The sequence below is a fragment of the Brassica napus genome, chromosome C5 (assembly GCF_020379485.1).
Source record: "Brassica napus cultivar Da-Ae chromosome C5, Da-Ae, whole genome shotgun sequence".
Classification (NCBI taxonomy): Eukaryota; Viridiplantae; Streptophyta; class Magnoliopsida; order Brassicales; family Brassicaceae; genus Brassica; species Brassica napus.
In genome coordinates, this window is record NC_063448.1 from 55,417,231 (window position 1) to 55,488,800 (window position 71,570).

At 33.1% G+C, this 71,570-nt stretch overlaps 5 protein-coding genes, 2 long non-coding RNA genes and 2 pseudogenes across 10 annotated transcripts; 1 reads left to right on the top strand and 8 right to left on the bottom strand.

Annotated features, from left to right (window-relative positions):
* Positions 1-25,167: 25,167 nt before the first annotated feature.
* LOC111212670 lies at positions 25,168-25,610 on the bottom strand. Of its 2 annotated transcripts, none has more exons than XR_002663068.2 (2): positions 25,542-25,610; positions 25,168-25,445 (listed from the first exon to the last, which is right to left on the bottom strand). It is a non-coding gene; the product is annotated as an uncharacterized LOC111212670 (long non-coding RNA). The 2 variants fall into 2 exon arrangements; XR_007324261.1 differs by having other exon boundaries at positions 25,168-25,466; positions 25,542-25,605.
* Positions 25,611-27,926: 2,316 nt separating this feature from the next.
* Positions 27,927-29,630, bottom strand: LOC125587862. The gene is made up of 2 exons (XM_048759139.1): positions 28,605-29,630; positions 27,927-28,478 (listed from the first exon to the last, which is right to left on the bottom strand). Exons 1-2 carry the CDS (start codon positions 29,152-29,154, stop codon positions 28,009-28,011), a joined length of 1,020 nt encoding a protein of 339 aa, XP_048615096.1. The 5' UTR covers positions 29,155-29,630; the 3' UTR covers positions 27,927-28,008.
* On the bottom strand, positions 27,927-32,359 carry LOC125587863 (glutathione S-transferase T3-like). Of its 2 annotated transcripts, none has more exons than XM_048759141.1 (2): positions 30,729-32,359; positions 27,927-30,631 (listed from the first exon to the last, which is right to left on the bottom strand). In XM_048759141.1, exons 1-2 carry the CDS (start codon positions 30,903-30,905, stop codon positions 30,335-30,337), a joined length of 474 nt encoding a protein of 157 aa, XP_048615098.1. In that variant the 5' UTR covers positions 30,906-32,359; the 3' UTR covers positions 27,927-30,334. The 2 variants fall into 2 exon arrangements, with proteins under 2 accessions (XP_048615098.1, XP_048615097.1); XM_048759140.1 differs by having other exon boundaries at positions 30,687-32,350.
* Positions 32,360-35,271: 2,912 nt separating this feature from the next.
* On the bottom strand, positions 35,272-37,264 carry LOC106418187. The gene is made up of 3 exons (XR_001283630.3): positions 37,177-37,264; positions 35,636-37,085; positions 35,272-35,549 (listed from the first exon to the last, which is right to left on the bottom strand). It is a non-coding gene; the product is annotated as an uncharacterized LOC106418187 (long non-coding RNA).
* A 2,791-nt stretch (positions 37,265-40,055) lies between these two features.
* Positions 40,056-43,964, bottom strand: LOC111212668 (annotated as a pseudogene).
* A 204-nt stretch (positions 43,965-44,168) lies between these two features.
* Positions 44,169-49,677, bottom strand: LOC106418259. Its single transcript, XM_048759142.1, has 12 exons — positions 49,503-49,677; positions 48,833-48,900; positions 48,466-48,765; positions 48,211-48,388; positions 47,907-48,135; positions 47,662-47,801; positions 47,292-47,581; positions 46,966-47,178; positions 46,407-46,898; positions 45,680-46,327; positions 44,758-45,306; positions 44,169-44,674 (listed from the first exon to the last, which is right to left on the bottom strand). The coding sequence occupies exons 3-12, from the start codon at positions 48,736-48,738 to the stop codon at positions 44,450-44,452; spliced, it is 3,237 nt and encodes a 1,078-aa protein (XP_048615099.1). The 5' UTR covers positions 48,739-48,765; positions 48,833-48,900; positions 49,503-49,677; the 3' UTR covers positions 44,169-44,449.
* A 1,256-nt stretch (positions 49,678-50,933) lies between these two features.
* Positions 50,934-56,842, bottom strand: LOC106353676 (annotated as a pseudogene).
* An 8,965-nt stretch (positions 56,843-65,807) lies between these two features.
* On the top strand, positions 65,808-69,363 carry LOC111198043 (probable inactive leucine-rich repeat receptor-like protein kinase At3g03770). 2 transcript variants are annotated; one of them, XM_048759144.1, is made up of 9 exons: positions 65,808-66,087; positions 66,193-67,595; positions 67,668-67,801; positions 67,878-68,118; positions 68,196-68,401; positions 68,479-68,513; positions 68,595-68,706; positions 68,782-69,079; positions 69,166-69,363. In XM_048759144.1, the coding sequence occupies exons 2-9, from the start codon at positions 66,257-66,259 to the stop codon at positions 69,186-69,188; spliced, it is 2,388 nt and encodes a 795-aa protein (XP_048615101.1). In that variant the 5' UTR covers positions 65,808-66,087; positions 66,193-66,256; the 3' UTR covers positions 69,189-69,363. The 2 variants fall into 2 exon arrangements, with proteins under 2 accessions (XP_048615101.1, XP_048615102.1); XM_048759145.1 differs by having other exon boundaries at positions 65,809-66,084.
* On the bottom strand, positions 69,306-71,221 carry LOC125587866 (histone-lysine N-methyltransferase SUVR3-like). The gene is made up of 2 exons (XM_048759147.1): positions 70,426-71,221; positions 69,306-69,811 (listed from the first exon to the last, which is right to left on the bottom strand). The coding sequence occupies exons 1-2, from the start codon at positions 71,027-71,029 to the stop codon at positions 69,405-69,407; spliced, it is 1,011 nt and encodes a 336-aa protein (XP_048615104.1). The 5' UTR covers positions 71,030-71,221; the 3' UTR covers positions 69,306-69,404.
* Between the last annotated feature and the right edge of the window lie 349 nt (positions 71,222-71,570).

Genomic DNA, 71,570 nt, shown 5'->3' on the forward strand with positions numbered 1-71,570 from the left:
ATAGCAATTTATAGTGGTTGGTCAACCATTTAGGGAGTATTATGAAGTTTTACTAATTAATTGGCAAAAAATTTAAACGATACCCATGTACCATGAAGAGAGTTTAATATACATTCTGCAAATACCGAATGTGTTTAGAATTTTAAAACAACACTAAAATTTATATGCTTCAGTATATAAAGAATTTACCGAAAATTAAATTTTCGTAGGGTTTAACCATAGATTTTGAGAAAATTGTTAAAAATTGAAAATTCTTTTTTTAATGCATAGTTGAATCCTTCACGAACATATGATGATGGTCAAAGAGTTTGGAACCTTTGTTGTCTCTGTTTTTCTAGATAATAGCGATTTTATAGTGGTTAGTCAACCAATTTAGGGAGTATTATGAAGTTTTAATACAACACTAAAGATTATATGCTTCAGTATATAAAGAATTTACCGGAAAATTCAATATTTTCGTAGGGTTTTTAAACCCATAGATTTTGAGAAAAATTTAAAAATTGAAAATTCTTTTTTAATGCATAGTTGAATCCTTCACGAACATATGATGAAGGTCAAAAGGTTTGGAACTTTGTTGTCTCTGTTTTTCTAGATAATAGCGATTTTATAGTGGTTAGTCAACCAATTTAGGGAGTATTATGAGTTTTACTAATTAATTGACAAAAATTTAAACGATGCCCATGTACCATGAAAGAGAGTTTAATATACATGAATACAATATAGAAAGTGTTATAAATATTAAAACAACAGTAAAGATCATAGGTTTTAGTGGATAGAGCATTTACCGAAAAATTAAATATTTCGTAGGGGTTAACCCAAAGAGTTTGAGAAAAATTAAAAAAATGAAAATTCTTTTTTAATGCATAGTTGCATCCCTCACTAACATATGATGAAGGTCAAAGAAGTTTGGAACCTTTGTTGTCACCGTTTTTTTAGAAATAACGATTTATAGTGGTTAATCAACCAATTTAGGGAGTATTATGAAGTTTTACTTAATTAATTGAAAAAAATTTAAAAGACGCACATGTATCATGAAATAGAGTTTAAAATACCTAAATACAAATGCAGAATATTTTAAAATAACACTAAAGATCATAAGCTTCAGTATATAGAGCATTAACCGAAAATTAAATATTTTGTAGGGGTTTGAGAAAAATAACCCATAGATTTTGAGAAAATTTTTAAAAAATTAAAATTATATTTAATGCGTATTGCATCCTTCACTAATATATGATAAAGGTCAAAGAGGTTTGAAACATTTGTTATCTCCGTTTTTCTAGAGAATAGCGATTTTATAGTGGATGGTCAACCAATTTAGGGAGCATTATGAGTTTTACTAAATTAATTGACAAAAAATTAAACGATACCCATGTACCATGAAAGAGAGTTTAATATACATTACTGCAAATGTAGAATGTGTTTAGAAATTTTAAAACACAGTAAAGATCATAGGCTTCAGTATATAGAGCATTTACTTAAAAATTAAATATTCGTAGGAGTTAACCCATAGATTTTGAAAAAATTCAAAAAAATGAAAATTCTATTTTAATGCATAGTTGCATCTATCACTAACATATGATGAAGGTCAAAGAGGTTTGAAACCTTTGTTGTCTCCGTTGTTCTAGAGAATAATGATTTTATAGTGGTTAAGTCAACCAATTTAGGGAGTATTATGAAGTTTTACCAAATTAATTGACAAAAAATTTAAACGATGCCCATGTACCATGAAAGAGAGTTTAATATACATTAATACAAATGCAGAATGTGTTTAGAATTTTGAAACAACACTAACAATCATAGGCTTCAGTATATAGAGCATTTACCGAAAAATAAGTTTTTTCGTAAGGGTTAGCCCATAGATTTTGATAAAAATTAAAAAAACTGAAAATTCTATTTTAATGCATAGTTTCATCCTTCACGAACATATGATGAAGGTCAAAGAGGTTTGGAACTTTTGTTGTCTCCGTTTTTCTAGATAATAGCGATTTTATAGTTGTTAGTCAACCAATTTTGGGAGTACTATGAAGTTTTACTAAATAATTGACAAAAAATTTAAACGATGCCCATGTACCATGAAAGAGTGTTTATATAAATGAATACAAATATAGAAAGTGTTTAGAAATATTAAAACATCAGTTAAGATCATAGGTTTCAGTATATAGAGCATTTACCGAAAAATTAAATATTTTGTAGGAGTTAACCCTTAGATTTTGAGAAAAAATTAAAAAAATTAAAATTCTACTTTAATGCATAGTTGCATCCTTCACTAACATATGATGAAGGTCAAAGAGTTTTGAAACCTGTGTTGTCACCGTTTTTCTAGAGAATAGCGATTTTATAGTGGTTGGTCAACCAATTTAGGGAGTATTATGAAGTTTTACTAAATTAATTGGCAAAAAATTTAAACGATACCCATGTACCATGAAAGAGAGTTTAATATACATTACTGCAAATGCAGAATGTGTTTAGAAATTTTAAAACAACAGTAAAGATCATAGGCTTCAGTATAGAGAGCATTTACCGAAAAATTAACCCATAGATTTTGAGAAAAATTTTAAAAAATTAAAATTCTATTTTAATGCATAGTTGCATCCTTCACTAACATATGATGAACGTCAAAGAGGTTTGAAACCTGTATTGTCTCCGTTTTTCTAGAGAATAGCGATTTTATAGTGGTTGGTCAACCAATTTAGGGAGTATTATGAAGATTTACTAAATTAATTGGCAACAAATTTAAACGATACCCATGTACCATGAAAGAGAGTGTAATATACATTACTACAAATGTAGAATGTGTTTAGAAATTTTAAAACAACACTAAAAATAGGCTTCAGTATAGAGCATTTACCGAAAAAAATTTTTTCGTAGGGGTTAGCCCATAGATTTTGATAAAAATTAAAAAAACTGAAAATTTTATTCTAATACATATTTTCATCCTTCACAACATATGATGAAGGTCAAAGAGGTTTGGAACCTTTGTTGTCTCCGTTTTTTAGATAATAGCGATTTTATAGTTGTTAGTCAACCAATTTAGGGAGTATTATGAAGTTTTACTAATTAATCGACAAAAAATTAAACAATGCTCATGTACCATGAAAGAGAGTTTAATATACATGAATAAAAATATAGAAAGTGTTTAGAAAATAAAACAACAGTAAAGATCATAGCTTCAGTATATAGAGCATTTACCGAAAATTAAATATTTCGTAGGGGTTAACCCATAGATTTTGAGAAAAATTTAAAAAAATTAAAATTCTATTTTAATGCATAATTGCATCCTTCACTAATATATGATAAAGGTCAAAGAGGTTTGAAACATTTGTTGTCTCCGTTTTTCTAGAGAATAGCGATTTTATAGTGGTTGGTCAACCAATTTAGGGCGTATTATGATGTTTTACTAAATTAATTGACAAAAAATTTAGACGATACCCATGTACCATGAAAGAGAGTTTAATATACATTACTGCAAATGTAGAATGTGTTTAGAAATTTTTAAACAAAAGTAAAGATCATAGGCTTCATATAGAGCATTTACCGAAAAATTAAAATTTTGTGGGGTTAACCTAAATTTTGAGAAAAAATTAAAAAATTAAAATTCTACTATTTAATGCATGTTGCATCATTCACTAACATATGATGAAGGTCAAAGAGGTTTGAAACTGTGTTGTCTCCGTTTTTCCAGAGAATAGCGATTTTATAGTGGTTGTCAACCAATTTAGGGAGTATTATGAAGTTTTACTAAATTAATTGGCAAAAAATTAAACGATACCCATGTAACATGAAAGAGAGTTTAATATACATTCTGCAAATGTAGAATGTGTTATAAAATTTTAAAACAACAGTAAAGATCATAGGCTTCAGTATATAGAGCATTTACCGAAAATTAAATATTTCGTAGACACATAGATTTTGAGGAAAATTCAAAAAAATGAAAATTATATTTTAATGCATAGTTGCATCCCTCACTAACGTATGATGAAGGTCAAAGAAGTTTGGAACCTTTGTTGTCACCGTTTTTTTAGAAAATAGCGATTTTATAGTGGTTAATCAACCAATTTAGGGAGTATTATGAAGTTTTACTTAATTAATTGAAATTTTTTTTAAAAGACGCACATGTATCATGAAATAGAGTTTAAAATACCTAAATACAAATGCAGAATATTTTAAAATAACACTAAAGATCATAGGCTTCAGTATATAGAGCATTAACCGAAAAATTAAATATTTGTAGGGGTTAACCCATATTTTGAGAAAAATTTAAAAAATTAAAATTGTACTTTAATGCATAGTTGCATCCTCACTAATATATGATGAACGTCAAAGAGGTTTGAAACCTGTGTTGTCTCCGTTTTTCTAGAGAATAGCGATTTTATAGTGGTTGGTCAACAATTTAGGGAGTATTATGAAGTTTTAATAATTAATTGACAAAAAATTTAAACGATACCCATGTACCATGAAAGAGAGTGTAATACATACATTACTGCAACATAGATGTGTTTATAAATTTTAAAACAACACTAAAATCATAGGCTTCAGTATATAGAGTTATATACATTACTGCAAATGCAGAATGTGTTTAGAAATTTTAAAACAACAGTAAAGATCTAGGCTTCATATTAGAGCATTTACCGAAAATTAACCATAGATTTTGAGAAAAATTTAAAAAATTAAAATTCTATTTAATGCATAGTTGCATCCTTCATTAACATATGATGAAGGTCAAAGAGGTTTGAAACCTGTATTGTCTCCGTTTTTCTAGAGAATAGCGATTTTATAGTGGTGGTCAACCAATTTAGGGAGTATTATGAAGTTTTACTACTAATTAATTGGCAAAATTTAAACGATACCCATGTACCATGAAAGAGAGTGTAATATACATTACTGCAAATGTAGAATGTGTTTAGAAATTTTAAAACAACACTAAAAATCATAGGCTTCAGTATATAGAGCATTTACCGAAAAAATAAGTTTTTTCGTAGGGTTTACCCATAGATTTTGATAAAAATTAAAAAAACTGAAAATTTTATTCTAATGCATAGTTTCATCCTTCACAAACATATGATAATCAAAGAGGTTTGGAACCTTTGTTGTCTCCGTTTTTTTAGATAATAGCGATTTTATAGTTGTTAGTCAACCAATTTAGGGAGTATTATGAAGTTTTACTAAATTAATCGACAAAAAAATTAAAAAATGCTCATGTACCATGAAAGAGAGTTTAATATACATGAATACAAATATAGAAAGTGTTTAGAAATTTAAAACAACAGTAAAGATCATAGGCTTCAGTATATAGAGCATTTACCGAAAATTAAATATTTCGTAGGGGTTAACCCATAGATTTTGAGAAAAATTTAAAAAAAATTAAAATTCTATTTTAATGCATATTGCATCCTTCACTAAATATGATAAAGGTCAAAGAGGTTTGAAACATTTGTTGTCTCCGTTTTTCTAGAGAATAGCGATTTTATAGTGGTTGTCAACAACTTAGGGCGTATTATGATGTTTTACTAATTAATTGACAAAAAATTTAGACGATACCCATGTACCATGAAAGAGAGTTTAATATACATTACTCAAACTGCATGTATGTGTTTAGAAATTTTAAAACAAAAGTAAAGATCATAGGCTTCAGTATATAGAGCATTTACCGAAAAATTAAATATTTTGTGGGGGTTAACCCATAGATTTTGAGAAAAAATTTAAAAAATTAAAATTCTACTTTGAATGCATAGTTGCATCATTCACTAACATATGATGAAGGTCAAAGAGGTTTGAAACCGTGTTGTCTCCGTTTTTTCCAGAGAATAGCGATTTTATAGTGGTTGGTCAACCAATTTAGGAGTATTATGAAGTTTTACTAAATTAATGGCAAAAATTTAAACGATACCCCATGTAACATGAAAGAGAGTTTAATACATTCTGCAAGGGGAATGTGTTTATAAATTTTAAAACAACATTAAGATCATAGGCCCCAGTTTTCATATAGGCATTTACCGAAAATTAAATATTTCGTAGGGGTTACCCATAGATTTTGAGGCAAATTCAAAAAAATGAAAATTATATTTTAATGCATAGTTGCATCCCTCACTAACGTATGATGAAGGTCAAAGATGTTTGAACCTTTGTTGTCACCGTTTGTTTTAGAAATAGCGATTTTATAGTGTTTAGTCACCAATTTAGCGAGTATTGAAGTTTTACTTAATTATTGACAAAAAATTTAAACGACGCACATGTATCCTGAAATAGAGTTTAATATACCTTAATACAATGCAGAATATTTTAAAATAACACTAAAGATCATAGGCTTCAGTATATGAGCATTACCGAAAAATTAATGTTTTGTAGGTGTTTGAGAAAAATAACCCATAGATTTTTGAGAAAAATTTAAAAAAATTAAAATTATTTTTAATGCTTAATTGCATCATTCACTAATATATGATAAGGTCAAAGAGGTTTGAACATTTGTTGTCTCCGTTTTTCTAGAGAATAGCGATTTTATAGTGGAGTCAAAAACCATTTAGGAGCATTATGAAGTTTTACTAAATTAATTGACAAAAATTAAACGACGCACATGTATCATGAAATAGAGTTTAATATACCTTAATACAAGCAGAATATTTTAAAATAACACTAAAGATCATAGGCTTCAGTATATATAGTCATTAACCGAAAAATTAAATGTTTTGTAGGTGTTTGAGAAAAATAACCCATAGATTTTGAGAAAAATTTTAAAAATTAAATTATATTTTAATGCGTAATTGCATCCTTCACTAATATAATAAAGGGTCAAAGAGGTTTGAAACATTTGTTGTCTCCGTTTTTCTAGAGAATAGCGATTTTATAGTGGATGGTCAACCAATTTAGGGAGTATTATGAAGTTTTACTAATTATTGACAAAAAATTTAAACGACGCACATGTATCATGAAATAGAGTTTATATACCTTAATACAATGCAGAATATTTTAAATAACACTAAGATCATAGGCTTCAGTATATAGAGCATTAAACGAAAAATTAAATGTTTTGTAGGGTGTTGAGAAAAATAACCATAGATTTTGAGAAAAATTTAAAAAATTAAATTATATTTTAATGCGTATTGCATCCTTCACTAATATATGATAAAGGTCAAAGAGGTTTGAACCATTTGTTATCTCCGTTTTTCTAGAGAATAGCGATTTTATAGTGGATGGTCAACCAATTTAGGGAGCATTATGAAGTTTACTATTAATTGACAAAAAATTTAAACATACCCATGTCCCATGAAAGAGTTTTAATATACATTACTCGCAAATGTAGAATGTGTTTAGAAATTTTAAAACAACAGTAAAGATCATAGGCTTCACTATATAGAGCATTTACTTAAAATTAATATTTTCGTTGGAGTTAACCCCTAGATTTTGAAAAAAATTCAAAAAAATGAAAATCTATTTTAATGCATAGTTGCATCTATCACTAACATATGAAGGTCAAAGAGGTTTGAACCTTTGTTGTCTCCGTTGTTTCTAGAGAATAATGATTTTATAGTGGTAGTCAACCAATTTAGGGAGTATTATGAAGTTTTACGAAATTATTTGACAAAAAATTTAAACGATGCCCATGTACCATGAAAGAGAGTTTAATATACATTAATACAAATGCAGAATGTGTTTAAAATTTTGAAACAACACTAACAATCATAGGCTTCAGTATATAGAGCATTTACCCGAAAAATAAGTTTTTCGTAAGGGTTAGCCCATAGATTTTGATAAAAATTAAAAAAACTGAAAATTTTATCTAATGCATAGTTTCATCCTTCACAAACATATGATGAAGGTCAAAGAGGTTTGGAACCTTGTTGTCTCCGTTTTTTTAGATAATAGCGATTTTATAGTTGTTAGTCAACCAATTTAGGGAGTATTATGAAGTTTTTACTAAATTAATCGACAAAAAATTAAACAATGCTCATGTACCATGAAAGAGAGTTTAATATACATGAATAAAAATATGAAAGTGTTTAGAAATATTAAAACAACAGTAAAGATCATAGGCTTCAGTATATAGAGCATTTACCGAAAATTAAATATTTCGTAGGGGTTAACCCATAGATTTTGAGAAAAATTAAAAAAATTAAAATTCTATTTTAATGCATAATTGCATCCTTCACTAATATATGATAAAGGTCAAAGGTTTGAAACATTTGTTGTCTCCGTTTTTCTAGAGAATAGCGATTTTATAGTGGTTGGTCAACCAATTTAGGGCGTATTATGATGTTTTACTAAATTAATTGACAAAAATTTAGACGATACCCATGTACCATGAAAGAGAGTTTAATACATTACTGCAAATGTAGAATGTGTTTAGAAATTTTTAAACAAAAGTAAAGATCATAGGCTTCAGTATATAGAGCATTTACCGAAAAATTAAAAATTTTGTGGGGGTTAACCCATAAATTTTGAGAAAAAAATTAAAAAAATTAAAATTCTACTTTAATGCATAGTTGCATCATTCACTAACATATGATGAAGGTCAAAGAGGTTTGAAACCTGTGTTGTCTCCGTTTTTCCAGAGAATAGCGATTTTATAGTGGTTGGTCAACCAATTTAGGGAGTATTATGAAGTTTTACTAAATTAATTGGCAAAAAATTTAAACGATACCCATGTAACATGAAAGAGAGTTTAATATACATTCTGCAAATGTAGAATGTGTTTATAAATTTTAAAACAACAGTAAAGATCATAGGCTTCAGTATATAGAGCATTTACCGAAAATTAAATATTTCGTAGACCCATAGATTTTGAGGAAAATTCAAAAAAATGAAAATTATATTTTAATGCATAGTTGCATCCCTCACTAACGTATGATGAAGGTCAAAGAAGTTTGGAACCTTTGTTGTCACCGTTTTTTTAGAAAATAGCGATTTTATAGTGGTTAATCAACCAATTTAGGGAGTATTATGAAGTTTTACTTAATTAATTGAAAAAAATTTTAAAAGACGCACATGTATCATGAAATAGAGTTTAAAATACCTAAATACAAATGCAGAATATTTTAAAATAACACTAAAGATCATAGGCTTCAGTATATAGAGCATTAACCGAAAAATTAAATATTTTGTAGGGGTTAACCCATATATTTTGAGAAAAAATTAAAAAAATTAAAATTGTACTTTAATGCATAGTTGCATCCTTCACTAATATATGATGAACGTCAAAGAGGTTTGAAACCTGTATTGTCTCCGTTTTTCTAGAGAATAGCGATTTTATAGTGGTTGGTCAACTAATTTAGGGAGTATTATGAAGTTTTAATAAATTAATTGGCAAAAAATTTAAACGATACCCATGTACCATGAAAGAGAGTGTAATATACATTACTGCAAAACATAGAATGTGTTTAGAAATTTTAAAACAACACTAAAAATCATAGGCTTCAGTATATAGAGTTTAATATACATTACTGCAAATGCAGAATGTGTTTAGAAATTTTAAAACAACAGTAAAGATCATAGGCTTCAGTATATAGAGCATTTACCGAAAAATTAACCCATAGATTTTGAGAAAAATTTAAAAAAATTAAAATTCTATTTTAATGCATAGTTGCATCCTTCATTAACATATGATGAAGGTCAAAGAGGTTTGAAACCTGTATTGTCTCCGTTTTTCTAGAGAATAGCGATTTTATAGTGGTTGGTCAACCAATTTAGGGAGTATTATGAAGTTTTACTAAATTAATTGGCAAGAAATTTAAACGATACCCATGTACCATGAAAGAGAGTGTAATATACATTACTGCAAATGTAGAATGTGTTTAGAAATTTTAAAACAACACTAAAAATCATAGGCTTCAGTATATAGAGCATTTACCGAAAAAATAAGTTTTTTCGTAAGGGGTTAGCCCATAGATTTTGATAAAAATTAAAAAAACTGAAAATTTTATTCTAATGCATAGTTTCATCCTTCACAAACATATGATGAAGGTCAAAGAGGTTTGGAACCTTTGTTGTCTCCGTTTTTTTAGATAATAGCGATTTTATAGTTGTTAGTCAACCAATTTAGGGAGTATTATGAAGTTTTACTAAATTAATCGACAAAAAAATTAAACAATGCTCATGTACCATGAAAGAGAGTTTAATATACATGAATAAAAATATAGAAAGTGTTTAGAAATATTAAAACAACAGTAAAGATCATAGGCTTCAGTATATAGAGCATTTACCGAAAATTAAATATTTCGTAGGGGTTAACCCATAGATTTTGAGAAAAATTTAAAAAAATTAAAATTCTATTTTAATGCATAATTGCATCCTTCACTAATATATGATAAAGGTCAAAGAGGTTTGAAACATTTGTTGTCTCCGTTTTTCTAGAGAATAGCGATTTTATAGTGGTTGGTCAACCAATTTAGGGCGTATTATGATGTTTTACTAAATTAATTGACAAAAAATTTAGACGATACCCATGTACCATGAAAGAGAGTTTAATATACATTACTGCAAATGTAGAATGTGTTTAGAAATTTTTAAACAAAAGTAAAGATCATAGGCTTCAGTATATAGAGCATTTACCGAAAAATTAAATATTTTGTGGGGGTTAACCCATAGATTTTGAGAAAAAAATTTAAAAAAATTAAAATTCTACTTTGATGCACAGTTGCATCATTCACTAACATATGATGAAGGTCAAAGAGGTTTGAAACCGGTGTTGTCTCCGTTTTTCCAGAGAATAGCGATTTTATAGTGGTTGGTCAACCAATTTAGGGAGTATTATGAAGTTTTACTAAATTAATTGGCAAAAAATTTAAACGATACCCATGTAACATGAAAGAGAGTTTAATATACATTCTGCAAATGTAGAATGTGTTTATAAATTTTAAAACAACAGTAAAGATCATAGGCTTCAGTATATAGAGCATTTACCGAAAATTAAATATTTCGTAGGGGTTACCCATAGATTTTGAGGAAAATTCAAAAAAATGAAAATTATATTTTAATGCATAGTTGCATCCCTCACTAACGTATGATGAAGGTCAAAGATGTTTGGAACCTTTGTTGTCACCGTTTGTTTTAGAAAATAGCGATTTTATAGTTGTTAGTCAACCAATTTAGCGAGTATTATGAAGTTTTACTTAATTAATTGACAAAAAATTTAAACGACGCACATGTATCATGAAATAGAGTTTAATATACCTTAATACAAATGCAGAATATTTTAAAATAACACTAAAGATCATAGGCTTCAGTATATAGAGCATTAACCAAAAAATTAAATGTTTTGTAGGTGTTTGAGAAAAATAACCCATAGATTTTGAGAAAAATTTAAAAAAATTAAAATTATATTTTAATGCTTAATTGCATCATTCACTAATATATGATAAAGGTCAAAGAGGTTTGAAACATTTGTTGTCTCCGTTTTTCTAGAGAATAGCGATTTTATAGTGGATGGTCAACCAATTTAGGGAGCATTATGAAGTTTTACTAAATTAATTGACAAAAAATTTAAACGATACCCATGTACCATGAAAGAGAGTTTAATATACATTACTGCAAATGTAGAATGTGTTTAGAAATTTTTAAACAAAAGTAAAGATCATAGGCTTCAGTATATAGAGCATTTGCCGAAAAATTAAATATTTTGTAGGGTTAACCCATAGATTTTGAGAAAAAATTAAAAAAATTAAAATTCTACTTTAATGCATAGTTGCATCCTTCAGTAACATATGATGAAGGTCAAAGAGGTTTGAAACCTGTGTTGTCTCCGTTTTTCCAGAGAATAGCGATTTTACTGTGGTTGGTCAACCAATTTAGGCAGTATTATGAAGTTTTACTAAATTAATTGGCAAAAAATTTAAACGATACCCATGTAACATGAAAGAGAGTTTAATATACATTCTGCAAATGTAGAATGTGTTTATAAATTTTAAAACAACAGTAAAGATCATAGGCTTCAGTAGATAGAGCATTTACCGAAAATTAAATATTTCGTAGGGGGTTACCCATAGATTTTGAGAAAAATTCAAAAAAATGAAAATTATATTTTAATGCATAGTTGCATCCCCTCACTAACGTATGATGAAGGTCAAAGAAGTTTGGAACCTTTGTTGTCACCGTTTTTTTAGAAAATAGCGCTTTTATAGTGGTTAATCAACCAATTTAAGGAGTATTATGAAGTTTTACTAAATTAATTGACAAAAAATTTAAACGACGCACTTGTATCATGAAATAGAGTTTAATATACATTAATACAAATGAAAAATGTGTTTATAAATTTTAAAACAACACTAAAGATTATATGCTTCAGTATATAAAGAATTTACCGGAAAATTCAATATTTTCGTAGGGTTTTAACCCATAGATTTTGAGAAAAATTTTAAAAATTGAAAATTCTTTTTTAATGCATAGTTGAATCCTTCACGAACATATGATGATGGTCAAAGAGGTTTGGAACCTTTGTTGTCTCTGTTTTTCTAGATAATAGCGATTTTATAGTGGTTAGTCAACCAATTTAGGGAGTATTATGAAGTTTTACTAAATTAATTGACAAAAAATTTAAACGATGCCCATGTACCATGAAAGAGAGTTTAATATACATGAATACAAATATAGAAAGTGTTTATAAATATTAAAACAACAGTAAAGATCATAGGTTTTAGTGGATAGAGCATTTACCGAAAAATTAAATATTTCGTAGGGGTTAACCCAAAGATTTTGAGAAAAATTAAAAAAAATGAAAATTCTATTTTTAATGCATAGTTGCATCCCTCACTAACATATGATGAATGTCAAAGAAGTTTGGAACCTTTGTTGTCACCGTTTGTTTAGAAAATAACGATTTTATAGTGGTTAATCAACCAATTTAGGGAGTATTATGAAGTTTTACTTAATTAATTGAAAAAAAATTTAAAAGACGCACATCTATCATTAAAATACCTAAATACAAATGCAGAATATTTTAAAATAACACTAAAGATCATAGGCTTCAGTATATAGAGCATTAACCGAAAAATTAAATATTTTGTAGGGGTTTGAGAAAAATAACCCATAGATTTTGAGAAAAATTTTAAAAAATTAAAATTATATTTTAATGCGTAATTGCATCCTTCACTAATATATGATAAAGGTCAAAGAGGTTTGAAACATTTGTTGTCTCCGTTTTTCTAGAGAATAGCGATTTTATAGTGGATGGTCAACCAATTTAGGGAGCATTATGAAGTTTTACTAAATTAATTGACAAAAAATTTAAACGATACCCATGTACCATGAAAGAGAGTTTAATATACATTACTGCAAATGTAGAATGTGTTTAGAAATTTTAAAACAACAGTAAAGATCATAGGCTTCACTATATAGAGCATTTACTTAAAAATTAAATATTTCGTAGGAGTTAACCCATAGATTTTGAGAAAAATTCAAAAAAAATGAAAATTCTATTTTAATGCATAGTTGCATCTATCACTAACATATGATGAAGGTCAAAGAGGTTTGAAACCTTTGTTGTCTCCGTTGTTCTAGAGAATAATGATTTTATAGTGGTTAAGTCAACCAATTTAGGGAGTATTATGAAGTTTTACGAAATTAATTGACAAAAAATTTAAACGATGCCCATGTACCATGAAAGAGAGTTTAATATACATTAATACAAATGCAGAATGTGTTTAGAAATTTTGAAACAACACTAACAATCATAGGCTTCAGTATATAGAGCATTTACCGAAAAAATAAGTTTTTTCGTAAGGGTTAGCCCATAGATTTTGATAAAAATTAAAAAAAACTAAAAATTCTATTTTAATGCATAGTTTCATCCTTCACGAACATATGATGAAGGTCAAAGAGGTTTGGAACCTTTGTTGTCTCCGTTTTTCTAGATAATAGCGATTTTATAGTTGTTAGTCAACCAATTTTGGGAGTACTATGAAGTTTTACTAAATTAATTGACAAAAAATTTAAACGATGTCCATGTACCATGAAAGAGTGTTTAATATAAATGAATACAAATATAGAAAGTGTTTAGAAATATTAAAACATCAGTTAAGATCATAGGTTTCAGTATATAGAGCATTTACCGAAAAATTAAATATTTTGTAGGAGTTAACCCTTAGATTTTGAGAAAAAATTAAAAAAATTAAAATTCTACTTTAATGCATAGTTGCATCCTTCACTAACATATGATGAAGGTCAAAGAGTTTTGAAACCTGTGTTGTCACCGTTTTTCTAGAGAATAGCGATTTTATAGTGGTTGGTCAACCAATTTAGGGAGTATTATGAAGTTTTACTAAATTAATTGGCAAAAAATTTAAACGATACCCATGTACCATGAAAGAGAGTTTAATATACATTACTGCAAATGTAGAATGTGTTTAGAAATTTTAAAACAACAGTAAAGATCATAGGCTTCAGTATATAGAGCATTTACTTAAAAATTAAATATTTCGTAGGAGTTAACCCATAGATTTTGAGAAAAATTCAAAAAAATGAAAATTCTATTTTAATGCATAGTTGCATCTATCACTAACATATGATGAAGGTCAAAGAGGTTTGAAACCTTTGTTTTCTCCGTTGTTCTAGAGAATAATGATTTTATAGTGGTTAAGTCAACCAATTTAGGGAGTATTATGAAGTTTTACGAAATTAATTGACTAAAAATTTAAATGATGCCCATGTACCATGAAAGAGAGTTTAATATACATTAATACAAATGCAGAATGTGTTTAGAAATTTTAAAACAACACTAACAATCATAAGCTTCAGTATATAGAGCATTTACCGAAAAAATAAGTTTTTTCGTAAGGGTTAGCCCATAGATTTTGATAAAAATTAAAAAAAACTAAAAATTCTATTTTAATGCATAGTTTCATCTTTCACGAACATATGATGAAGGTCAAAGAGGTTTGTAACCTTTGTTGTCTCCGTTTTTCTAGATAATAGCGATTTTATAGTTGTTAGTCAACCAATTTAGGGAGTATGATGAAGTTTTACTAAATTAATTGACAAAAAATTTAAACGATGCCCATGTACCATGAAAGAGTGTTTAATATAAATGAATTCAAATATAGAAAGTGTTTAGAAATATTAAAACATCAGTTAAGATCATAGGCTTCAGTATATAGAGCATTTACCGAAAAATTAAATATTTTGTAGGGTTAACCCATAGATTTTGAAATTTTTTTAAAAAAATTAAAATTCTACTTTAATGCATAGTTGCATCCTTCACTAACATATGATGAAGGTCAAAGAGGTTTGAAACCTGTATTGTCTCCGTTTTTCTAGAGAATAGCGATTTTATAGTGGTTGGTCAACCAATTTAGGGAGTATTATGAAGTTTTACTAAATTAATTGGCAAAAAATTTAAACGATACCCATGTACCATGAAAGAGATTGTGATATACATTACTGCAAATGGAGAATGTGTTTAGAAATTTTAAAACAATACTAAAAATCATAGGCTTCAGTATATAGAGCATTTACCGAAAAAATAAGTTTTTTCATAAGGGTTAGCCCATAGATTTTGATAAAAATTAAAAAAACTGAAAATTTTATTCTAATGCATAGTTTCATCCTTCACAAACATATGATGAAGGTCAAAGAGGTTTGGAACTTTTATTGTCTCCGTTTTTCTAGATAATAGCGATTTTATAGTTGTCAGTCAACCAATTTAGGGAGTATTATGAAGTTTTACTAAATTAATTGACAAAAAATTTAAACTATGCCCATGTGTTTAGAAATTTTGAAACAACAGTAAAGATCATAGGCTTCAGTATATAGAGCATTTACCGAAAAATTAACCCAGAGATTTTGAAAAAAATTTAAAAAAATTAAAATTCTACTTTAATGCGTAGTTGCATCCTTCACTAACATATCATGAAGGTCAAAGAGGTTTGAAACCTGTATTGTCTCCGTTTTTCTAGAGAATAGCGATTTTATAGTGATTGGTCAACCAATTTAGGGAGTATTATGAAGTTTTACTAAATTAATTGGCAAAAAATTTAAACGATACCCATGTACCATGAAAGAGATTGTGATATACATTACTGCAAATGGAGAATGTGTTTAGAAATTTTAAAACAATACTAAAAATCATAGGCTTCAGTATATAGAGCATTTACCGAAAAAATAAGTTTTTTCGTAAGGGTTAGCCCATAGATTTTGATAAAAATTAAAAAAACTGAAAATTTTATTCTAATGCATAGTTTCATCCTTCACAAACATATGATGAAGGTCAAAGAGGTTTGGAACCTTTGTTGTCTCCGTTTTTCTAGATAATAGCGATTTTATAGTTGTTAGTCAACCAATTTAGGGAGTATTATGAAGTTTTACTAAATTAATTGGCAAAACATTTAAACAATACCCATGTACCATGAAAGAGAGTTTAATATACATTACTGCAAATGTGGAATGTGTTTAGAAATTTTAAAACAACACTAAAATTCATAGGCTTCAGTATATAGAGCATTTACCGAAAAATTAAGTTTTTTCGTAAGGGTTAGCCCATATATTTTGATAAAAATTAAAAAAACTGAAAATTCTATTTTAGTGCATAGGTTCATCCTTCACGAACATATGATGAAGGTCAAAGAGGTTTGGAACCTTTGTTGTCTCCGTTTGTTTAGATAATAGCGATTTTATAGTGGTTAGTCAACCAATTTAGGGAGTATTATGAAGTTTTACTAAATTAATTGACAAAAAATTTAAACGATGCCCATGTACCATGAAAGAGAGTTTAATATACATGAATACAAATATAGAAAGTGTTTAGAAATATTAAAATAACAGTAAAGATCATAGGCTTCAATATATAGAGCATTTACCGAAAAATTAAATATTTCGTAGGGGTTTAACCCATAGATTTTGAGAAAATTTAAAAAAATTAAAATTCTATTTTAATGCATAATTTCATCTTTCACTAATATATGATAAAGTTCAAAGAGGTTTGAAACATTTGTTGTCTCCGATTTTCTAGAGAATAGCGATTTTATAGTTGTTGGTCAACCAATTTAGGGAGCATTATGAACTTTTACTAAATTAATTGACAAAAAATTGAAACGATACCCATGTACTATGAAATAGAGTTTAATATACATTAATATAAATGTAGAATGTGTTTAGAAATTTTAAAACAACACAAAAGATCATAGGCTTCAGTATATAGAGCATTTACCAAAAAATTCAATATTTACGTAGGGGTTAACCCATGGATTTAGAGAAATATTTAAAAAAATAAAATTCCATTTTAATGCATAGTTGCATCCCTCACTAACGTACGATGAAGGTCAAAGAGATTTGGAACCTTTGTTGTCACCGTTTTTCTAGAAAATAGCGATTTTATAGTGGTTAGTCAACCAATTTAGGGAGTATTATGAAGTTTTACTAAATTAATTGACAAAAAATTGAAAAGATGCCCATGTACCCTAAAAGAGAGTTTAATATACATGAATACAAATATAGAAAGTGTTTAGAAATATTAAAACAACAGTAAAGACCATAGGCTTCAGTATATAGAGCATTTACCGAAAAAATAAATATTTTGTAGGTTAACCCATTGATTTTGAGAAAAATTTAAAAAAAATTAAAATTATATTTTAATGCATAATTGCATCCTTCACTAATATATGATAAAGGTCAAAGAGGTTTGAAACATTTGTTGTCTCCGATTTTCTAGAGAATAGCGATTTTATAGTGGTTGGTCAACCAATTTAGGGAGTATTATGAACTTTTACTAAATTAATTGGCAAAAAATTGAAACGATACCCATGTACTATGAAATAGAGTTTAATATACATTAATATAAATGTAGAATGTGTTTTGAAATTTTAAAACAACACAAAAGATCATAGGCTTCAGTATATAGAGCATTTACCAAAAAATTCAATATTTACGTAGGGGTTAACCCATGGATTTAGAGAAATATTTTAAAAAAATAAAATTCTATTTTAATGCATAGTTGCATCCTTCACTAACATATGATGAAGGTCAAAGAGGTTTGAAACCTGTGTTGTCTCCGTTTTTCTAGAGAATAGCGATTTTATAGTGGTTAGTCCACCAATTTAGGGAGTATTATGAAGTTTTACTAAATTAATTGACAGAAAATTAAAATGATGCCCATGTACCATGAAAGAGAGTTTAATATACATTAACATAAATGTAGAATGTGTTTAGAAATTTTAATACAACACTAAAAATCATAGGCTGCAGTATATAGAACATTTACCGAAAAATTCTATATTTTTGTAGGGGTTGTTAAAACATAGATTTTGAGAAAAAATTCAAAAATATGAAAATACTATTTTAATGCATTGTTGTATCTTTTACTAACATATGATGAAGGTCAAAGAGGTTTGAAACTTTTGTTGTCTCCGTTTCTCTAGAAAATAGCAATTTTATAGTGGGTAGTCCACCAATTTAGGGAGGAGTATTATGAAGTTTTACTAAATAAATTGACGTAAAATTAAAACGATGCTCATGTAACAAGAAAAAGAGTTTAATATACATTACTGCAAATGTAGAATGTGTTTAGAAATTTTAAAACAACAGTAAAGATCATAGGCTTCAGTATATAGAGCATTTACCGAAAAATTTAATATTTTCAAAGGGGTTAAAACATAGATTTAGAGAAAATTTTAAAAATATGAAAATGTTGTTTTAATTCATAGTTGCATCATTCACTAACCTATGATGAAGGTCAAAGAGGTTTGGAACTTTTGTTCTCTCTGTTTCTCAAGAAAATAGCGATTTTATAGTGGTTAGTCCACCAATTTAGGGAGTATTATGAAGTTTTACTAAACTAATTGACAAAAAATTTAAACGATGCCCATGTACCATGAAAGAGAGTTTAATATACATGAATACAAATATAGAAAGTGTTTAGAAATATTAAAATAACAGTAAAGATCATAGGCTTCAATATATAGAGCATTTACCGAAAAATTAAATATTTCGTAGGGGTTAACCCATAGATTTTGAGAAAATTAAAAAAAAATTAAAATTCTATTTTAATGCATAATTTCATCTTTCACTAATATATGATAAAGGTCAAAGAGGTTTGAAACATTTGTTGTCTCCGATTTTCTAGAGAATAGCGATTTTATAGTGGTTGGTCAACCAATTTAGGGAGCATTATGAACTTTTACTAAATTAATTGACAAAAAATTGAAACGATACCCATGTACCATGAAAGAGAGTTTAATATACATTACTGCAAATGTAGAATATGTTTAGAAATTTTAAAACAACCGTAAAGATCATAGGCTTCAGTATATAGAGCATTTACCAAAAAATTATATAATTCGTAGGGGTTAACCCATAGATTTTGAGAAAAATTCAAAAAAATGAAAATTATATTTTAATGCATAATTGCATCCCTCACTAACGTACGATGAAGGTCAAAGAGATTTGGAACCTTTGTTGTCACCGTTTTTCTAGAAAATAGCGATTTTATAGTGGTTAGTCAACCAATTTAGGGAGTATTATGAAGTTTTACTAAATTAATTGACAAAAAATTGAAAAGATGCCCATGTACCCTAAAAGAGAGTTTAATATACATGAATACAAATATAAAAAGTGTTTAGAAATATTAAAACAACAGTAAAGATCATAGGCTTCAGTATATAGAGCATTTACCGAAAAATTAAATATTTTGTAGGTTAACCCATAGATTTTGAGAAAATTTTAAAAAAATTAAAATTATATTTTAATGCATAATTGCATCCTTCACTAATATATGATAAAGGTCAAAGAGGTTTGAAACATTTGTTGTCTCCGATTTTCTAGAGAATAGCGATTTTATAGTGGTTGGTCAACCAATTTAGGGAGTATTATGAACTTTTACTAAATTAATTGACAAAAAATTGAAACGATACCCATGTACTATGAAAGAGAGTTTAATATACATTAATATAAATGTAGAATGTGTTTAGAAATTTTAAAACAACACAAAAGATCATAGGCTTCAGTATATAGAGCATTTACCAAAAAATTCAATATTTACGTAGGGGTTAACCCATGGATTTAGAGAAATATTTTAAAAAAATAAAATTCTATTTTAATGCATAGTTGCATCCTTCACTAACATATGATGAAGGTCAAAGAGGTTTGAAACCTGTGTTGTCTCCGTTTTTCTAGAGAATAGCGATTTTATAGTGGTTAGTCCACCAATTTAGGGAGTATTATGAAGTTTTACTAAATTAATTGACAGAAAATTAAAATGATGCCCATGTACCATGAAAGAGAGTTTAATATACATTAACATTAACATAAATGTAGAATGTGTTTAGAAATTTTAATACAACACTAAAAATCATAGGCTGCAGTATATAGAACATTTACCGAAAAATTCTATATTTTTGTAGGGGTTGTTAACACATAGATTTTGAGAAAAATTTCAAAAATATGAAAATACTATTTTAATGCATTGTTGTATCTTTTACTAACATATGATGAAGGTCAAAGAGGTTTGGAACTTTTGTTCTCTCTGTTTCTCAAGAAAATAGCGATTTTATAGTGGTTAGTCCACCAATTTAGGGAGGAGTATTATGAAGTTTTACTAAATAAATTGACGTAAAATTAAAACGATGTCCATGTATCATGAAAGAGAGTTTAATATTCATTAATACCAATATAGATAATGTTTAGAAATTTTAAAACAACACTAAACATCATAGACTTCAGTATATAAAACATTTACCGAATAATTCAATATTTTCGTAAGGTTAACACATAGATTTTGAGGAAAATTCAAAAATATAAAAATATTGTTTTAATGCATTGTTGCATTCTTCAGTAACATATGGTGAAGGTCAAAGAGGTTTGAAACTTTTGCTATCTCTGTTTCTCTAGAAAATAGAGATTTTATAGTGGTTACTCCGTACCAATTTAGGGAGTATTGTGAAGTTTTACTAAATCAATTGACGAAAAATTAAAATGATGCTCATGTACCAAGAAAAAGAGTTTAATATACATTGATACAAATTTAGAATGTGTTTTGAAATTTTAAAACAATACTAAAGATCATAGGCTTCAGTATATAGAGGATTTACCGAAAAATGCAATATTTCGTAGGGGTTAGTTAACACATAGATTTTGAAAAAAACAAAAAGTTGAAAATATTTTTTTAATGCATAGTTGCATCCTTCACAAACATATGATGAAGGTCAAAGAGGTTTAAAACTTTTGTTGTCTTCGTTTCTCTAGAAAATAGCGATTTTATAGTGGTTAGTTCACCAATTTAGGGAGTATTATGAAGTTTTACTAAATTAATTTACAAAAAATTAAAATCATGTCCATGTACCATTAAAAAGAGATTATATACATTAATATAAATGTAGAATGTGTTTAGAAATTTTAAAACAACACTAAAGATCATAAGCTTCAGTATATAGAGCATTTAGCAAACAAAAATCAATATTTTCGTAGGGGTTAGTTAACACATAGATTTTGAGAAAAATTCAAAAATATAAAAATATTGTTTTAATTCATATTTGCATCATTCACTAACATATGATGAATGTCACAGAGGTTGAAACTTTTGTTGTCTATGTTTCTCTATAAAATAGCGATTTTATAGTGGTTAGTCCACCAATTTATGGAGTATTATGATGGTTTACTAAATTATTGACCAAAAATTAAAACGATGTCCATGTACCATGAAATAGAGTTTAATATACCTTAATACAAATGCAAAATGTCTTTAGAAATTTTAAAACAATACTAAAGAGTGTTAACACATAGATTTAGAGAAAATTTCAAAAATATGAAAATACTGTTTTAATGCATAGTTGTATCTTTCACTAACGTATGATGAAGGTAAAAGAGGTTTGAAACTTTTGTTGTCTCTGCTCTCTTATAGTGGTTAGTCCACCAATTTATGGAGCATTATGAAGTTTTACTAAATTAATTGAAAAAATATTAAAACAATGCTCATGTACCATGAAAGAGAGTTTAATATACATTAATACAAATGTAGATAGTGTTTAAAAATTTTAAAACAATACTAAAGATCACTGGCTTTAGTATATAGAGCATTTACCAAAAAAATTAATATTTTCGTAGGGGTTAAAACATAAATTTTAAGAAAAATTCAAAAATAGAGAAATATTGTTTTAATGCATAGTTGCATCCTTCACTAACATATGATGAATGTCAAAGAGATTTGAAACTTTTTTTGTCTCTATTTCTCTAGAAAATAGTGATTTTATAGTGGTTAGTCTACCAATTTATGGAGTATTATGAAGTTTTACTAAATAAATTGACGAAAAAATAAAACGATGTCCATGTAACATGAAAGAGAGTTTAATATACTTTAGATGCACAACTTATGGTTCCTACTTAAGTTTCTTAATGAAAACAAACTTTTGTGTCGTACTCTGTTATCTATCATATTCATATCGAGATTAGCATCCGGGGTATACAACACCATGTGAAAACTTTTGTTCATCTATAATATACATAGTGCCAGTCTTATGCTCGAACCAGCCTTTGTTTCAAAAACTTGGTTTCAATCATCCGATGGGCTGCTTAACGATCCCTTGTCCTGAAAATACATTCCTCAATTGAGGCTACGGATAGGAGGACGGAAGAAAGGATCAGTGACATCAAAAATGGACATAGCAAAAACATATTCCGGAATTGTTTTCGGGATTTTGAACCCGACGTGAATCAAACACGCAACCTTCTGATCTGGAGTCAGACACGATACCATTGCGCCACGGATCTGGATGTTAATCTATTAAGCTTACTGATCTTCTTTTTTTTGTTTTGTGCAAAGCTTACTGATCTTCATTTCTTGAATATTCCCTTGAAAGTTAGACTGTTTACTGATCAACCCAAAGCAAAACAGACTCATGCTTTTATTAGAAAATTAATCTGCTGATATGGTTGTGTAGTCTGATCTTTGCATTGATAAGATAGTCTACTACACAAAAAACTTTCCTCATGGTAACTCCTAGCTAGAATCCAACGGTGATCATCCTCCAAAGATAAACGTTAACATTTTTCAGAAAATAAAACGTTAACATTTGAACTCTATATTTGAGTATTTCTTAGTTTAACACTTTTTCATCTTTTTTCCTGAAAGATTTAAAGAGTATATAAATTTATGTGTAAATTCCACTTCTTTTTTGTAATGACAATGGCATCAACACTTAATCCAACAATACGTTTCAGATTTTTTGTAGCTTTATATATAGTGTTAATTTAAAGGTGTTTTGAATGATAGGTTTATCATTATATATTTTGATGTTAACACAATATAATAGGTTTATCATCTATATTATTAAAACTGAAGTACAAATGAGAATTGTTTGGAAACATATATAGCAGTACAAAATAATATTTGCCTATTTTAAGTGTTTTTAAAATTTTTATTTTATTTTAATCAATTCTAATCACTTCATTTATTATCGTTACTAAATAAGTTGACATCATTTATTGCAGAAGTACAATACAAAACTTATTTCTTTTTAATTTTTTATTATATCTTTTACATTTATTTTCTCATTTTTTAACTACTTCATAAATTATATTTACTATAATTTTTTGACAGCATTTATTTTACAAATTAACTATAATAATTCAACATTTTTGAATGAAATTACTCTATTTGTGACAGTAATTCACAATGGTTAACACATTTTTTTTTGTTTACATAATCAATTAGATATAGGCATTCGGATACCTTTTCAGTTACGAGTTATTTCTTTTGGGCATCAGGTTTTTTGAGTTTTCAAACTAGGCTTCATTCGGGTATTATAAAATTTTATGCGGGTTTTGAATCGGGTCTTCCCAAGTCAAGATGAATTTAGTTTTGATATATAGAAATATACAAATATCCAAAAACTATTGAATTTGAGCCCGGTTCAAATATTTGTACCAAAAGTAACAATATTAACCGATTTAGTTCATGTATTTTGAATTCAAACTAAACTTAATATAAAATAAATAAATAATCAAAAATAATCATATTACCCTATTTGATTTGGGTTTGATTGTGATGTATAGAAACCTAAAAATATTCAAATACTTATACAGTTAATTATATTATGATACATATAAAAATATATAATACTAATCATGAAAAAAAATGTAAAAGTTAACATCCGCGAGGGCGTGCGAGTCCATCTTTAGTATACTCTTATTTGTTCGATTACAAAATAGTTTTTTTTTTTTGAAAAAGGGATTATTAAAAGAACAGTTGCATATACAACATGTTACGACATATGGTTTGGAAATACATAGCACACGAGTGACACGACACGATACCATTTTTTTGTTAGGACTGCATAGCATCAGTGTTTTTAAAACCAGACCGGAAGTTGAACCGGATAAGTTTTGGGTCACAGTTCAATATGGTTCGACCGGATCAAAGGTGGTTCAATAATTTGGTTTATTTTTAGTGTTTAGATTTAAAAGTAATTTTAGTAAATATAATACATAATTAAAATATGAATGAATTTAAAACATAAAAAATTACAAATATAAATATTAAGAGTCTGAAAAAGAGTTTCATAAGATCATAGATAATTCATGTACCAAGAACGCAAAATACAAAGGCGGATAACCTAGCACGCAGTGTCAGGACACATATGTCTTTTGTCGTTCACATGGATCAACATCTCCCAGTGTGATTTACAGGATCAATATGAGTCTGTAATGCTGTTGACAAAAAAAAACTTATTTTATGTTTATAGATGATTTAGAGATTTTGATAGTTTTAATGGTTTTATCAGTTTAATAACTCTGAGATCTAATCTGGCCACGTAACCGATTAATGATCGAACCAATTATTACACCAAACCCGACTATGTAACTGGTTCATGGTCGAATCCGGTTCAACCACCAAGTCGGTCCGGTTTTAAAAACGCTGCGTAGCACACGAAACCCTTCCTTCAGTTAGGATCTCGTAGTTTCACACTATGCAGCCAAGATTCACCAAGCAACACAGTTTCAAGAGTTTCTTCACTAGGATCTGATTTTTGTTTGTCCACATTTTATTCTTCTATTTTGAAAAAATTATTTTAAGAAATATTTTTAGGTCTTAGGGTTTACTATTTACAGTTATTTCACTACATAAAAATACAATGAACAATCTATTTTCCTCGATTGTATTATCATTGTTGCTCATCGATGAATTAGAGAGAGCGAGAGACTGGACCATGACTATATATTTTTTGCTGGAGAGCTTTACCCACCTTAAATTCAAGAAACTGGATAGAAATCATTACACAATAACATGATAGAACATAACTGGACCAGTTTTTTCATTAATATTAGAAAAGCACATTATTATTTCAGGATAGTATCAGATTATGGGCACACACAAAAACATCTTGTAATAAATTGATCGGGATAACATTCCTCATGACACCCTTTCTCGCAGTGAACACCAAAATGGAATTTTTCCTCGCCATGCGGCAAAGATTCACCATGCAGAACCGTTTCAAGAGCTTCTTCGGTTAATAACCGTGTTGCCTCAATACTCATCACTGCAAAACCAAAACAGTACACTATCGTTGTTGTTATAAATAAAAATTTGGGTTTTAGAACTTTTATATTACATATGAAATACCAAACTTATTTACCGGATGCAACAACTAAGAAAATAACAAGAGCAAACTTCATTGATATCTTTTCCATTGTTTTAAATGTTGAGAAAATAATGGTTTCTGATCAGTGTTGTGGGAACCATTTTATAGAATGAAATGATGTTGATTTAGTTAATTTTCTTATCAAAATATGGAAAGAAAATCTGCAAAATAATATATTATCTGAGTTTGTAGATATACATAAATACTAAGGGGGGCCTATTGGAAATAGAATTTGTGTGGAGTTTGAAAATTTTAAAAGTTAATAGATTTTTAAAAGTTAAGTAGATTTGATGAATTCTTACCCAATGTATTGTATAAATTGTCATTGATTATTATAGATTTTCATATATACTTTTCTTTCCAAACTTATCTTTCTATTATTTATTTTTTTTTAAAAAAAATCTTTCATAAAATAGAACTATTTGAAAATTAAATAAAAATTTTGGTTTTTTAATATTTTGACATTTTGATTTGTCTTGTTTGATTTTTGTTTTAAAGTTTTTAAGATCAACCTATGAATTTTCTCATGATTTTATTTTAATACCAAATAGTTATATTTCATGAATTTTTTTTTAAAATTGTTATTTTTAATAATTTCTTTTATCTTTAATTTTCTTTTTACAATTATCTTTGACTTGACAATAAAAATGTAAAAAAATCTTGTTGTGTTTGTGTATTTATTACATAGATTTTGAGAATCCTATGACTATATGTGATATTTGTAAAGTTGAGTGTTATGAGTAAAACTAGAGAGAATTTATGTCCCAATAACAAAAGAGTTTAATAGAATTACAAAGTCAATAAAAACTAAACTTTTTGAATAACATAGGATTTTCATAGAATTTAAAAGTCCACAAACCAATAACAAAAAATTCTAATAAGATTTTAAGAATTCATAAACCAATAACAATGAAATCTCTAAATTTTAAAATTCTTTCAAAATTTAACTCCCAATAACCCCCCCTAAATTGATTATTTATCACATATAATAAAAAAAAACATAAGCCCAAATCTGGAAGAAAATTTTATCCTCTTGTGATTATCCCTACGCATAATTTGATAAGTGATTGTGACATGTGTCATTACCACATTCTTTTAACTAAAAAAAATAACATATCACTAAAAAAAAGATAACATGTCTTTAAGAATTTATAACATGACATCACTTAATAATAATTTATATAATTTACTTACAAATGTTTATTTTTTTGGAAAGATTGTTTTTTAATAAGGTAATACGAATAATTTATACATCAAAACCATTAATGTAATTTTTTTTTACAAAAAATATTTTTACAAAGATTTTTGAAATATATATAGTAATAACTAATTTCTTATTTATGTTTCTAAAAAATTTGTATATATATATATATATATAATCAAAATTATTTATTGAGTGTACCCTACAAATGTAAAACTGAAACAATACTAATAAAATAATTTTTAGTTGATATTAATTTGATTGGAATTTTATTTAAATTTATTGGTTCATTAAATAAATTAACATGTTTATTTTTAGCCAATTTAACATATTTTAACTACAATAAAATCCAAAATTTATTAATATGCATATATATATATATATATATTTATTTAAATATATAACTAGAAATCTAGGGGATAATATACATATTTAAATAAATAGTCATCCCAAAAAATCTTGACAGCCATCCACTCGAAGTTTCAACTAAATAGAGGGATCAATTTCCTCATTCTCAAAGAAGCCTGCCATCTAAAACGGTGAACCTGCAGCTACCTAAGATTTTGAGCATAATCAAGCTATATCACACTTTGAACAATGAGGAAAGCCCCTGTTTTAGTTACTCTATCCTCTTTCACCAATTTTCACCACTCCAATTTTCTTAATCTTTCCATAAGCTCCAACTGCTGGCATCTAAACTTTGGCCACGCCTTGGATACCAATAGCTGCATCATCAGTAAGTAGTTCGCAAATCTTGACCAAAAATTTAAGCTGTCCAGGCTCACAGAACCGACTGTTTACGGAAACCAAGGCAGTCTGATGTGATAGCTCAAATTAGTTTTGATGTTTACGTATTGCATAGAAACACTCAAACACCTTAGACCACCTCCATCAGTAAGGAGTCCAAAAACCGACTGTTTACGGAAACCAAGGCAGTCTGATGTGATAGCTCAAATTAGTTTTGATGTTTACGTATTGCATAGAAACACTCAAACACCTTAGACCACCTCCATCAGTAAGGAGTCCAAATGGGTACTTAACATTAAAGTAGTATTTAATTTTGTGATTTGATAGCTTAAGGACTCATGTTAGTGTATTTAATTTTTCATCCTCCATTGGTAAACCACACTGAGGTTCCTTAAATTTTTTTTTTTTTTTAAGTAGAATGATTTAAAATCAAAGCATACATAAAAGTTTTAATAAATATTACACAAAACATATTAATAATACAAATACAAATCGTGAACGAGAAAAAACCGATTAGTTGAAATCTTGAGGAGTTCCAAACTTTTGCCATATATTCTCAACCAAATCAGCTTTCAGTCGTTGATGTATTTGGTTATCACGGACTTCATTCCGAATGGTCAGCATGCCCATAACATTATGGAGATTTGTAGGCATCTGTGTTGAAAAGTTTAAATCGACATGTGAACTTCGGCTTGATTCTGGTTGTTCGAAAACTGATACATCAGTAAGAGTGTACTTGTCTCGTTCATCTTCCACGATCATATTATGAAGAATGATACATGCTCTCATTATCTTTCCAATTTTTATTTTATCCCACAAAAGAGCTGGATTTTTGACAATGGCAAATCGAGCTTGCAAGACCCCAAAAGCACGCTCGACATCTTTACGAACAGCTTCTTGCTTTGTAGCAAATAAGGATGCTTTTGGACCTTGCGGTTCTCGAATAGATTGGACAAAAGTAGCCCAGTTTGGATAAATACCATCTGTGAGATAGTAAGCCAAACGGTAGTTATGTCCGTTAACAATATAATTGACTTTTGGAGCTCGACCTTGTAATATATCATCAAAAATCGGTGATCGATCAAGAACATTGATATCGTTTAAGGTACCTGGAGGTCCGAAAAACGCATGCCATATCCAAAGATCTTCTGAAGCTACAGCCTCTAAAACAATAGTTGGTTTTCCTGATCCACGTGTATATTGACCTTTCCAAGCGGTTGGACAATTCTTCCAATCCCAATGCATACAATCGATGCTTCCTATCATCCCGGGAAATCCGCGCTCCTCTCCAGTATCAAGGAGTCGTTGAAGATCTTCTGGTGTGGGTCTTCTTAGATATTCTTCTCCAAATAAATCTATGATTCCTTGTACAAAATGTTCCAAGCATAAAAGCGCGGTGGTCTCACCAAGTCGGAGGTATTCGTCGACTGCATCAGCTGGGCAACCATATGCCATCATACGAATTGCTGCTGTTGCCTTTTGTAATGGAGAGTGACCGAACCTTCCAGTAGCATCTCTTCTTTGTTGAAAGTATGGAATTTCAGCGGAGAGTCGATCAACAATTCGCATGAACAAAGTCTTGTTCATTCTAAAACGGCGTCGAAACATGTGAGAAGGATATGTTGCATCTTCACTAAAATAATCGTTCCACAACTGCATGTGTCCTTGTTCGCGTTGTCTTTCAATGTAAGCTCTTTTTTTTTGGACTTTGCAGCTGCTTGACGATTTTCATGGTGAGTGTAAAGTTTCTCGAATTGTTCGTCCCAAAGTTGATCAAATGCTTCATCCGAAATATCTTCAAAATTTTGTGAAGAAGAAGAAGAAGACATTTGAAAGTGAAATGGTAAGAGAGAGATGATAAAAGAGAAATAGTTTGAGAGAATATGAAACGAGAGAAAACGTTTGGCACAATTTGAATTTTACAATGCAGCAAAAAAAGAGAGAAAGAAACCGTTTGGCACAATTTGGAGAATACAATTTTCTAAACATGCTACTACATTATAAAGGAAGAATATGAAACGTATGGAACTTTAGGATTCACATGCTACGACATTTGAAAGTTGTTTGTTTGTGTCACATGCTTCCCTGCTGTTTCTTTTCCTTTTCTTGTTTGCTTGTGTCACATGCATCTCTCTCAACCATCAACCTGCAAAATTCATGTGTATAGATCAGTTACACAACAAACGTCACATGCCACTCACTTTATTTCTTTTGTTGTTTGTGTCACGAGAACTCAAACTCAATCTCATAAAAGATAAAAACCAATATTATACATTGAAACTCAATATCATAAAATAGAAACCAATATTATACATTGAAACCCAATATTATACAGACTCGAGAACTCAAACTCAGACATAATATGAGACACAATATCATACAGACTCGACATGCATATCACAGACTCGACAATATCAGAAACAATATCATACAAACTTAGAGACAACATCATAGAAACTCAGACACAACTCAATACAAACTCAGACACAATACCATACAAGATCGATCAGAAACAACATCATACACACCCTCAAACCAACAGATCATTGATCAGCTTGTTTTTCAAAGCTTGCTCTGGTTCAGTTAATGGCTCAGTCTTGCCAAGTGGCCTCTGAAGCAATTTTTGATTGTTAACCTTCTCTCTCAATGCAAAGTCCTTTTGCCTCATGTCCCACATGTTCTCAAGGTCCACACACACCTTCCCTTCTGCTTCTTCAGTGTTAGCCTTCCTCACAGCAACTTTACTTAGTCTCTTTGCAGCTTTGACACCCGCAGGCCGGACCTCCACACCATTTGCGTCCTCTTCTCCAAGGCTACATGGAACTGACGTTGATGACTGTCATGTTTGGTTATCAACCTTTCTTCTCTTAGATGTCACACCATTTTTACTCGCCAGACCTCCAGACCATTTTTGATCATGCCTCTGCTCCAACCAAGCATGCTCAAGTGTGAACTTGCTCTTGTAATCATTGAAGAATATCTGATGAGCCAGCTTTAAAACATCATCCTCACTTTGCCCACTAGATTTTTGTTTAGTTGCTGCATCATAGCACCCTACAAACTTGCACACGCCCTCATTAAGCTTCCCCCACCTCGATTTACAGCCAGCTGAGTCTCTCTTCTGCAAACCAGCAACCTGTGGACTTGCCCCAAAATATGTAGCAATTCTTTTCCAAAAAGCCATTGCTTACGATAGGGTCTTTAGATGTATTCAACCAAGCACTGATGAGCACCTTGTCCTCAGTTGGTGACCATTTCCGCCTTTCTTTACGGTCACTCACGATGTCTGCTTCTTCATTTTCCTCTTCAGGCCATCCAGTACCATAGGCAGACGCATCAGAGACAGAGGGGTATGGTTGTTGACTGTTTAAAAGGTTTTGAAAGCTACAAGGTGACGTAAATGGATCCATAGCGAAGGGGAATGAATTAAAAATGGGGAATGAGAGCTTGTTCTGTTTTATGAAATGCAATTTGAAAGGAGAAGAGATATGAAATGAGAAAGGGATACTTGGTCATTTTTAAAGCAAACTTAATGAGAGTTTAGTAGGTGTTAAGTGTAAATGGTCATCAATGTACTTAAAACTAAAAAATCAAGAAAGTCAATGTATCTACCTAAACAATTGCCATCAACTACATGATCCTAAAGTCCATTTAATTCTAACCTAAACCATGTCTAACACGCATTAAAGGATGGACAGCTTACCTCTGAACCTGATGAAGAGATGGTTTGACATCTTTGATGAAGAGAGTCTTCAATGTGAGATGTCTTCTCCTTTCCTGTATCTTGCTGCTCTTTGGAGGATCTTTGTCTTCAATGTTATCTGTCTTCTCCTTTACTGTCTCCCACGCGGCTAAACCATCCAAAGCTGCTATGAACTGTCCTGTTATCAAAACCGAAGACACTTGGTTAATTACAACACCAAAATCATCGGATTCGACAACCATAAACCTCAAAGTTGTCAGAGGAGTTGTCGAGTTCAATCAATCGGTTCCGAGAGTCACTACCTCTATGTTGGAAGAGACAGACGAGATATCGAAGGCATCGGTGGAAGATCAGCGACTCGGTGCCGATAAAATCGATGGAGGAGATGGTGAGGAGTCACAGCGAGTTGGCTAAGGACTTGCAGAGCTTGGAGTCGCTGATCGAGAGGAACTTGAGGATGGACGAGACGAGGAGCCACGACGTCGTCGGTATCGGATTCTGGGGCTGGGACATCGTTGGTATCGGATTCGGCGCGTTACTCCACTGCTGTCTCCTCTTTGTCGTCGTCGGCGTTAAATCACGAAGAGGAGAGACGGAGAGACCGAGCCATCATCAAGCTTTGGAGATTTCATCAGAAAAGCATCTCTGATTCTTCGATGACATCGAAGATGAGAAGAGAGCACCGCCGAAACAACAATAGAGAGAAAAGGCCACGAGTTTTTTTCCTTTCGTAGAAAAAGAATCAACCAATACGAATATGCCACGTAGGAGTTTTTTACCACTCCTATAATCACTCAATTAAGGAGCGGTTCAGCTTAATAAATTCATTTTTCATTTAATTTTTTCTCTTTAATATATCAGGACCTCCTCTAGATGCTACCGATGGAGGTGGTCTTATAACCAGTTAACTTCATTGCAATATTTTTATGCTTAAAATATATACAGATTCGTTGGTCCGAAGACATTGCTTAGCTGCCTTTTCGACTTTGTTCCGCTCTTACTACAGGTTTGTTTCATTGTCATCTTAGGGTTTGATGTTTAATTTAAAATTTCGCACTATGATATAAATTATCTTTGTAATTTCTGTCACAGATTAGAAACTGACATAATAATTCAACACTTTACCAAAAATATATATACAGATTCAATCTTGCATAAGTCATTTAGTTTGGGTCCAGAATCACAGTTATACCATATTTGCATGATTTATAGTATCTATCCAAAATCTCTCAAACCAAATTCATTAACCATATAGTTGTAAGGTGGAAAAGGACCGACATGGAACTTATCATCAAAGACACATTTAGCAAATTGCTCATGAAAAAGAGTTAAAAGGTGTAAACATTCAGCTAAAACCCACAATGGCTTAGAAATGTTATGAACCACTAAGAAAACATGAACCATCATCACAAGAAACCAAGAATAAAAAGAAAAAGTAAATCCAGGAAGAATACAAGGACTGTGCTAAGAGAATATTAGCTCTACATTAGAGTGTTTCTTCCTGTAAAAAGATCAACAGTTTTTCATGTTCTTTTAGAAAGATTTGTTCTAGAGGATATAAACTTGTGTGTAAATCCCAGTTGTGTGTAACGAACGATGGAATCAAACACAACCCAAAAATGTTTTTCAGACTTGTTCATGTGATGTGCACTAAACTCTTCTGGCTTTTTCTACAGAGAACTAACAACCCTTTTGTAGAAATGTAACTAAACATAGTGGTCGAGGATTAAAGAAATAAAAATAACCGAAGCTGCCCAAATTGATAGAAACTTCTTGTCTGACAACTTGAAACCTGACTCCATCTGACCATATATTTTTCTGGAGAGCTATGGATATTTTATAAGCTGTTTTTTTTTACCACACAGATCCATTGACCATCTTAAATTCATAAAAAAACTGGACATAAATCATTACACAATAACATAACTGGCCAAGTCGTTTATTGATATAATTATAAGAAAGAAACCGATATTCTTATTTGTGATTATCGACTAAAAAAGATCAGATTAATGTTTGCACACACAAGAACATCTTGCAATAAAAGGATCAGGAAAACATTCTACATGACACCCTTTTTGGCAGTGGATTTTTTCCTCACCGTGCGGCAAAGATTCACTCTGCAACATAGTTTCAAGAGTTTCTTCGGGTAATAACCTTGTTGCCTCAATACTCATCACTAAAAAACCAAACCAGTATTTCTGTTGTTATATATAAAAGCTTGTGTGTTGAAATTTTATGTTACATATGAAGTACAAAACTTACCGGATGTAACAACTAAGAAGATAACAACAGCAAACTTCATTGATATGATCTTCTCCATTGTTTTAGATGTTGAGAAAAATACTGGTATCTGATCAATGTAGTGAGAGCCATTTTATAGGATGAAAATGGTATTTGATTTATTCAACTTTCTTATCAAATTATGGAAATTTCATAAAATATACATAAAGACTAAATTGATTTCTTTTGTAAATTTAATTAAAAACTCCATAAGACCAAATTATGGCTTTAATTACATTAGGACCAAAAAACCCTACATACAGTAAAACCTCTATAAATCAATAATATTTGGATTTTGCTAATTTATTAATTTATTAAAATATTTTTAGATTTATATAATTTACAATTTGGTTTTATGTAAAAATAAGATAATATTTTATTTTATGGTATATATATTGATTAATTTTATAGATATAAATTTTATGGTGTTCAAAATCAACCATTTAGTTTATAGAAAATATATACCATAAATGCTATTGCATTTTAAAATTATAATGATCTAACATCAATATATTTAGATTTTTTTTAAAAAAAAAGTTAAAGGTGGATTTTAATGTCAATAAAAAGAACTATACAATATATATGGTTTATGTTATATAAATTATATACATACTAATAATTAATTTATATTTATATTACAAAGATAGCCAGTTGAGAGGTTTAACTTCACTGCGATATTTTTATGCTGTAAATATATATAAAGATTCATTTTTTCACAACAAATATATACAGATTCATTGGTCCAAACTTGTCTCGTTGCTTAGCTGCCTTTCCGACTTTCTTCTGCTATTACTACAGGTTTGTTTCATTTTCATCTTGGGCTATGATGTTTAGTTTAAATTTTCACACTACTTCAATATAAGTTATCTTTGTAATTTCACAAATTAAAAATTGGCATAATAATTTAAGAGTTTACCAAAATAAAAATAGATTCAACCTTGCAGATGTCATAGTTTTTTTTGGTAAAACAGATGTCATAGTTTGGGTCAAGAATCGCAGTTATACCATATTTGCATGATTTAGTATCCATCTACAGTCAGTTGTAATGTGGGTAAGGACCGACATGGAACTTATCATCAGAGACACATTTAGCAAATTCTCATGAAAAAGAGTTTGAAAGCTGTAAACATTCAGCTAAAACCCACACTGGCTTAGAAGTGTATGAACCACTAAGGCACTAAGAAAACATGAACCATCATCATCACAGGAAACCAAGAATAAAAAGAAAAAGTAAAATCCAGTAGGATATACAAAGACTGTGTTAGGAGTATATCAGCTCTACATTAGAGTGTTTCTTTTTTTTTGGTAAAAACATTAGTGTTACCTACTGTACGAAGATTAACAGTTTTTCATTGTTCTTCCAGAAAAATTTGTTCGAGGATATAAACTTCTGTGTAAATCCCAGTTGTGTGTAACGAACGATGGAATCAAACACAACCCAACAATGTTTTTCAGACTTGTTCATGTGATGTGCACTAAACTCTTCTTGACTTTTTTACAGGGAACTAAAAATCTTTTATATATAGAAATGCAACTAAACATTGTGGTCGAGGATTAAAGAAATAAAAATAACCGAAGCTGCGACAAGAGCCTTGATAAAGTAATATTCGAACCCTTAAGAAGAAGACAAGAAGCTGCCCAAATTGATAGAAACTTCTTGTCTGACAATTTGAAACCTGACCCCATCTGACCATATTTTTTTTTTCTGAGAGCTTTGGATATTGTAAGCTGTTTTTTTACCACATAGATCCATTGCCCATCTTAAATTCATAAAAAAATCAGGACAGAAATCATTACACAATCACATAACTGGCCAAGTCGTTTATTGATATAATTATAAAAGAAAAATACATATTTTTATTTATACAGATCGATTAAAAGGGATCAGATTAATGGTTACACACACAACCACATCTTACAACAAAAGGATCGGGATTACATTCCACATGACACCCTTTTGGACAGTGACGACCAAAATGGAACTTTTCTTCACCATGCGGCAAAGATTCACCATGCAACATAGTTTGAAGAGCTTCTTCGGATAATAACCTTGTTGCCTCAATACTCATCACTACAAAACCAACCAGTATTATTGTTATTATAAATAAAAACTTGTGTGTTTTAAATTGTATGTTACATATGAAATACGAAATTTACCGGATGTAACAACTAAGAAGATAATAACAAAGGCAAACTTCATTGATATGATCTTCTCCATTGTTTTAAATGTTGAGAAAAATACTGGTATCTGATCAATGTTGTGGGAGCCTTTTATAGGATAAAAGCGGTATTGATTTAGTCAACTTCCTTATCAAATTATGGAAAGAAATAATCAAGATATGTATTATTTAAATTTCATAAATATACATAAAGACTAAATTAATTTATTTACCAAATTTAATTAAAAAAAAGCATAAGACCAAATCAGTTTAAAATTGTAAACTTTAATACACTATGACTAAAATGTTGGTGAGCATAACTGCTTTAATTAGATTAGGACCAGAAACCCTACATACAGTAAAAATTATATAAAATAATATTCAAATTTTGATATTTTATTAATTTATAGAGTTATTAATAATTTGTTTAAAATATTTTTTTATATTTATGTAATTTAAAATATATTTTATGTAAAAAATAAGAAAATAATTTATTTAATGGTATATGTATTATTTAAATTTTTTATAACTTTTTGTTGTTCATATTCGATCAATGATATATTTTGACATGAATGATATATTTTGATTCAACACAGTATAATAGGTTTATCATATACTCTTATATATTTGTTCGATTAAAGAATATCAGTTACATATACAACATGTTACGACATATGGTTAATGGTTTGGAAATACATAGCACACGACGAGACCTTTCTTCTTTGGTTAGGACCTCGTAGCACACGAATACACGATAGCCTTTCTTGCAGTTATATATTAGGATCTCGTAGTTTCACACCATGCAGCCAAGATTCACCATGCGGCAAAGATTCACCATGCAACACAGTTTCAAGAGTTTCTTCACTACGATGTGATTGTTGTTTGTCCACATTTATTCTTCTATTTTGACAAAATATTTTAAAATAATTTTAAAATATACTTTTAGAGCTTAGGGTTTGCTATTTACAGTTATATTCACTACATAACAAACACAATGAACAATCTATTTATGTCGGTAGTATTATCATTGTTGCTCATCGATGAATAAGTTAGAGAGAGAGCCATGACCATGACTATTTCTTTTTTGTTGGAGACCTTTGCCCACTTTTTTTTTGTAACACAGCTTTGCCCACCTTAAGTTCAAGAAACTCGACAGAAATCATGACACAATGACATGATAGAACATAACTGGCCCAGTTTTTCATTAATATTAGAAAAGCACATTATTCTTTGACGATTCGATTAAGAAGGATCAGATTAGTCGTGAAAACAAGTACATGTTACATAATCAGCAGGAGGAACGGTATAACATCCCACATGCCACCCTTTCTGGCAGTGCAAGAGAGATCCAAAATGATTTTTTTCCTCGCCATGCGGCAAAGATTCACCAAGGAAAACAGTCTCAAGAGCTTCTTCGGTTAATAACCGTGTTGCCTCAATACTCACCACTACAAAACCAAAACAGTACTATTGTTGTTGTTATAAAATAAAAATTTGCGTCTTAAATTTTTTATGTTACATTTGAAATACGAAACTTACCGGATGCAACAACTAAGAAAATAACAAGAGCAACCTTCATTGATATCTTTTCCATTGTTTTAGATGTTGAGAAAATAATGGTTTCTGATCAGTGTTGTGGTAACCATTTTATAGAATGAAAATGATGTTGATTTAGTTAATTTTCTTATCAAATATGGAAAGAAAATCTGCAAGATAATGTATTATCTGAGTTTGTAGATATACATAAATACTAAATTGATTATTTATCACATATAATAAAAAAAAACATAAGCCCAAATCTGGAAGAAAATTTTGTCCTCTTGTGATTATCCCTACACATAATTTGATAAGTGATTTTGACATGTGTCATTACCACATTCTTTTAACTAAAAAAAATAACATGTCACTAAAAAAAGATAACATGTCTTTAAGAATTTATAACATGATATCACTTAATAATGATTTATATAATTTACTTCATAAATTTTTATTTTTTTGGAAAGATTTTTTTTAAATAAGGTAATACTAATAACTTGTACATCAAAACCATTAATGTAATTTTTTTTTACAAAAAATATTTTTGTCAAGATTTTTGAAATATATATAGTAATAACTAATTTATTATTTATGTGTCTAAAAATTGGTATATATATATATATATAATCAAAATTATTTATTGAGTGTACCCTATACAAATATAAAACTGAAACAATACTAATAAAATAATTTTTAGTTGATATTAATTTGATTGGAATTTTATTTAAATTTATTGGTTCATTAAATAAATTAACATGTTTATTTTTACCAATTTAACATATTTTAACTACAATAAAAATCCAAAATTTATTAATATACATATATATATATATATAAATATATAACTACAAATCTAGGGGATAATATACATATTTAAATAAATAGTCATTATCCTATAAATAATTCTGAGAAAGTAGAATTTTAATTTATCAATTTTAAATAAAATAAAATTAAAAATAATTAAACCAAACAAAAAAAGACTACATATAATTAAAATTTTATTTTATGTTCTCCGTATTGATAAAATTAAGATAAAAATAATAATGTTTAAATATAAATTGTTAAATTAAGATAAAATATATTTAAATTATTGGCATGGTGCATGAAAACTCTTAGTTAACAGTTATATACAGGAAAATCCAGAATATGATCATGCCTCAACAGAAGCAGAGAATCATGATCAAATAAATACCTAAACCACCACCACCTCGTGTGGATTTAACAAAGTAACACCCGGTCTATAAGGACCAGACTAACTGAACTGGGAAAAGAAATTGGGCTTGAATGCGAGGTTTGTGATTTATCAGTTGTATAAAACCGAAAAGAAAAATATCAAATGATATGATTGGAGGTATTGGTATGTAGCTTAAACCGAGAATCGTAAACAGAAAACTGAGCGGGGTGAGTGACACTTAAATACGAGTGTTGCTTCTTCTCCCTGCTTGCACGGTTTCGGTTTGTTTGTTTGCTTTCTCCTAGGAAAGTTCGATTCGATTCGAGAAATCTCCAGTTGTTCTCTAATACATTCGCTCTGTTCAGATCGCGTTGCTGGCTTAGTGAGGTCATATACTCTTATTTGTTCGATTAAAAAAATCAGTTGTATATACAACATATTACGACATATGGTTTGGAAATACATAGCAACCGATACTTTTTTTTGTAGGACCTCGTAGCACATGACACCCTTTCTTTCAGTTAGGATCTCGTAGTTTTTTTTTGGAAAAAAAATTAGGATCTCGTAGTTTCACACCATGCAGCCACGATCCACCATGCAACACAGTTTCAAGAGTTTCTTCCACGTTTTATTATTCTGTTTTGAAAAAATATAAAAAAAAAATATTGGTTGTATAGAAACCGAAAAACAAATTGGGCTTGGATGCGAGGTTTGTGATTTATTGGTTGTATAGAACCGAAAAAAAATATAAAACAAAATATCAATGATATGATTGGGGTATTGGTATGTAGCTTAAACCGAGAATCAAAAACCGAATTTGAGCCGGTTGGTAGTTACTTTCTCTCTAATATTCATATTCGTCAAGACTGGGATGTTCTGCCTCTGGAAGTTGTACAATAGTTAATTCGTTCATTGATCCAGTCAAAAGAAATACATCATTTTGATAGTGACAGTGGAAGGATGTTGTTTGATGCGGTGATACATGTATGTATATGCAACAGATGTGTTTGAAGATGGGGGTGGCTGAAGCGTCGAGGATGGAGGAGGACAACAGATGTGTTTGAAGATGGTGGAGGAGTTCCTGATGATGGTTGACAGATCCGGTAAAGGAGGCGGCTGGAGTAAGCAAAGAGAAAGACGGAGGCGCAAGCACGAGGAGTTAGGTATTTTTAGGTTTAATTTTTCGTTAGTTTATTTTTTTGTTTACATTTTGATTATTTTTATATGTAAACTAGTTTTAATTTATGAATCATTGTAATTCAATTTTAATTTATAAATCTAATTTAAATTATAATTGCAATTTCAATATATAAATTTTTTATAGTTTTATTTGTATTTTTTTATTTATTTTTTATATTTTAATAATAACATAAATAATAACAAAAAATGAACGTGTTTTTGATTGCATATGAAAAAACATTATAATTTATCACAATACGATAGTAACGTAAAAAATTGTTATCTAATGACCTATTATGACGGGCGATGATACATCACTTATTAAAACACTATAATATCCTTAGATAGCATTTTTTGGATTTAAAAAAGGTGTATTTTCTTCTAGTGTATCTGAACATTTTTTTCTCCGGAGAGCTTTGGATATTATAAATTGTTTTTCCCCACAGAGATCCATTGCCCATCTTAAATTCATTAAAAAAATCTTAAATTCATTAAAAAAAAAGTGGACAGAAATCATTACACAATAACATAACTGGCCAAGTCGTTTTTGATATAATTATAAGAGAGAAACCGAAACACATATTCTTATTTTTGGGTATCGACTGATCATATATATTATTGTGTGCACACACAATAACATTTTTTACCAAAAAGAATCGGAAAACATTCTACATGACACCATTTTTGGCAGTGGATTTTTTCCTCACCATACGGCAAAGATTCACCCTGCAACATAGTTTCAAGAGCTTCTTCAGGTAATGACCTTGTTGCCTCAATACTCATCACTAGAAAACCAAACCAGTATTGTTGTTGTTATAAATAAAAGCTTGTGTATTTGAAATTTTATGTTACATATGAAATATAAAACTTACCGGATGTAACAACTAAGAAGATAACAAAGGTAAACTTCATTGATATGATCTTCTCCATTGTTTTAGACGTTGAGAAAAATACTAGTATATGATCAATGTTGTGGGAGACATTTTATAGGATGAAAATGGTATTGATTTAGTCAACTTTCTTATCAAATTATGGAAAGAAAATAATCAAGATATGTATTATTTAAATTTCATAAATAAATATACATAAAGACAAAATTGATTTCTTTAGCAAATTCAATTAAAAAATCCATAAGACCAAATTAGTTTAAAATTGTAAGCTTTGAATATACTATGACTAAAATGGTCGTGAGTATTATGGCTTTAAATAGAATGAAAATGGTATTGAATTAGTTAATTTTCTTATCAAATTATGGGAAAAAATCTACAAGATAATGTATTATCTGAATTTGTAGTTATACATAAATATTAAACTGATTATTTATCACATTTAATATAAAAAAATAACATACTGTACAAGCCCAAATCTTGAAGAAAGATTTGTCCTCTTGTGATTATCAACAGTTATATACAGCAAATTCCAGAAGATTTTTTTCATGTTTCAACAGAAGAAGCGAATCATGATCAAATAAATACATAAACCGAGTTTATACCTAAACCACCACCTCGTGTGGATTTATCAAAATAACACCCGGTATATATGGACCAAACTAATTGAACCGGCAAAACAAATTGGGTTTGGATGCGAGGTTTGTGATTTATCGGTTGTATAGAACCGAAAAAAATATAAAACAAAATATAAATGATATGATTGAGGTATTGGTATGTAGCTTAAACCGAGAATTGTAAACCGAAATAAGAACCGGTTTAAGTTACTTTCTCTCTAATATTCAATATATTCATTAAGACTGGGATGTTCTGCCTCTGGCAGTTGTAGAATAGTTAATTCATTCATTGATCCAGTTAAAAGAATAAATCATTTTGATAAGTGACAGTGGAAGGATGTTATTTGATGCGATGATACATGTATGTATATGCAGTTTATACTCTTGTATACAGAAGCTTCAGAAGCAAGGCAGAGGGGAGAAAACTTTAGGCACCATGAGCACCATGTTTCTGTGTCCATGGTTTGAGAACAGAGAAAACGGTAATGATGACGATGATAAGAAGGATGAGGATGGAAATGCACATCCATTTCCTCGAACTTTTCTGTTTCTTTAGTGCCTTTGTTAGCTGGTTGTTCCCGGATTGAACATGGTCCACAGCGCTGGAGACCTGTTAGAGCAGAAACAGAACAAGAAGGGTGTTGGAGGAATCTAAACTCAAGAGTATTTCATCAAAGGTGATGAAGAGAATGTTTACCATGTTCTCTATGTTGTCTAGCATCTCTCCCTGTGCATCCACCAGCACGGCCATATCAAGAAACACCTACCAACCCACCAAAGAGGTGAATCATTTCGAAATTTTTGAGAAATTTTGGTAAATGGTGGATAGAGGTTTTACCTGTTGTAGGTCAAGGAGTTTCTTCTCTAATCCTCTGACAGCATCATGGCGTTCCTGAATCTCAGCCAGTGTATCCATTATCTGCACGCATGGAGATAGAAAATGACCTAACTTGATACACACGTAACTGTTGCCTTGTTGCATACGTAAGTCATGTTACCAACCTGACCTCGTCCCTGCTCCATGATTGCTTTCTGGAAAATCTGCTCACTGTATCCGGTTTCAATCAATCGATCAACCATCTACACACCAGAAAAAAAAATTATCATGAGCTGATACAAAAACCAATTAAGTAGATTTAAGTTGAGAAAAATCTATGTCATTGCCTCTTCATCAGCTTGTTGGCCAGTCACTACCATTGTTTAAGAATCAAAACACCACAAAAAAAAATGAAATCGCTATCAGAGGATCATTGAATCTTAAGACAGATTCTCAATATAAAACCTGTGAAAACACGCCTCTCTACAACTTCTCTGTATTCTTGGTGAATGTTTTGTCTTAGAGTCTGCAACAAACAAGTTAAAATCTTAGGGCAACTTTCTTTTCTTAAGAGAGCTTATGCTTATGAGAATTTTTCAGAACCAGCTTACTTGGAATTCAGATATCTTGTCCTTGAACTTCTTTTTAACCGCGCTGAGGTTAAAGAAAACTCATTAGGAAGACAGAGAGAGAGTAGCAATAGATAAAAGGAAGGAAAACTCACATAGTTGTAGCTGTTCTTGTTCTGTCTACTCCAGTTCCTTTCCCACAACCCGGTTTACTCCGGTTCTCAAGATTCCGTACAAATCAAAGTCTGGTCTTAGACAAAGATGATCAGGTCATAGAAAGAGATGCAGTTTAAGCCTAACCTCCCGGTCCAGTTCTTCGATCTTTCCTTTGATGAAACGAGAGATTTTTCCCACTTCATCAACATCTCTCTCCATCCTTTGTTTGATTGCTACAGAACAAAAAAAAACATAAAGAAACCAAATTTCATTTCATGTTGAATCAAGAACTTGTTTCTAAGTCTTAGAACTCGAACTGTGTTTGTATTACATTTCATTGCGGGAGCCTTGGTGACGGCTTTAGTCTCCTCGTGTGCCCCCTGAAGCTTCTTGAGATGCTTATCAAGCTTCTCATATTGCTTTTCGATTTCTTGGACCTGAAAAGTTGATATGATCTCAATGCCACATATACACATTTGACATGGAATAAAAAGCTTACCTTATTGAAGAAACCAGCGAGGCCGAGATCTCCAGAGTTACCTGGGCCATGTCCTGACTCAGTATCGCTTCTATTAGATCGATCTCTCGAGAACTCTGAAGAACCCTGTCCAACAATATGTTCACTTCATCTAATATTAAGCTTGACAAAATCCAAATCTTTAGTTTGTGTTTGTTTATATCAATATATATATATATATATATATATATATATATATATATATATATATTCCACTAAGTCCCACATAAATCTCAAGATTTATCTGTAAACAATTGTTCGAGCAATCGTTGAATTTCCCAGGGGAAAATATCGAGCTACAGAGATGTTGTAACATACAAATCTTGTAACACAAGTAATAAGCCCTACGAGGTTCTATTTCTCTAAAAAGTAGTTAGAGATGACATTAAAAGATATTTCACTTCTGTTTGTATAATTAATCTGCACGTAAGCGTTTCTTGTAAGTTGTAACAAAGACACATTAATTACAGGGAAACAAGATCATGGTGGTGATCACGTAATGTCCAAAGGGAAAGGGATAAAAGTTGGGAAGGAAAAGATAAGACAAACCTTTAAGAGGTCGTTCATTGTCGGAGAACTTTGGTTAGAAATCTCTATAAGACAGGAGAAAGAAACTTGTTGAGCAATCAAACCCAAATTCCAGATCTGGGTTTTATCATATAAACCCAGATCTCCCTTGTTCTCTTTCTTTTTGTGTGTTCCTTTGTTAATCCTAAACAATTAATAAGAAAAGATAATCTAAAGAGAACAAGAGAGAAGCCTATAAAGCAGAGCCCGAAATGAGATTGTTAGAAACGTAAGGTTAGGGTCTCATTTGATATTTTATCTAGTGTTTTTTTTTCTAACAACAAAAAAAATTGGTAAATCTTGTTGATGACAACACATCACTACTCAAATATTTAGTCAAACTCTTTTTTGGGACTGTATTTTCACATGAAGAAGAATTAAATCAAACACAAACAATGTCTGTATCTGCCCTCGCACCTTTCTTGCTACACAAGGCAACCAAGATACACGTGTTTAGCAATGGCGCAAGTTCATAGATCATAAATCATCATATCAAACCAAAAATATAACACTTCTGTAAAGAATGATTTATCCAAGCTTCTTATTGTAATTTCAAGAGTACATCTAAAATAGTTTGTGAAGAGACTAATAAAGAGCTTCAGGTACACCAACGATGTACATGAACATGAGCATCACTCTCACAGCTAACAACTTAAAAGAAAAAGAAAGAGAAAATAGCTGACGACTTTAGGGGAAACCCCAATGTACAGTCGAGACAGCATCTGTACAAGTACAACTACAACTACAACACTTTTGAGAATGAGACCTGTTGAGAAAGGTAATGATGTCTCATTCAGTTCTGGTTCCTGACTACCTTCACACTGCTGTAGAATCGGCGCAAATCCTTCATTGCTTTCTCTTCCACCTGGATAGAGCGGATTGACGATGGAGCATCGACCTCTGGTTTGAACCAGCGGTTAGCTCCAGGCGACTCTGATGGAGATCCTTGCCCTGTTGCAACAGTGAAGCCTGATGTTTTCGTCTTTGGACTGTGGGACAGAGACTGTTGCTTCTTCACCTAACATTAGACAAAAGAATAAGTAACAAAACAATCTTGTTTGTTTCTTTTGAGCTCTTGCCCAAAACAGAAGAATAACGTACCTGCTGCATCTGGATATCTCTAAGAGAAGGTCGAGAAACGTGGGGAGGAGTTGCAGAAGAAGCCCAAGGAGGAGTTCCCTTTTCCACATCACATTGCTGCTGCAAACTCCTCGTTGATTCCACAGGAATCGGCTTCGAGGTCAAGAAAGAACTAAGTAGTATCTTACCACAAGACTCATCCCCTAACTGATGTTTAGTAGTCCTAACAGGCTGCTCATGAGGCTGAGGAGTCTTGCTTTGTTCGTCTTGAATATCTCGAAGAGAAGAGTATGCCTTTGAAACCACCTTAGCAGCTCCGCCCCACGCAGGACCTTCGCTTTTGGGCTTTGGTGGAGGAGGAGCAGCAACGGGTTTGGGGTTATCGTCAAGAGCACCGGTCAAGAACATGGACAGTCCTCCCTTTCTGTTCTTCTTCTTGCTTGCTTTGGTTGCAGCTTTCTTGCTTCTCGGTGAGTCAGGTGGATTGTCTTTCTTCTGCGAGAGTGAGACAGAGTCTGCTTCTTTGGTGAACTCGCTAACTAACGTCACATCCAACATAGCATTGCCGTCCTATTTAAAAGTAGCAAAACTATTATTCAACAGAACATGAAGAATGTTCAAGAAATTGCTAGATGGGTAATTAGACATCTAGACTAGTGAGGCCTAGACGTTAACGAATTATTAATTTATTATATATATATATTACATTTATATATGATATTTTAGTTTTTTTGGATTCAACTATAAAATTATTTTGATGAATCATAAAAATTAGATATACAAAACAAAAAAAAAACTAGATAAATTTTGGATTTGTACTACCATTATTGCTTAATTTAACAGATTTAAACCGATTTGGAGCGGTTTAATAAATCGGATTATAAGAAAACCAATGCCTAGACCGATTTTTAGAACATTGATCATGAACAATAATTAAACTAACCTTTGGCTTGATAGATTCAGAGGCTTCCTCGGTTTCTTTAATCTGCATTGCATCTATTTCCACTTTAACTTCACCAAACTCAGGGAGAGTCTCAACTTGTGCAAATCTCTGTTTACCCTTTTTCTTCTTTTTCCTTAAACCATCAGCCTTCTTGTTAGCCTTTCCATCTAGTGGCGAAGCTGGTGACTCTTCAACAGAGATACCAAGTTCCACAAGCGAACTTTCGATATCTAGTTTCTTCTGAAGCTTTGCTATTTGCTGACCATCAAGAGCTTGTCCTCTCGTTAGCTTTGCTTCAAGGATCTCAATCTGCTGCAGCTTCTTCCTCAACGCCCGGACTTCTTTGGAGTTACGTTGAGCCAGCTCATCCTCTGGTTGTAGGAAGGAGGATCCTTCGGTAACGAAGGAGAAGTGTTTCATCACATGGTTGTCACGAGTTCGTAACATATCGCTCTCGCTTTCCTCCTCTTCGCTATCTATAACAACAGGGAATGTAGCTGTTGGTGTTGGAAGTGGTCGAGAGCTCCACGGTTCGGATGATCTGTCGTCCAGTAGTTTCTCAAGATTGGCGAGAACATCAGGCGACGTGTTGGCGATAGTTTGGGGAGAAACGGTCAAGATAAAGTCAAGGTTTCGGATCACAAGGTCCTGCAGGAAGAAGAACACAGTGTAAAGTAATCATCAGACAAAAACAACAAAAGAGAACAGTGAGGTTTAGCGTTATTACCTCACAGTACTTCTTGAGGTCATGAGCTCCAAGTGAATCTGCAATTTCAAGAAGCTGAATAGCGTTTCTAGGCTCTACTATACACTCAGCCGCCACCTTCTCACACAAACTTTTCAAGCTAGGTGCTGTCCGCTCCTTAGGATTATTATCATGTTTCACGGATGGTAACACGTTAACTGATTCCACATCATCAAACATAAAACCCTCGTCCAGCTCTTCATGCTGTTCTTCACCCGTTTGCGGAGTCAGATACTTGTTAAGCGCAGCGGGAGCATAGACAGGGTGATACAGAGAAGCAACAACCAGAAGATGTGTTTCCCCAACAGCAACCGTGGTTGCTCTTTTCAGGTTGTGGATGCGAGAAAGAGACGGCGGCACATCTTTACCTGTCTTCCCATCCCACATGTAGACTTCACCTGTGCTAGTAGCAGCAGATGCCCAATATTTACCCGCTGAAATGCTCACAACTGTTTTCCCTTGCAGACTATGCAACTGCAGGAGATTTTTAAAAGATTAGTATTTAAATTTTACAGAACTGCAAGAGATGTTTGTTCCTAACCTGTTGACCTTTGAGATTGGAGTCAGAAGAAACCCAATAAAACAATGCACCATCTTCTGCTAGAGCCATGCTGTGTACCATCCCTGCAGCTACTGCAGTCACACGAAGAGGTCTCCTTCGATGAAAATTCAACAACGTGTTCCCAGCTTTCTTTAGATTCCGGGAAACAACAACACGTCTCGGAGTCACCAGCCGATGACCCCAAGTGTACACCTGGTCACAGAAGCAAGAACGAAATACTAAAGAAACATAAATCCAAAAGATCATATACATTCAATGAACATCAAACGTTTTAACTTTAATATGAAGTAGTCAGGATTTATTACCTCTCCGTCTTCTCGCAAGACGAGTGTGTGGTATTTTGCAGATGAGATAGCCATGAAAACTTTTCCTTTCAAGTAATCAACCAATCTAGGGAAATAGTTTGATGCTGAGTTGGAGGTTCCGTAACCAAGCTGGCCTTCCTTGTTGCATCCCCAAGTGAAAACTTCACCGCAATCAGAAACCACGGCGGTGTGTTTGTTTGCTGCAGAAACAGCTACAATCTTTGCCTTCAAAGAAGTCACTTTGCGGGGTGTTGCCTGAGTATCCACAGATGTATAACCAAGCTGTCCCTCTACATGAGCATCACAATACAAGGGCTTGAGTTAAGAGATACCATTTGCTGAAAATAAGAAGGTTAATAAATGTTTTTACCTCTGTTGGAACCCCAAGTTAACACGTCTCCTGTTTCAGTAGCAATAACGGTATGGTGCTTGGCTGCTGCAACTGCCTTCACTCTTCGAGATCCTAAACCAGATATCACCTTCCGAGGAGTGATAACTGCAGCTTGACCACTGAAATAAATAAAAAACAGAAAATAAACTCAATTGCGGTTCACATAACAGAAACTCAATTGGGATAAGTTAAAAATTTGTAGGAATGAAAGCAACGGTTAATACCTGTGAATGTCAAATTCAGGATGTCCAAGGCGGCCTCCTCTTCCAAACCCCCAAGTGTAGACTTCTCCATGGGAACTAATGGCAACACTATGGAACTTTGCAGCAGAGACCGACTTAATAAAACAACCGTGGAGTGAATCAACTCTGCCTGGTAGCTTCTGAACATCTTGATTGCCAGTTCCAAGTTGGTAGTTTGCACCGTTACCCCAGCTAAACACCTCTGTAGCCACTGCCAAGGAAGAAAATTGAATATTTCAGCTTCTCAAAAGCTGTGTGAGAAAATGTGATCACAAGATTGAGTTACCTGAACTGTGCTGCTGACCAATGACCTGAGCCACTGGGCCTGAGACCAAGTCAACCGGTGTTCTCGACTTTATGTCTTCTAGAGTAAAAGAAGCACCTGAGTCAATTAGTACACTAGCCACCGCGAGATGGCCAAAGTGCAAAGCTCTGTGAAGACTACTCCAGCCAGATTCTCCATCCTGAAGCAAAAACAAAGGAGTAACTACTATTAGATGTTCATATATGCAAAGACACAAGCAGAGGGTAGGTGACGAACCCTGGCATCAGGATCAGCGCCAGCAGCAAGCAGTCTCCTAACAATAGGAATGTGGTTTCTCCAGACTGCAACATGCAGAGGAGTGAGACCACATGCATTCCTTAAATTCAAAATGCCACCGCTCTTCTTCAGTACGTTCAGTGCTGATTCGACATCGACCAATGAGCCTTCCCTTATAGCAACCCACAGATCTTTCTTAGCTCCTGAAAGAGAGCTTTTACGAGGAGTTTGCAGCTTCATCTTGTGGGGTTGAGGAGAGACTGACACTTCCATAATCTCTAGCCGGTAAGGATGTTATGTCTACCTCAAAAGAGTAAAGAATCTTTCAAATAACTTAAACTAAAAGAGCAATCAAAAGGAATTGTACTTGCTCTCTAATGCCATCTAGAGCTTAAAAAATCTTCGCAATCACTTCATTAAGAGCGCAGAAAAGTCCTGAATCATAAAAAAACAAAGAAGAGTGTTAAATTATAACATTCATATAGCTTACTAACAACAAAGAATAAACAAGTTAAATAGAGTTAGGGAAAGCATAGCTCCTTTTCTGAATTAAAGAAAACAGAATAAGCATCTAAACACAGCTTCAAGCGACTAATACTTCCACCAACCACAAAGCAAAGAATCTCGTTTAGTATTAAAGTGATATAACACAAACGAACATTGAGCTTAGATCTCTAATCAGTATTAAAATGATAGCATTTGGTGAGGAACTCATTAATTCAATTGATAAACTTAGATAAAAGCACACAAATCGAGAATGACAGAACATTATAAACTCGATCCCCCCCCCCCCCCAAGACACGTTACAACGCTAATTACCTCTGGAGAAAACTCAAAAATTTGCAGTTTTGAAAGAACCCATCACTCAAAATCAAGACTTTAAATTTAAAAAAAAAAAAATCTCCCCATTTTCCAAAACAGTCATCAGACAGATTGAAAAAAAAAAACGATTTTGATGCTGTTTTATTGTAATTTATAAACTGACATTGAGTTTAAACTAATCAGACATAAGAGGAAGAGAACTAATTTCTGTTTACCTGAAATCGAACTCCGATGTTTTTTTTTTGAACAAGACAGAGGAGAATCGATCAACAAAGAGATGTATTTATTATTACAGAGGAAGAGAGGATAAATGAGGACAATGGAATCTTCTACGAAAAATTCAATGTGTAAGAAGCGAATCAAACACAGAATATACCCTCTCTCTTAGAGAAACAAGCAGAGGAGTAATAACACGAGTTTTCTGAATGAATGAACGTAGAGAAAAGGGGGAAAGAGGTGAGGGTAACTCGGTAATTTAACATAAACTGTTAAATGACCATAAAGCCCTTAGGCCATCATTATTGATAGGACAATTTTAAATCCTTAAAATAAAAAAGCAAAGGAAGCCGGAGATATTAAAGGACGAAGAACGAAGGATGAACTGGGACGTTGCTTATATAACGATTTTTTCCCTCGGTACTGGTGTTTTTGTGGATCTCCTGCCCTTAAAGACCGGCTGGGACGTTTGCCATAATGTTGCCCTTACAGTTGATAATGAAGTCATAGCTCGTCTCTCTCCAGCCACCGAAACAGGTATGTTTCGGAAAGAATGGCTCTTTGTGCGACATCTGGCAACACGTGCGACATGTCTGAGTGAGTCGATGTCTTCTTACACACAGTCAAAAAACTGTCTGAACCCGAGAATACTTCTCTCCCACCACCTTTTCTGAAAATTCTGAGGGATAAAATGGTAAAAGAGTCACTTTTGACAGATGCTAAATCGTAGGAGAGGCTAAATCAAAGGTATAACGTGACGCGTCAGCTATCGTGACAAAAGTTGATGACGTGGATCTCTGTTATTGGATCTCACGTCTTCTCTTTGCCATCCTTATGTCCATGTCACGGAGAGATGAGAGAAGCCTGCTAGCTGAAAGAGAAGTTCCTGGCCTAAGATTAACATTGTAAATATTAAGCAAATTCATAATAATTTTGCATTTCTCGTGGGTTCATTTCATCCATTGATCAATGATCCATCCCTCCTATTTGTCATCCATCATTGTCATAGAAAATAAAAAAATCTAAGTTATGCATTTTATATTAGTAATGCCTTAGATAGCAAGAATACTGAATACCATACACTAACAAAACTTATACCATGAAAACATGAAATACTTTTACTTCTCTAGCATACAGACCACGTCAAGTCTACACATTATATAATTGCATGGATCGTATAAAACCATGCACCTTTGGCTTTAAACTTTTCATGGTATCGTATGATGATCAGTCTTATTATACTACTATTGGATTCTTAATTCTACAACACTAGTGATTTCGATATTCTTTTCCTTTAACTATTGTCTTTTGTTGGGATCTGTATAGGATATAAATATTCTCATTCAACAAGAAACGTACATATAACATTGCAAAAAAAAAAAAAAAAAAAACTCCTCTTCAACGAGAGAGAGATTACATCAAAACCTAACTTTGGGTACAACATGTTCTTGGAAGAAAAGTTATTCAAATCAAAGAAACACAAACCATGAAGAAAAATCCATGAAATAATACATAATATCTTCAAGCTTCTTCACTTGGCACTAGCGAGCTGGGAGCGGATAAGCTTAGCTGCATCAACCATGTTCTTAAGTGCTGGCTTGACCTCAGTGTACTTCCTTGTCTTCAGACCACAGTCAGGGTTAACCCACAAGATATTCTGCTCAAGAACCGCAAGCATCTTGTTGATCCTGTCTGCTATTTCATCTGTTGATGGTATTCTCGGTGAGTGGATGTCGTAAACACCAGGACCTATACCCGCACCGTACTTCACTCCTTCACGGAACACCGAGAGAAGCTTCTCGTCTGAACGTGAGTTCTCAATGGTGATAACATCAGCATCCATGTCGATGATGGAGTGGATAATGTCGTTGAAGTTTGAGTAGCACATGTGAGTGTGAATCTGAGGAAAAGACACAAGAACGTATAAGAAGTTCGTTGCAGGAACATTCAACAATATTTGAAATCTTATAACAATGTTCTAAAAATTCAGGACGCCGCCTAGGTGGCAAATCAGTTATAACTAAAATAATTTTCTTAAAATCTGATTTCTACGATTTAAATAGTTTTAAAACTGTTGTAAATCAATTAAAATTGGTCTAAATAAATTTAAATCTGTTTATTAAGTAATAATGTTTATTTTTTAGTATATCTAATTTTATAATTCATCAAAATAATTTTATAATTATACACAAAAAAAAAACTAAAATATCTTATATAAATGTAAAATATATATATCAATATTTGTTAATACCTGCGCCCGAATAATCAGTCTAGTTTTCTATAAAGCACCTTGTCGGTCTATCTATTTCTTGAACATTGATTATAAGTGTGTTACCTGAGTGCTGTCTTGGACACCACAGTTGGTGATTCTGAAAGAGTGAACAGCCCAATCCAAGTAGAAAGAGGGCAACCCTTCTCTAAGAGCAGCTTCATCAATCTGAATGACTCCAATACCACCTTTCTCAAGATCTTCCACTTCATCTTTGATAGCCAAAGCAATCTGGTAACAAGTCTCGTGCCTAGGCTGGTCGTTTCTGACAAAAGACCAGTTCAGAATCGTGACTGGTCCTGTAAGCATACCCTTCATGGGACGTTTAGTCATGCTCTGAGCTGTTGAAGACCAGAAGACTGTCATCGGCTTGGGACGGCTCACGTCACCGTAGATGATCGGTGGCTTTACGCAACGTGATCCATAGGATTGCACCCAACCGTTTGCTGTGAATGCAAAACCTGATAACTGCTCTCCAAAGTACTCAACCATGTCGTTTCTCTACAATGTTTGTTAATGAGTCAGAAACAGAACGTTGTGATGAGTTTATAGGTTTTGCAGTTTGTTTTATAAAACTCACCTCAGGCTCTCCGTGGACGAGTACATCGATGTCAAGCTCTTCTTGGATGTCAACAACCTTCTTGATCTCTTCCTTGATGGCCTTGACGTAATCCTCTTCAGAGATTCTAGTACAAGAGAGAGATCAAGAGGTTCAAGTTAGCATCATAATCAACTTGCTAAATGATTATTGCTTTAAGAAACTAACTTCTTGGCCTTGTATTCACGGCGAACTTTCCTGAGTTCAACGGTCTGTGGGAAGGATCCAATGGTTGTGGTTGGGAGGATGGGGAGGTTCAGCTTCTTCTGCTGAGCATCTAGCCTTGCGTTTACTTCAGTTGCACGCCGGTGGTCTGATCCCTTCAAAGCAGCAGCCTAGGACAACAAGAGTTACAAATCATCAATATCAAATACAAAACCATTGTTTTTTTCTATTAACCAGGAGTTAAGGCCCGACACTCGCCGCTAGTCTGGACCCACCTCGGCGGGGACCAGGATACACCGGGTTATTAAAAAAATAATAATAAGGCCCGACTAATCCCCTTAGGCCGGTGCAGTTTTTGGCGAGCCCAAGGCACCTTCCCAACCGCTAAACCACTAGCCCAACGCACGCACGGTTCATATAATAAAGTTTGAGTATGAGGCATGAACTTACAGCCTTCTGGACAGACTCGTTGGTGACTCTTGGAGAAGACCTCCTTGAAGACAAAGCAGCAGCGTTGGCAGAGAAGAAACTCTGAAAGAGAGAATTATTAGAGAGTTTTAGTGTTTTACAAATTAAGGATTCATTAGAGAAACATGTTAGCAAATGCAATACCTCATTCTTCTGACCAGCCAAAGCCTTGGCTAGAGCATCAACTTCAACAACCTTCTGGGCGGCAAAAGCTAACCACGACTTGATTTCAGCATCCAGCTTAGTCTCGTTAACAAGGTCAACAGCAGTGTGGAGAAGAGAGCAAGAGGTTGAGACCACAAGCTTGTCTGCACCAATGCAGAAACTATATAACCAATGACTTTAGAGAATAAATAACACTTCTAATTGACTAATTGAGTAATACCTTTACCAACAATACCCTCAAGTGACTGCAAGGTGATGAGAGAGGCAGCAAGGTCATTGGCCCAGATGTTCCTTCCATCAACAACACCAGCAAAGAGGTACTTGCCCTGAGGGAAACTAGACTTGATCAAGTCAATGGTCTTGGTTCCACGGATCAAATCAAATCCAAAGGCGGTCACACCCTTCAAGGAAGTAAGGGTCTTGTATATGCTTCAGCAGGGACATCAGCGAAGTAGGTCTCCACAAGAACGTTCAGACCAGAGAGAGTTGATTCAAGCTCGGCATAGGCACCGCTAAAGGCCTGGAGTTTGTGACCCTCGAGATCCATGACAAAGAGTGGCTCATCAAACTGAATCCAGGTGGCACCTGCTCCCTTAAGCTCCGCAATGACTTCCCTGAGCAACAAAGGCATGTCAGAAATACATTTCATAGCGACAAATAGAGCATTTGGAAAAAGTCTTAATCACTTACTTGTAGATTGGGAGGACTTTGGGGAGAACAGAGAGAAGATCAAATGATTTGTCAACACCCTTTGCAAGCTTGGAAAGAAGCAAGTAAGAGACAGGACCAACAAGTACAGGGACTGTCTCCACACCAAGCTGCATAAACAACACCATATTATCATATTAGTACAAATGTGCAAATGATAATATTAATGAGAAGTATTCTAAAAATCAGTCTAGGCGTCCGCGTAATCAATAATCTCCTATAAACCGCGTAATTGCCGTCTAGCGATTTTTTTGAACATTATTAATGAGTAATAGTACATACAGCTTTTGTCTCCTTGTACTCATTGACAGCCTTGTGAGATGAGTAAGATAATTTCACTTCAGGGCCTAACTCAGGAACGATGTAATGGCTGTAACAAGCAAAACAGAGAAAAGGTAAGTTAACCACACAAGGCACAAAAAAATTTCAGTAGCAATATGTGACAAAAGGAGTAGAAAACTCACTAATTGGTGTCAAACCACTTGGTCATTTCCATGGCTGGAACCGAAGCGTTTCCTCTAGCCATGGAGAAGTAAACATCAAAACCAATCTCGCCACTGTTCCATCCATATCTAGGAGGAACAGCACCGAGCATGGCGGTGGTGTCTAGCACCTGGTCATAGTAAGCAAAAGTGTTGCTTGGGATGTACTTAATCCCAGCTGAAGACATCTGTTTCCATATGTCGGACCTGAGATCAGCCGAGACCTTCTGCAAGTCCTCGGCCGTGGACTTGCCGTCCCAGAATGATTCCAATGCAAACTTGAGCTCTCTCTTAGGTCCCATACGAGGATATCCAACAATGTGTGATGCCATTTTGATTTTCCTTTATTTAACTATAACCAAAAAAAAAAAAACAAATTGAAATCAGCTTCAAAGTAGAGTCTTTATATCATAGAAAGGTAACAGGTTTCATAATCTTTATTTATTTGAACAAAAAAACATAAAAGCAGAGTCTATGAGAGAACAGAACAGAGCATAACAGAACCATAACTACTTTAAACAGAGATATGCAAGGACAAATCAGGAAAACATCAGATGTCTCTCTACAAGTATGATTCAATAAAAACTCACTCACCGGATTATTTGTAAGTTATTTAAAAACACAAGTCGAGGAAAACGAAATGAGAAGGGACGAAGAAAGCTATAAATAATAAGAAGAGAGTAAGAGAGGAATAAGTCATATGCGGAAACCGAGAGGGGAGCGTACCTTACGGAGTTTGAACCGGAGATGGGATGGGATGAGAGCGACGATGGAGAGTGTCTCTCTGTTACCTTATTTATAGCCATCCTTCCACTCTCTATCTCTCACTCTCCTCGTGGTGGCTGATTATTTTCTGTTAACTTTATTATTTACGTGATACACCTGTATATAAGTGTATTAATTATTATCATTTTTATGGAATTGTGTTAGTATATTATCAAAAGTATAAGTATATTTCCAAGTATCTCCGATACGTTTTAACTCGGGTCTAATTTGTAGCTTGAATCTTTTAAATTAAGGGCTTGGTCAAGTTAGTACAACTTTTGACAAGTATACATGTATAGTGGCTGGTTATTTAGTAAAAGTACAAATATATTGGCGGCATGGCACTAAATTTCTAAGCTGTTTATTTTAAAGTAAAACTTGAACAAATTTCTTAAGGGGTAAAATAATGTATGTTGAGGAGGATAGTAACTAATCACAAGGTTAATTACGAAATTAAAAGGTGAATGTGGGAGGAGAGTTGGTGAGTGTACATTGAGGAGAAATGAGGAAGCGCGATTGGTGAGTGGAGGATCCCACACTGGGGTTAGTGAGAATCACTATTAAAGTTTCTTTTCCTGCAATACGAGGACGAGTTAGTACCAAATAGATCTAGTACCAAACTGTGTCACACAAACCAATTGGAGAGATTTGTTTGGTAAACAAAAGTAGTTGGTGAAGGATTATGATATCCCACGTCCACTTCCCTTGTATTGCTTCTTCAGATATTACTTGTTTAATAGTACTGTATTTTTCTATGTCTTTGTGATTGTAAGATGATAAACTGAAGTCTGTATTGACTTACCAAACATGTTACATGTAAGTCGCCATGTAACATACGTAGCAGAATCTATATATGTAGACAATGAAAAAAAACGGTCCTGTTCTGTTTGTTTATATTGGTTTAGCCCACCAACTATTGAAAATTCAAACCTGCTGTTAACCTTAACATTTGAACAAGTGTCAGAATATTCACCTTAACGAGGATTAGTTAAACGTGTATATTGTATGTAAAGAAGTCTTGACTATGAAATGATAAGACCTATGTGAGTTAAGAATATCCCATGCTCTTTTGGACGACTTACACGATCAAACACAACTTTTTATGTAAGATCTATAATAACAAAATGATGCCATTAAAACTTTGGTCTGCAGCACAATGATCCATCAATCTTCACTTAGTTTTCTACTTGCAGGTAAGAAGATTAAGGTTGTTTAGACTTACAGCAATCCATCGCTGCTTTCACAATCTTGATCAACAAACTATGGAAGTAAAGAAGTTAAGTAATCAATCAGAGTGGCATAGCCAAAACAACAATAGTAACAAACAAACAATTACGGCAAAACACTTTCTGCATTCTCATCATCACAGGCTATTTCAGTTTGAAAAGAAGCAAAAATAGAGTACATTGTTAGGCAAAACGAGATTAGACAAAACTAAGATAATGTATGCATTGTTGGTGTAAATCTACTTAATCAAGCATGTAAAACTTACATGTGACCTCTTCATCCTCATCACACCATTTATTCCTGTCCACCTTAATGTGGGGTGCAAGTTTCTCTTCTGATTTCAGATTCGTGGCCACTAGCTTCTCTCTTCTCTCTGAATTGAACATGTGATGTTCCTTAACCCAACTTTCTCTCTATATTCCTGCATCATACATAATAACATAGCACACTTCTGAAAAACAAGTATGTGTACATATTGAAAAGAAAAAGAATCTCTACACCTCCTAGAGAGCATTTCTAAAAAAGAGTAAAGAGTGGGTTCTGAAGTGAACGAACAAGAGAAAGTAAAGGTAAAATACACTAGGATCAGTCCCTATAGAGTGTGCGACAGAAGCCTCTCAGCATTACATGCTGAAATGAAAGGCTTATTCTAGGCAGTTTCGTGTATGAGAGACATGAGAATACCATCGATCTGTTTTGAGACGGACTACTCAGACCTAGTGGACATGACTGTGAATCCGATGGACTGGCCAGCCTTCGCGTTGAAAATTAATGTGCTTCGGACACTACATGAAAAATTCGAAGAAGTGAGTCTGATTCATATTCTTCGGGCCAGAAATGGTCGGGAAGACTCATTAGTGAAAGAAGCAAAGACTAGAGGATGTATTTTCTCCCACATAAATCAAACATAGATAGACAGACGAAAGACCAGCTCGTGTGTTCAACACTTAGTATAATTAATTGGGTAGCTGGCAAAAAAAAATCCTCATAGTTTAAGTATATTTCATTTTTTTTTGTGTTCTTACGAATATTTTATTTAGATCATGATTATCGGGGGTTCTTAGGGTGAGTTCTTAGCGGAATACAAGAACCCGTCTTTTAACTTTTAACTAAAAAAGTTAAGAACCGACTCTTAAATAAGATATTTAAGAGCCGATTCTTAGGTTTTTTAACTAAAAATTAAGAGTCATGTTCTTATATTCCGTTAAGAAAATCACCCTAAGAATCTAGAATAATCATGCTTTTAGACCCTAATCTTATGCGGATCACGAATTTTTCCAAAAAGGAAATAGTATTTTCATATACCCTCGTGGCCCACAAATAGCCAAATGGGCTGGGATTTTCGCATATATCCAAAAGTCAAAGAAAGTTAATTTCTCCTCTTCGCAGGTTTTTCTTCCTTTTGTTTCATTTTAATGTCATTGAATTTCAAATTGTTTCCAAATGATCTCAAGGATAAATCAACAAGAATAATTTTGTTTATGCCAGTTTCTCTAACTAAATTAATTTTCTAAAGCTATTAAATGACAAGAAACAGAGAGTTTTACAGACAAAACATCTGTCATAATTTGTTAACAAATCATAATCAATAAATGACACATGCATGCTATTTCCAACACTTGCACACAAGACCGTGATTACATATTTAAAGTTCTCTCGTATTTTAGTGTTCGAATAAAAACGTTTTGGATTATAGTAAGCCACAAGTAATGGATGCGGTTAATAACTTAGTAGATGAAGATGATCACGTTACAATTACGACACACCTAACGGAAAATAATAAATAAATCTAGTGCTGAACAAACCATCTAACCTAATTTATTACACCGCTATGCGAAAATGACACTCGCCTCTAGCGTACGTCTTACTTAGAGAGTAACATCTCCAGATACTTTATAACTTTAAATATGAAGTTTTTAACTCTCCAAAAAAATTTTCAAAATTTCAAAGTAAAACTCTATATTTGAAGTTTCACTGTTCAAAGCTTCAAATTTGAAGTTTCACTGTTCAAAGCTTCAAATTTGAAGTTTTAGATTTTTATTTGCATTTTGGTTCCTACAATTACACATCACATTTATGATTCATAAATATTTTCTTATTTATTGTTTTAATCCTTATAAAAATTATATCTCATAAAAAATTTTAAGTTTTGTTTACAAAATTTAAGTTTGCACATAAAATTAAATAAAACTTTAAAATAAGATATAAAATATTTAAAACTAGATTTATATAACAAAAATATACAAAAGAAACTTAACAAAAAAAGCTTTTAAGAAATTATACGAAGACATAACTATTATACAAATTTAAATATTACAACAATACTAATAGTCAGGTAAGTTTGATCCGGAACCTTCAAAATTATCAAATATTGTCCAATTTTTTTTATGTAACTGAAGATTGTTGTTGTTATTGTTGTTGATGTTTTTTCGTACAATTCTTTCTTGTTCATATTAAATATATTCACGAGTATTAATATTATCGATAAAAGTTAGTCTTTTAACAATATTGTATGTTTCTCTTTTACCTTTTTTGTTCTGATCTAATGTATTTACAAGTATTAATATAACATGATTTCAACAATTTTTATCTCTAATCTACAAATTAAAAATGAAGAGAGCCATTTTTACTTCAAAATGCACTAGTATATCATATATGCATTGCGAAAATCACTTTATGAAATAATATGGTCTTTTGCTTGAAGTTTAATATTAATTAAGTTATTTTGTTAAAATTTTATATTTTAATAGAAGATTTTATTAATTAATATTGTTGTAATATGTTTATATATGCGCTAGTTATTTACAAAAGTTTTATGAATTCAAATTAGTTATGACAAATATAAGGACTACATTATAAAATACAAATAGTTTTGAAGTTGAGTTTGAAGTTTTGCTTTTGGAGAAAAACACCTTTAAACTTTAAATATAGAATTTTGGAAACTTCAAAATAGAGTTTCTTTTTGGAGATGCTCTTAGCAACATCGTCATGCATTTGATTTTGCCTTTATACAAATCATTGTATTCTAATGTGTATATAAACATAATGTTTCTATGAAATAAATTCTTACTACTCCATTTTCCGATGCATGTTGTAGTAATATATGGATGGTAAAAATCACATTATTTAAAAAAAAACAATCACATTATTTTCGTGTACCAAAATATCAATATTTTCATTAGACTGGAAACAATCACATTTAATTTCGTGAACTCTGCAGTTGGCCAGTCGATTCTACGTTGCATCAGCAGTTTTACCTTCTTTTTCTCTTTTCTAAACCATATGATTTAATACGACGTCACTGATACGTAACCAACAGAAACAAAAAAAAACTAATTAACCAACAAACAATATACAGAAAGAAATGAAAGGAAATTTGAGAGACTTTAAATTTAAATGTTAAGTTATTAGAACAAAAAATACTAATTAACCAACAAATAATATGAAAATGAAGCAAGATTTTAGAGAATTAAATTCAAACATTATTCGAAAATTATGCATAGGGAAAAAGTCGGATACAAGATGTGCAGGCATAAAACTAGGTAGTAGGTAGGTGGACTAAAATTTCACGAATTTTTGTTTTCACATGTTTGTAAGCATACGGTTTACTTATGTTCTTTTATCTCAAAATATAAATCGTAAAACTAGAAGATAACACAAAAAAAATTGGAAACGTCTGCTAAAACAATAAATAAACGTGAACTCGCATTTGGCTTGTGAATAGCCCAAGAGATTAAGCCATCCTGTCTGAATAATGTGGATATAGTAATTTCAAAAACTGAAATGTAATATGTGATTACGATTATGAACTGTCGGTAAATTTATTTGTGTAAAAAGCAGAAGCGGTTAGCGAATAAACAAGAACACATGTGATCTAATTTGTGATCGCATTAAAGTAGATAATGACACAGAAACTATAAAACGGTTCTTTGTTTTATTTCTTTCTTTTCTTTCTTCTTATTGTTGTATTGAACAACTTACATTAGTCTCCCCTTATATAGGTAATAGAAACTTCTTATCTTTTCCTATTACAAGTTAATCTAGGAATCTTAGTCTTTATCCAAAACCTTTAAGTTATTCTTCTTTCCTTTATGGATAACTTGAATCTTAAGCTATCTCTTGAAGCTTATCCAACAGTCTCCCTTCTAAGCTTCAAGACATTTTCACTTAAGTCTTGAACCTTGATCATCTCTCTCATCTCCTTGAACTTGTTCCTTGCAAGTGCTTTAGTCAGGATGTCCGCGCGTTGCTCTGTTCCCGGTATGTGTTCAACATCGATCAGCTCCCGTTCAACACATTCTCTTATAAAGTGGAAGCGTTTGTGAATGTGTTTGCTGCGACGATGCAGAACCGGATTCTTTGCCAAGGCAATGGCTGACTTGTTGTCAACGCGAATCAGTGTTCTTCCAAGCTTTCTTCCTGTGATCTCAGTCATTAACTCTTGCAGCCAGATAGCCTGTTTAGCAGCTTCTGTTGCTGCCATGTATTCGGCCTCACAAGAGGATAGAGCCACCACGTCTTGTTTCTGCGAGCACCACGAGATTGGCGTGTCACCGAAGCAAAATAGATGACCAGTGGTACTTCTTCCATCATCTGGATCAGTGTTGTGGCTGCTATCGCTATATCCTATCAGTCCTTGAGATCCTCCATGCTTGAACATTAACCCGTAACCGAGAGTCCCTTTCAAATATCTCAATACTTGCTTTAACGCTTTTCCATGTGACTCTCTTGGTGATTGCATAAATCTACTTAGAATGCCAACACTAAACCCCATATCAGGTCTAGTATGCATTAAGTATCTCAGACATCCTATTCTTCTCCTGTATTCGCTTGCATTTATCTCTGTTTCATCCATTGCCTTCGAGAGATGTAATCCGAACTCCATTGGTACGTAGACTGAGTTACAACTATCCATCTCTGTTTCTTCTAAAATTCGTCGAGCATAAGCTTCTTGCTTAATCATGATTCCTTGTATGCTCTGTTTTACTTCTATGCCGAGATAATAGGTAAGCAAGCCTAAATCAGTCATCTCAAACTCGCCGGACATCGCGTCTTTGAACTCCTTGATAGATTCCACTGAGCTACCCGTGATGAATAAGTCATCTACATATACAGCTACTATAAGTAGCTTACCTTTTTCCTCCTTGCGATAGACAGAGTTCTCCTTGACACACTTCTTAAACCGTAATCCTTTTAGTATCTGATCAAGCTTCGTGTTCCATGCTCTAGGAGCTTGTCGCAGGCCATATAAAGCTTTCTTAAGTTTGAAAACCTTATGCTCTTCTCCCTTCTTTTCAAACCCTTCTGGTTGCGACACAAACACCTCTTCAATCAACTCACCGTGTAAAAAGGCTGTCTTAACATCTAGGTGGTGGATTTCCCATCCGTTTGCAGCAGCTAGACCAATAAGAAACCGTATTGTTTCCATACGAGCGACTGGAGCAAAGACTTCATCATAGTCTATGCCATGCTCTTGCACATAACCTTTCGCAACAAGCCTTGACTTGTACTTGTTGATGCTTCCGTCTGCGTTGCGCTTGATTTTGAAAATCCATTTGAGTCCTATCACCTTTACTCCGTGTGGTTTTTCAATAAGGATCCAGGTTTCGTTTTTGTCTATCGAATCAATCTCATCCTTACACGCAATCCTCCAACGCTTGTCTTTGAGTGCCTCTTGAATACTTGCAGGTTCATCATTCAGTGCGAGGAGTAACACTTCACACTCAACGTCAGATAGTAATACGTAGTCTTTAAGATAGGCAGGTGGATTGACTTGACGAGATGATCTTCTTTGACCTGTAGGGTTCTCGTTCTCAGTTTCTTCTTCTACTTCTGACTCTGTTTCATCTTCCTCTGCTTCGAACGGCTGTGATATTGGTTCTGTAGCAGCTTCTTCGTTACCAACATAAGGACCACTTCCATTGTCCTCTGTGCTCCCCCACGTCATGTGAAACATGCCTGGATCGGTTCTAACTTGTTCACCTTCTCCCTTCCAATTCCAACATGCCTTCTCATCAAAGATAACATCCCTACTTACAATGATTTTCTTTGAGGTTGGATTGTAGAGTCTGTAGGCCTTGGACCCTGGTTCAATGCCTAGATGAACTGCTGCTTCAGATCTATCATCAAGCTTCCTTAACTGTCCTGCATCTTTCTTTGCATACGCCATACACCCGAAGATCTTAATGTGAGATATGCTTGGCTTTCTTCCTTTCAAGCATTCATAGGGAGTTTGATTAGATAGAGCTCTTGTAGGTACTCTATTAATCAAATATGTGGCGTGACGAACTGCCTCTCCCCATAAGTAATTAGGCACACTCATTGCCTTTAGTATGCTGCGAGTCATCTCCATTAGTGTGCGGTTCCTTCGCTCCACAACGCCATTCTGTTGTGGGGTGTATGGTGCCGTTAAGTGTCGCTTGATCCCATTGCTGTTGCAGAAGTTATTGAAGTCATGTGAAGTAAATTCACCTCCTCTATCAGTACGCAGTGTTAGTATCTCTCTGTTTAGTTCCTTCTCGACAAGCTTCTTAAACGTTTTAAACCTGTCAAAAGCATCACTTTTGTCTTTCATCAGTATAGACCACATAAATCTTGTGTTATCATCAATGATGACAAAGATATAGCGGTTGAGAGAGAGAGTTGCAGGCGAGATTGGTCCACAAAGGTCTGCATGTAGAAGCTCTAGTGGATGTGATGCTCTAAATATTGTCGCTTTTGGAAAAGGTTGTCTCGATTGCTTGCCTACCAAGCATGAATCACAGAGTCGTCGTTCTTCACTTATTTCTGGCAGACCATGTACCATTCTTTTAGTTGCCATTGCTCGTATTGTCTTGAAGCTAATATGGCCAAGTCTGGCATGCCATCTCCATGGTTCCTCCTGTATCTTTGCGTGTAGACAAACTGCTCTACCTACTTGCAGTTTTAGTTTGTAGAGTCTGTTTGCAGACCTTAAGACCTTCACGAGCAATCTTCCTTCAGGATCTCTTAGAGTCAAGTAGTTGTCTTTCATTCGAACATCACAGCCTTGCTCGGTTGCCTGTCCTAAGCTTAGGATATTGCTTCGTAGCTCAGGGATATAGTATATGTCAGTTAACATCTTCTGCTCTCCCGTCTTTGCCTCAAACATAATCGAACCTTTTCCTCTTATGTCAACATAAGATCCATCTCCAAATTTTACTTTCCCTTTGATATTTTCGTTTATCTCAGAGAAGTACGATCTTTGTCCTGTCATATGGTTACTGGCTCCGTTGTCCAAGTACCACACTCCATCTTCTTTCTTGTCAGCTTCCAGTTCTTTCGGCATTACCTTTTCTTCGTTAAGGAATACCACCTCCAGCATGTAAAGCGCTACTTCTGCAGTCTCTGTTTCAGTCTTGTTGAGTTCATCCTCGGCCTTCTTTTCGGTACAAACAGAGGCGAAGTGTCCCTTCTTCTTACAGTTATAGCACACTATTTGAGAGTAGTCTCTCTTTTCTTTATTTCTCTCACCATAGTTGCTCCTGCCACGACCCCTTCCTCTGTTACCACGGCCACGTCCTCTGTTCTGTCCTCTCCCTCTTCCTGTATTATCAGTTCCCTTCTGATCGTAGGACTTCTCAGTGTTTGAGTACAGAAGACTTCCTTGTTGCTCAACTGGTGTATAACCTTTTATGCGCTCTTCATAAGCCTTAAGTCTCCCAATTATATCTTCAAAGCTTGTTGTTTCCAAGTCTAACATTTGTTCCAGAGATGCTGTCATGAAGATAAACTTTGGTGGTAGACTATTAAGGAGCTTCTTTACTACTTTAGGACCCTCAATAATCTGTCCCAATGTCGAGGCCTTTGATACAAGCTCTGAGATTTTTTCAGTGAATGCATCGATTGTGTCTGTATCTTCCATCTTCAGACGATCAAACTCATTCATTAATGTTAGGAGTCGAGCCGACTTGACTCGTTCTGCGCCTAGGTTTCTTGATTGTATGGCCTCCCATATCAATTTAGGAGTTCCAAGATCACCCACCTGTAAAACCAGTGATTCAGGTATCGACTGGAACAGAAGAGCTATAGCTAAATCATTCTTGTCTTCATCGTCGGTTCCTGGCTCCATAGCTTCCCATGCCTTGTGCACGCGTAGGAGTGCTTTCATCTTCATCACCCATACCGTGTAGTTTGATGTGTTTAACATCGGACACACCACTGCACTAGGAACTGATTTCTTCATCTTTACTACTGCCTTTGAGTCTGTTATAGCTTTTGGGTCTGCCATCGTTTCTGTATCCAAGCTCTATGTGATCGAGATAAACCACAAGCTCTGATACCAAATAAAGTAGATAATGACACAGAAACTATAAAACGGTTCTTTGTTTTATTTCTTTCTTTTCTTTCTTCTTATTGTTGTATTGAACAACTTACATTAGTCTCCCCTTATATAGGTAATAGAAACTTCTTATCTTTTCCTATTACAAGTTAATCTAGGAATCTTAGTCTTTATCCAAAACCTTTAAGTTATTCTTCTTTCCTTTATGGATAACTTGAATCTTAAGCTATCTCTTGAAGCTTATCCAACACGCATTAGTTCTCTTCTTCAAACAAATTTTGTAAAAGTAGCAGCATGGGATCCACATGTGTCACTTTAAAAAGTCTGACGTGACCTTTCTGATGGAGATGCCACCGTGCGAAAGACTACATAACAGTCTGTGCCATAACTTTACTTTTTATTTTCACCTTAGTTTATATTACTTCTCCAGATTTAAGTTCTGCATGGATCTGGTTTATTTAAGTTTGATTAAAACTTGTAAGACCTGCTTCTGATGAAAAGAAGCATATGACAAAACTCTTATAAAAATAGTTCAATTCATTATGATCGTTACAGAGTTGTACTCTTTGTTATAGACTTATAGTCAATCTTGTTAAGCTACTTACCATAGCCATTAATGGATATACAGCTTTGGCCCGAGTGGGTTTTCTCGTTGGTCCCTGTTTTTCTTGAAAGTGATGATATAATATGAACACATTTAATACTGTGAAAATAATGTTGATAGTGATTCAACCCAAAAATTAAGAGAACACAACAAAATGTCGGACAGAGCCGGTGGATTCCCTGTTCTAGTAATGCATGTGAACATTTCAAGAACTTTGTTTATTTCTTTCAGAAGAATATTTTTACAATATTTCATTTCCTCTTAATAATCATTTAAAATTCTTCTAGTTGTCTTCTCTCGTGATAGAGAGGAGGACCAGACTCTCTGTTGTCAACTAGTGACAGTTTACTTAATCGTCTGGTTGCTAAAATGTTTTCTTTACATTGATTTTGCACAACTTTTTGCTGTCTTTATAATATTTTTGTTGGGTTAATTTTGTTCTCATAATAGTACACGCGGTTTTATCTTTAAAGAGCTAGAATCACTCATGCAGGAATCTTGATTTTTTTTTAAAAGCTCCTTGAGGAATTTTCTTGGGAACTTTTCACAATCTCTCCTATAAATCTAAGTTGCTACTTTTCTCTTAAAAAGGTAAAAATCAATATTCGTTTTACAGTTCCTTCATAAGTTTGCAGAGGTATTTCTTCATCTCAAAGGAAACCATCTGTTCTCATCTCTCATTCACCTTTTATTTTCTCTCATTCACCTTTTATTTTTTTTTGATAAAACTGAAAAAAACAACTTCCAAAAATAATCTCTTAGAGCTCAAAATTTTCCAGCATTTCCTATTCCTGCTAGGTGTCTTAAGGAGGAGGAGAATCTATAACACAGGTGGTGAGTTCTTCCTGTTTCTCAGGAATTAACATGCAAAAAAAACTATATCATTTTCTCTGTTTTTTAGTACTTTGTTTATAAATGTAATGCGTCTCTCTATGGCAGGTGTTGATAATCATGATGCTTATGTGATTATCTTTGCTTAAGTATTATAGTCTTTTGTGTGGCTATGGGGAAACAATTGTGTGGCTTGCCTTTACTGCTTCTGGTTCTGCTTTTATCCTCCATTAATGAAACAACACAGCTTCAATCATCTCAATCTCAAACCCTTTTGAGGCTTCAACAGCTTCTCTACTACCCCAAAGTCTTAACCAGCTGGAACAACTTCACAGACTTCTGCAACTCCGAACCAAACTCCTCCCTAACCGTTGTATGCTACGAAGATAGTATAACGCAGCTTCACATCACAGGAGACAGAAGAGGCCACATGTTACCAAAGAGTTTCTCAATAGACTCGTTTGTCACTACTCTTGCTAAGCTCCCTGATGTCAAAGTCCTCACCCTTGTCTCCCTCGGTTTATGGGGTCGGTTGCCTGATAAAATAAACCGTTTGTCCTCATTAGAGATTCTCAATGTGAGTTCTAACTTCCTCTTTGGACCTGTACCACATGAACTGTCCTCGCTTGCTAGCCTTCAGACCCTTATACTCGATGAGAATATGTTCTCTGGTCTTGTACCGGATTGGATTGGTTCTTTACCGAGTTTAGCTGTGCTGAGTCTAAGAAAAAATGCATTTAACGGATCATTACCTTCTTCGCTGAGTACCTTGTCAGGTCTTAGAGTTCTTTCTCTAGCTAATAACCGGTTTAGTGGAGCTTTACCTGATCTAAGCCGTTTGACAAACCTTCAAGTGCTTGATCTTGAATCAAACTCATTCGGACCGATGTTTCCTAGGTTAAGTCACAAGTTGGTGACTCTTATACTCAGCAAGAACATGTTTAGATCCGCAGTATCATCTCAAGAAGTGACTTCTTTGTATCAGCTTCAACATTTTGATCTTTCATTCAACACATTCGTTGGTCCTTTTCCTACTTCCTTGATGTCTCTCCCAGCAATAACTTACTTGAACATTTCACACAACAAACTCACCGGGCGGCTTTCGACAAATCTCTCTTGCAACTCACAGCTGATGTCTGTTGATCTATCATCTAATCTTCTTACCGGAAGCTTGCCTGATTGTCTTAAACCTAGCTCAGGAGTTAGCAGAGATGTTGTCTATGGAGGTAACTGTCTGGCTAATGCAAATGAAGACCAGCGTCCAGTTTCATTTTGTAGCAATGAAGCTCTCGCTGTTGGGATCATACCACAGAGGAGGAACAGAGTTAAATCCAAGTTGGGTGTTGCCTTAGGTGTAACAGGAGGCGTCCTAGGGTTGATTCTCCTCGCTGGTGCAGTGTTTGTAGTTCTTAGGAGAGTTAGTGCTAAGAGGAAAGCAATAGAAGCTTCTCCAAGATTTATCAAAGAGAATGTTTCAATGGGATACACATCAAAGCTACTCTCAGATGCAAGTAAGAAAAATATTGTTTCATATTATTGTCACACATTTTCACATATTGAGTTTTATTGGTTACTTGTGAAAGGGTATATCTCTCAAACAATGAAGCTAGGAGCGCTTGGTCTTCCAGCTTACAGGACATTCTCACTGGAAGAGATTGAGTATGCCACAAACAACTTTGAATCATCTGCTTTCATGGGTGAAGGTTCTCAAGGACAGGTAATAAACTTCAAGCTATCTTCTGTTTCCAAGTTCTGTTAGTGTGATTTTCTCATCTTTGGCCTTTTCAATTTAGATTTATAGAGGGAGGTTGAAGGATGGATCATTTGTGGCGATTAGATGTTTAAAAATGAAGAAAAGTTGCAGCACTCAGAACCTGATGCACCACATTGAGCTCATTGCTAAACTGAGGCACCGTCACTTGGTTAGTGTGCTGGGGCATTGTTTTGAGTGCTACTTAGATGATTCAACAGTCAGCAGAATGTTCTTCGTCTTTGAGTATGTGCCAAATGGTGAACTCAGGAGCTGGATCTCTGGTATGACACTGAAACATGATGTTGTAAGAACATATACAGAGAATAAAAATCATCATATTTGTCTTGTCTGTGTTCAGATGGGCATGTGGGAAGATTGCTTACTTGGGAGAAACGCATAAGTGTAGCGATTGGTGTAGCAAAAGGGATCCAGTTCTTGCATACTGGTATCGTCCCTGGTGTTTATGATAACAACCTGAGGATAACAGACGTTTTGCTTGACAATAACCTCGCTGCAAAAATCAGTAGCTATAACCTTCCATTGCTTGTGGAAGGTCTTGGAAAGGTAAGTGATGTTAAAAGTCTAGATCTTGTTAGCTTCTTGAATCTGTTAGCTGAATGTGTTTTGCTTTTCTTTTTAAGGTGGGACAAGTTGTATCAAGAAAAGGAACTCCAAGGTGTGTAAACTCTTCTTGTCATTTTCTTTTTTTTATCTTAAACCAACTTGCATAGTTTAATCCTCTGTGTCTTCTTATCAGCATCAAAGATGAAGATAAAGTTGATATCTATGACTTTGGAGTGATCTTGCTTGAACTTATAGTGGGAAGACCATTGAAAGCAAAGGGTCAAGTCGATGTTCTAAAAGAGCAGGTAACACCATTGGACATATAGCTAGAAACTATATCTCAATCATCTACTTTATACACTTTATTCTTTTCCCATCAGTTACAAGCGAGCATCTCAGCGGATGATGGAGCGCGTAGGAGCATGGTGGATCCAGCGGTCCACAGAACATGTTCAGACCAATCACTCAAGACAATGATGGAGATTTGTGTAAGGTGTCTACTCAAAGACCCTCTAGAACGGCCTTCCATTGAAGATGTCCTTTGGAATCTTCAGTTTGCTTCTCAAGTCCAAGAAGGTTGGCTACATAACAGCAATCCTCCTAGCATTCGCGGCTCGCCTTCTCCCGCAGCTTCCTCTCGTTTGCACGTAACAACACTCGAATCACCACGAGACTCGGGTATAGTTTTAAATATGAGAGTTGAGATTGAATGAGTTTCTTGATCTGAGATTCTTACTGTGTTTGTGTGTGGCTCTAAACTGCAGGATATGAAGAGCATGAGAGGTAGAGAGACAATGAGTTTTTGTTTGGTCCATTGTGAGAGGAACCGAACCTAACTTCCATCTATATCTATTAGACAATCATAGTTTCTTGCTTTCAAAATATTCTCTGTTGTTGTTGCTAATGATCAAAGCTGTTAATAGTACATTAGTACTTACTCAAGAACCAATAATTTGTCAAAACATAAACTCTAATTCAGACATAAGTATAGATAGAGACAAAGTCAGGTGTTCTCACAAGGCAATGTTCCAAAACAGCAGGAACTACCACAAGAGCAATTCAACTTGTTCTCTGCGCTCCTCCCTGGAGTGAGACGTACATCTCCATAACTGAAACTCAACTCCTCCCCTGCAACAATGTCCCTCGCTGCAAAGAAACATAGGCGAGGAAGCAAAGCCCCCGTGCTTCTCAGTAGGACGGTGGATAGATTCCCGCCGTCGCAAGAATGGTTAATGAACCTAGCAACGTTCCCGATTCTTGTGGCGTCGATGTTTATTCTCAAGCAAGCTTGTCCTGAAGGAAGGTGTTCGCGTATGACTAGGAGAGCTGAGGAGAATGATAGTTGCGTTGACCTGAGTTTGTCGTAGATAGTTTGACGTCTACGTGCTTCAGCTGTTGTCAACAGCTCACCTATTAAGAAGAGAAAACGAAAACAAGATTATGCATAAACCGAAGGCTCTCTCAAGTGATGTACAAATGATCATTAGGACAGATCATAATAAACACATTAAAGTAAAAAAGATTTGCTGTTATAATCTAAAAGAGCTGAAACAAGAACACTACCAAAAGGTCTAATCATTCACTGTAATGTAAATGGAGACAACTATGATACAATGCTAACTCTCCTCTCACTGCACGCAGCTACATCTTCAAAGGCATATGCTTTCATTAGAAGAATAATTCAACTTATTGCAATAAGATCATTACATTATTCTGGAATCCACAATGTTATAGTATCTACTATCTAGGACGTTTTTGGAGTCACATGACTAATGCTAAGTTCTTCTAATCATGAGCTAACATTCAATTTTGTATGTAATGGGCTAATAAGTAATAAATAATGCTAATAATAATATACTCTTGAACTTAGTTTTCAAGTACTTCCAAGAATAAATCAACAATTGCAATAAAAGATCATTACACTATTATGGACACTCAGCTTCCAAGATAAAAAATCACAAATCAAAACAAAACTATTCTAAAAAATCCAAATGATTTTTTTTTTCACACATTAAAAGTGTTACCTGCATATTCACAGATGAATTGGCCTTTCTTGATTAACTGATCAGAGCACAAGCACCAACCTTTCTTCTCATCTCTAACAATCTTCAACCGAACCAAAACCCCCTTTTGAGTCACCCGGTTCGGACAATCCGACCCGCATCCACAACCCGACCCACACTCATTAGCTATCTCCGCGCCTGCCGCGAGTGATAAGCACTGGCAGTATCCTTCCTCACACCTCTCGCACTCGCATCCATACATACTCTCTCCAACCACATTCATCTCAAACTGACTCGCCGGAGCATCGCTAGCTCCTCCTCCCCACCGCTGCCGAGGCTGAGGAGAGGAGGAAGCGGGGATCTGGAAAGGCGTGTACGCGAAGTCAGCGTAGCGTTTGGAGTCGACGGCGTTGAGGAACGGGACGGGGAGGCTCTCGAGGGAGCGTGCGGCGTCGAGGGATCGACGGAGAGTGATGGATCTGGAGATAAAGGTTAAGGCTTTAGAGGTTAGAGAGACGGCGGCGAGCTCTGGGGCGTTTAGCCACGGGAGAATCAACTCGGCGCATCGGAGAAACTGAGATTCTCCGAGAGGACGAGGCTTCTTCGGTAGTGACTGTTTCTCCATTCTCCAAAGCCTAAATTTTTCTTCGAGGGAGAAAAAAAAAAACTAATTTTTCTGTTAAGACAATAGTTTAAAGTTGGCGACTTTATCATCCGACCGTTCAAACTCATCAGAAGCATGTCTGAGAAATAAAATAAAAAACTCATTTCTAAAAAAAAATTGTTAAGATTAACATTCAAAAAACTGTTGACAAAAAAAAACATCACAAAACTTGTTATCCATATATAGCTGCTATCCTCGTAGATTAAAAAAATAATTATGTAAAAATAATTTAAAAATACAAATATTACAGTATGTTTATGTTTAGTTACAAATTTAAGCTAATTAATAATAATAATTAAAATATATTATTAAATAAAATATAATATACCACCACTATTTTACATTATAGCAAAATTGGTGGAATTGTGTCAATTTTAATATTTTGTTGGAGATGAAATTATAATAAATTTAGTGTCTTGGTGTTTTGAAGATTACCTTAGTTTATATATTACTGAAAATCTACTAAAACAATTTAAAGACTAAAAAAAACTCATTTCGTAAA

Excerpts from the sequence above, each read along its gene's own strand:
- LOC125587862 (XM_048759139.1), bottom strand. The coding sequence starts at position 29,154 with ATGCAGTTGTGGAACGATTATTTTAGTGAAGATGCAACATATCCTTCT. Across the intron at positions 28,479-28,604 it reads TGCGTTTTTCGGACCTCCAG|ATGGTATTTATCCAAACTGG; the intron begins GTACCTTAAACG and ends ACTATCTCACAG.
- LOC125587863 (XM_048759140.1), bottom strand. The coding sequence starts at position 30,905 with ATGGATCCATTTACGTCACCTTGTAGCTTTCAAAACCTTTTAAACAGT. Across the intron at positions 30,632-30,686 it reads ATACATCTAAAGACCCTATC|GTTGCTGGTTTGCAGAAGAG; the intron begins GTAAGCAATGGC and ends GCAAGTCCACAG.
- LOC106418259 (XM_048759142.1), bottom strand. The coding sequence starts at position 48,738 with ATGGAAGTGTCAGTCTCTCCTCAACCCCACAAGATGAAGCTGCAAACT. Across the intron at positions 47,179-47,291 it reads TCTTGCGAGAAGACGGAGAG|GTGTACACTTGGGGTCATCG; the intron begins GTAATAAATCCT and ends TTCTGTGACCAG. Across the intron at positions 46,899-46,965 it reads CCAATCTCAAAGGTCAACAG|TTGCATAGTCTGCAAGGGAA; the intron begins GTTAGGAACAAA and ends AATCTCCTGCAG.
- LOC111198043 (XM_048759144.1), top strand. The coding sequence starts at position 66,257 with ATGGGGAAACAATTGTGTGGCTTGCCTTTACTGCTTCTGGTTCTGCTT. Across the intron at positions 67,802-67,877 it reads GTGAAGGTTCTCAAGGACAG|ATTTATAGAGGGAGGTTGAA; the intron begins GTAATAAACTTC and ends TTTTCAATTTAG. Across the intron at positions 68,707-68,781 it reads TCGATGTTCTAAAAGAGCAG|TTACAAGCGAGCATCTCAGC; the intron begins GTAACACCATTG and ends TTTTCCCATCAG.
- LOC125587866 (XM_048759147.1), bottom strand. The coding sequence starts at position 71,029 with ATGGAGAAACAGTCACTACCGAAGAAGCCTCGTCCTCTCGGAGAATCT. Across the intron at positions 69,812-70,425 it reads ATTCATCTGTGAATATGCAG|GTGAGCTGTTGACAACAGCT; the intron begins GTAACACTTTTA and ends TCTTCTTAATAG.